The 72,089-nt window shown below is 34.8% G+C and overlaps 5 protein-coding genes across 5 annotated transcripts; all 5 read right to left on the bottom strand.

The window, feature by feature from the left end:
• Window positions 1–23,570: 23,570 nt before the first annotated feature.
• On the bottom strand, window positions 23,571–26,325 carry LOC115710731 (uncharacterized). Its single transcript, XM_061106015.1, has 3 exons — window positions 25,711–26,325; window positions 23,814–25,592; window positions 23,571–23,722 (listed from the first exon to the last, which is right to left on the bottom strand). The coding sequence occupies exons 2-3, from the start codon at window positions 25,582–25,584 to the stop codon at window positions 23,571–23,573; spliced, it is 1,923 nt and encodes a 640-aa protein (XP_060961998.1). The 5' UTR covers window positions 25,585–25,592; window positions 25,711–26,325.
• A 3,994-nt stretch (window positions 26,326–30,319) lies between these two features.
• Window positions 30,320–34,996, bottom strand: LOC115707488 (stearoyl-[acyl-carrier-protein] 9-desaturase 6, chloroplastic). Its single transcript, XM_030635471.2, has 2 exons — window positions 34,312–34,996; window positions 30,320–31,149 (listed from the first exon to the last, which is right to left on the bottom strand). The coding sequence occupies exons 1-2, from the start codon at window positions 34,906–34,908 to the stop codon at window positions 30,583–30,585; spliced, it is 1,164 nt and encodes a 387-aa protein (XP_030491331.2). The 5' UTR covers window positions 34,909–34,996; the 3' UTR covers window positions 30,320–30,582.
• Window positions 34,997–45,247: 10,251 nt separating this feature from the next.
• LOC115705702 (protein TRACHEARY ELEMENT DIFFERENTIATION-RELATED 7A) lies at window positions 45,248–45,889 on the bottom strand. The gene has a single exon (XM_030633111.2). The coding sequence runs from the start codon at window positions 45,772–45,774 to the stop codon at window positions 45,358–45,360; it is 417 nt and encodes a 138-aa protein (XP_030488971.1). The 5' UTR covers window positions 45,775–45,889; the 3' UTR covers window positions 45,248–45,357.
• Window positions 45,890–46,008: 119 nt separating this feature from the next.
• LOC115705692 (protein trichome berefringence-like 7) lies at window positions 46,009–48,173 on the bottom strand. Its single transcript, XM_030633098.2, has 3 exons — window positions 46,984–48,173; window positions 46,663–46,821; window positions 46,009–46,532 (listed from the first exon to the last, which is right to left on the bottom strand). The coding sequence occupies exons 1-3, from the start codon at window positions 47,817–47,819 to the stop codon at window positions 46,247–46,249; spliced, it is 1,281 nt and encodes a 426-aa protein (XP_030488958.2). The 5' UTR covers window positions 47,820–48,173; the 3' UTR covers window positions 46,009–46,246.
• A 1,198-nt stretch (window positions 48,174–49,371) lies between these two features.
• LOC115705707 (uncharacterized protein At4g37920) lies at window positions 49,372–52,023 on the bottom strand. Its single transcript, XM_030633123.2, has 6 exons — window positions 51,625–52,023; window positions 50,799–51,226; window positions 50,544–50,712; window positions 50,211–50,455; window positions 49,919–50,106; window positions 49,372–49,829 (listed from the first exon to the last, which is right to left on the bottom strand). Exons 1-6 carry the CDS (start codon window positions 51,767–51,769, stop codon window positions 49,670–49,672), a joined length of 1,335 nt encoding a protein of 444 aa, XP_030488983.2. The 5' UTR covers window positions 51,770–52,023; the 3' UTR covers window positions 49,372–49,669.
• Between the last annotated feature and the right edge of the window lie 20,066 nt (window positions 52,024–72,089).

Below are 72,089 nucleotides of genomic sequence, written 5' to 3' on the forward strand. Positions count from 1 at the left end.
CCAGGATTGTGAGGTTTACTCCCTTTCTTCTTGGGTCCTCCAATCAAATTTTTATAAGTTTGAAGGTCATTGACTAATTCATGAAAGTCAATTTCCTTCTTATTCATGACATAATTTGATGTGTATGGTAGAAATGCTGGAGTTAGGCTATTCAAGATAAGACTTACTTTAGTAGCACTATCCATTTCAGCACCATGATCCTGGGCTTCTTGGAAATAACTTGACATTAGGAGAACATGGTCACGCACGTTTTGATGAGGTTCCATCCGTGCATTAATGTACTTCTTAGTCGCGTCAAAGCATGACTGAAGTGATGCCTTACCGAATAGCTCATTTAACTTCGTCATAACTTCAGCAGCCTTTTCGGTTTTAGAAAACCGAGTTTTGAGGGTGTCAACCATGCTAGAAAGCATAAAGTATAGAGCTTTGTCATTTGCTTTTTGCCAACGCTCATACTTTTCTTTCACAGCTTTGGATGCATTGTCCCCAGGCACTTCAGGTGACGGCTCAGTTAAAACAAACAAGGCACTTTCTCCTATGAGAGCAATATTAATGTTCTCATTCCACTTATTAAAGTTAGATCCATTCAGCTTGTTTTCAGTCAACAGTGATAACATGGGATTCATTTTGATAATACAGGATACTACAAAATAATAGAAATCAACAAATAGAAATTAATAATGGTTTAACACGCACAAAATCAATTCAGAAATTATAAGCACATAGCAAGTAGGAATGATATGAGAAAATACTTAAAAAATTCAATTCTCAATAATTTCCAAGGTTTTCAACAAACTGATATCAGTGTCCCGTTTAGGCGAGAGTCAAAGCTACCATCCATTGAATAGAGTTGTCAGCTCATCTAAAATGTTAAACATTCTAGCAACCTTTTATTCGATCAAGATTGGAATCCAGCGTTGTCCCGTTTAGGCGAGAGTCAAGGCTATTCTATCTTATGAGCTACTACCATTGTTTCGCAATTTGCAAGTCAAATATGGTCGCCACCATTAGGGTGATCTATACCATATAAAACACTTACAAACTACTTATCATTCGAGATTAAACGGTGCGAAATTGCTAATGAACGTTCCACCATTAGGGAGGATTACTCACTAAAACAAACGCGATGTAAAACCCACAATGGAGATCGAATATCTTAATAATAATAAAGCTCATTCTTTAAAATGTATTTTCTTTATTATTCTAATAAATAAATTCTCATTAAATTCGAAATTTAGAATTAAAATTCAAAAATAAGAATTTAATATAATATTTATAAAATTATACTTAGATGGCGATTGAAATAAAATTAATTATTTCCATCTTAGCAATAATCTTAAATATAAATATTAAGGAAATTAATTTAAGTTGAATTAAATTAGATTAATTAGCAACTTAAAAATTTCCTTGAGAATATATTTATTGAGTTCGAAAATATAAAGTATAAAAACTATAAAATTTTTGAAAAAATAATAAAAATAGAAAAGAAATACTTCAAGCAAAAATATCACCTATCTAGATTTTCTTTTGACTAATTAATTCAATTTCTAATAATATATATATAATTTAAATTCAATTATTTTAAATTAATCAATTAAATGAAAAAATCATTGATTGAAGTTGGCCCAAGAATTAATTAAAATAAATAATTAATTTACAACTCAATCTATTTTTCAAAATAAAAAATTCGAAAATATTGCATAAATAAAATGCCATTTTTCGAAATTGATTAATAAAACAAAGGAAAAATATATATATTGAAAATTATTTAAATTAAGGTTGAAAAATTAAATTTCAATCTAAAAATAATTTTCTATTTAATTAGGTGTCATGAAAAATAAATAAATATTAAGTATCATGATGAAAATCAACTTAGATATTTAAATTTTTCAAGTTAATTAAATGTATTAAATTCAAGAAATAAATAATTAAGTGTAGAGAAGGCTTAATTATTAATTTCTATTTAATACTAGGAAAAATATACTTAATAAAATTGTACCAAAATTAATTATTTAAATAATTAATTTCACAAAGTATAATATTTTCCTATTTAAATATTAGAAATAATAAGTAGTCTAGAAATTACTATCTAGAAAATATCTTATTTGACTAAGTATCTTTTCAAAAATTTGAAAAATATTTAATTTAAGTTATATAGAAAAAATCTAAAACTTAAATAATTTCAAATTTAGATTTAATTAAATATCAAAAATTAAGTTATAACCACTTAATTTGAAGATATCTTTTTAAGTTAATATTCGAAAAGATATTAACCTAAAAAGTATCTAAAATATTCCATTTTAAGTTAATATTCGAAAAGATATTAACTTAAAAAATATCTTAAGAATCTTTAATAACTAATGCCTAGGATTCCTCAACTTGATTTAAAATTTAAATCAAATATTCAAATTTAAGTTAGATAAGAAAAATCAGTTGATACAACTAATTTATAACTTAAATAGGAATATTTAATTAAATAAGTTCCAGAAAGAATCTAGTTAGTTAAAATTCTATATTTAATTAAATACAAGAAAAATACAAATAGTTTGTCTAGAAATAATATCTAAAACTAAAAGTGTTTTTCTTAAAATTAACTTTAAAATATTAAAATGAAAATAAATTTCATATATTTTAAAAGTTAATTATGTTGCTAATTCAATTTTATTAGGTCAAACTAATATAATTAACCTAGTACAGTTATTCAAATCAGGCAAATGGGCCTTCACAATTGGGGTAGTTCATGTGAGGGGGTGCTGGGTTCAGTATGTCGTACCCACTTCTATGGCTCCCAACTCTCACACAAGGCCCAAAAGAGAGGAATTTAACCTTAAAATAAATAACTGTTATTAATTGAATAGGTCCAATAACTAAATGGACCTAAATAAAATCTATCATAGTGTGATATTTTATTTAGGAACAACCTATATGCATCTATATAATAAAATAAACACATAGGCTCACACAGGTACACACTTGGGTGGATCCTATCATGTTGCTAGGTCATACACAGATGAAAGAAGATTGTAAAATTTACATGTTACAAATTATTAACTTGACCAAGGGAGTCATCAGATCATTAGATCTGGCAAAAAGTAACCATGGCTATTTGCAATCAAGTAATAATAGGTTTTGAAAACTTACACACAAGCTAAAACCACATACTCCTGCAACAAGGTTAGCTGGATAGTTGGAAGTAGGATTTATTTAATTTTAAATAAGTAAATTTCGAAAATAATTAAATTTAATAAATAAATTTTGAAAAATAAAATAAATAATAATATTAATTTATTTTTTGAAAATAATAAAAAAAAATTAATTTTCGAAAAAAAAATATATTTATTTAAATTTCGAAATTATAAAAAAAAAATATTTAAAATTAAACCTACAATTTTGAAAAATTAGGTTTCAACCAACCTAAATATCATTTCAAAATTGGCTAACTACTTTTAAAAATTAAATGTTATTTTATAAATAAAAATTAAATAAAAATTAGAAAAGATAAGTTAAATATCTTTTTCAGATTTTAAATTTAATTTAAATAAATGAAATAACAAAATTTAAAAGTTAGCAAAATATCTTACATCTATTTAAAATTACATGGTTATAGTCATCTTATTTTAAATTTAAATAAGGTCAAAATATTTAAAAAAAATAATTTAAAAAGGTTTAATATCTGACCTTAAATTTAAAAATAAGATAAGATATAATCAAATTTAAAAATAAGATAAATAATTAAGCAAAAAGATAGATATTTACTAATTTCAAATTCAAATTACACTAATATCATGAATTAAATTTAAAAAATATTAAATTAATTCATTATGATAATTAGAGTTGAATTAGGAATAGCAAATATATAAATACAAAACTACACAACAAATCGGAAGTTAATTCCATGAAAAAGCATGAAAAAACGAAGAAAAACAAAAAAATTGCGAGCTGTTCGGAGAGTTTTCGCGATCGCAGGAAAATTTCAGCACAACTACGATTTTTTCGAATCTTCAAAAAATCATAACTAATTCAAATTAAATCGAAATTGAGTTCTGTAAAAGTAACTTGCTTAAATTTTTCCATACTATCCAATAAAAATAATTCCAGAAACAGATATTCAATTATTTTTAACGAAAAATTCACAAACACCAATCAATCATCAAATAACACTCAATACAACATGATACCATCCAAAAAACAAACAAACAATCATTTTAAAGTCCAAATTTCATGCAAGTAAATCAATTACCATGGCTCTGATACCAGTTGTTGGAAATTATTTTACCAGGATCTTAGATCTACTCACAAGTATGTTGTTTAAACACCCTAAATATGAACTTTCTAAAACGATAAATTAAACACATATAAAGTTAAGAAAACCTTACATTGATGCAGCGGAATTAATGTCTCCTTCCGCTCAGATCTCTAACCCTTGTATCCTTTCTGTAGCAGAGTATAATCAAGATCTGAGCCCGAATGTCCTTCTTCTTCAAGTTTGATCCTTCACAGTCTTCCAATCTATGATTGAGTTACTGCTTGCTGTGTGTGGGCACTTACTCTCTCACTAGGGTTCGAAATTGAAGAAGGAGAAAAGAGAATAGGGATTTCAGCCAGGTATAGAAAGTAGGGAAGGCTCAGTTTTTCTAAAGAGAGAAATTTCTGCAGAAAACTAATGAAAGCTTGTGTTTGACTGAGCCATCACTTTCTATTTATAGGAAACTACTAGGTTTAGGTTAGGAATTATTTGGCATTAAAATAATGAAAATATTAATTTGAAAAACCCTCAATAAGCGGCCGGCCATGGTGCTATAGTGGGCCCCACTTGATTTTGCAGTTTTATCAAATTTTATTTCTATTTTCTCAAAAACGCCAATTTTCCAATTCTAACCTTTTAAATGCCAAAACTAATTATTTTATAACTAAAATAGATTATTAAATAATATTGTCATTTAATTTAATTATTAATTAGACATATAAATTCCATTAATAAATAAATTAACCTAGAAACTCTTTTCCTTACAATTTCACCCATACTTAGTGAAAATTCATAAAATTAGACATAGTCTAACTTTAGAATTATAATTGATCAATCACGAATCAATTAATGAGTCTTACAAGCAGAATGTTCTCAACTAGAATGGGGACCATGGATCTATATGCTGAGCTTCCAATAAGTGAACCAAATTTACCAAGTAAATTCCTACTTATTAATTCTTCATCGAATCCACTCTTAGAACTTAGAATTGCACTCTCAGACTTATATAGAGCATATTATATGTTCCACGATATCAATATGCTATCTCATTTAACCATTGTTATAATCATATTGTGATTTAAAGGTCCTCTATATAGATGATCTACATCGAGATGGGATTTCTTTACCGTTCTCACCCCTCAATGTATTTTGCCCCTTAAAACACTTAGCTACCTGTAAATGGTGTTTAGTGATCTAATAATTAGTCAGTTAAACAAGAGCTCATCCATTTACTTCTATTTGCTAAGCTCGAAGGGAATCATCACTTGACTTCTATACACCATTAGAAGCTATAGATTCCATATTTATGTTCAGCACTCCCACTCAATCATACTATCATGTTCCCAAAATATACGTATCACCCTGACCTAAAAGTAGGCTTAACTAATAAATCAAAGAACATGAATAGCACTCCTGAGTTGAGCTTAAGCATATCAGGATTTAGAGTCTTTTAATCTTAAGATCAACTACTGATATTGACTTGGAAAGATATATATAACGGTAAGTTTGTAATATCTTAACTTAGTTGCAATATCGGTTCAGTGCAATGTATACTCCATACATTCGAAACTAGTATACTTTACTAATGTCCTGGAAAGAACATAACACTTACTCCACGTGTAAGTACACATCATCGCTGATTATCACATTAGTGTAAATCCAATCACACTGATGAAACAGGGACCAAGTCTTTTGATTCATATGATCACAATCACATTCCACTGTGTTGACGATACTGTAATTGTGAATAAACATATGATCTGAATTTAACTGATTTTGTGTGTAAATGTAATAAACATATTTAAACCATTAGCATGTAAAATTCATGCAAACATTAATCACTTCAAATTTCTTATATTGATAACTAATCAAACTGTAAAGAGTTTTATTTATGGCATAAAGCATCGGCCACAACATTGGCTTTCCCGGGCTGATACAAAATTTCACAATCATAGTCCTTAACCAACTCCAACCACCTTCTCTGTCTCATATTCAAATCTTTCTAGGTGAAAAAGTATTTGAGACTCTTATGATCAGTATAAATCTCACACTTTTCACTGTAAAGATAATGTCGCCATATCTTTAAGGCAAAAACCACAGCAGTGAGCTCTAAATCATGACTTGGATAACGTTGTTCATATTCTTTCAGTTGACGAGAGGCATAGGCTATGACTCTGTCAGCTTGCATCAGAACACATCCCAGACCCTGTCTGGCTGCATCACACTACACCACAAATTTCTCTTGATCTGATGGCAAAGCTAACACCGGAGCTGTTATCAAACGTTGTTTCAACTCTTGAAAACTTGCTTCACACTTATCTGACCACACAAATCTCTGATTTTTCTTGGTCAATTCGGTTAGGGGCATAGAAAGTTTAGAAAATCCTTCGACAAAACGCTGATAATACCCTGCTAATCCGAGAAAACTTCGAACTTCCGTCACAGATTTGGGCCTCGGCCAATTCGTCACTGATTCTACCTTGTTTGGATCAACCATAATTCCATTCTTTCCAACAATATGTCCCAGAAAGGACACCTCAGACAACCAGAATTTGCACTTTATGAACTTTGCATACAACTTGTGATCCCTAAGTCGCTGCAATACCATTCGAAGATGATTCTCGTGCTTCTCTTCTGACTGAGAGTATACAAGAATGTCATCGATAAACACTATAACGCAGTTATCGAGGAAATCCTTGAATACCCTATTCATAAGATCCATAAAGGCCGCAGGAGCATTAGTCAATCCGAATGACATTACCAGAAACTCATAGTGCCCATATCTGGTTCTAAAAGCAGTCTTCGGTATGTCCTCCTCTCGAATTCTAAGTTGATGATAACCAGACCGTAAATCAATCTTCGAAAACACTGTATTTCCCTGAAGCTGATCGAACAGATCGTCGATTCTAGGCAACGGGTACTTGTTCTTAATTGTCAGCTTGTTTAGTTCCCGATAATCGATACACATTCTGAGGGAACCATCTTTCTTTTTCACAAACAGAACCGGAGCTCCCCAGGGCGACACACTGGGTCGAATAAACCCAATGTCAAGCATCCCCTGAAGTTGCAACTTAAGCTCCTTAAGTTTTGCTGGAGCCATCCTATATGGAGCTTTACAAACAGGTTTGACTCCAGGTGTCAGATCAATTACAAAATCAATCTCTCGCTGTGGCGGCAATCCCGGCAACTCCTCGGGAAACACGTCAAGAAAATCTTTCACCACCCTGATTGCCTCAGGTCCAAATGTTTCAGGTCTGTTGGAGTCAAATACCACCGCTAGAAATCCTACACATCCATTGCATAGTAAATCCCTAACCCTTAATACAGAAATAACCGGGATCCGAGACCCCTGAACTGATCCCACATAAACGAATGGATCTTCTCCTTCCGGCTGAAAAGTCACCCTTTTTCGCTTACAATCTATACTGGCCGAATACTTGGATAGAAAATCCATTCCCAGTATAATGTCAAACTCAGTTAATTTCAATTCTATGAGGTCAGTACTCTATTCCCTATCTTCGATCCTAATTGGCATAGACCTAATGCGCCTATTAGAGATAACCGATTCCCCGGTAGGCATTAGGGTTCCAAACCCTCTTTCTAACATATCACAAGGCCTACCCAAAAGATCAATTACTCTTGTAGCTACATATGAGCGTGTAGCTCCCGAGTCAAATAATACTGTAAACAATAAATTGTTAACGGGAAGCTGACCTGTCACAACAGAAGGATTGGCTGCAGCATCAGCTTGGGTGATGGCAAACACTCGAGCAGGAACCGGTTTCACCTCAGCTTTCGGCTCCTCTTTCTTTGCCTGAGGGCAATCGTTCTTGAAATGCCCCACCATGCCACACAGGAAGCATGTCTTCCGGTTACATTCTCCCGGATGATGTTTCTTGCACCGTGGACACTCAGGGTAAGAGTAACCCTGGCGTCCACCTCTACCTTGGTTCCCCCGGAACCGCTTACTTTGCCCTGAGCCACCGGAAGCTGGGGTGACTTTCCTTTTCTGATCAATGGTGGAGTCACCACCATCCCTACCATAAACAGGAGTAGGAACAGTGGGGGTTCCACCAACACTCGGAGTCACTCGGGGCTTTTGAAGAAATCTCACCGCACCCTCGGCTCTCAAAGCCTTTTCAACCATCTTCGCATAAGTGGTTGCCTCAGTGGTAGTAATCACCAGATCGTGCCGAATCTTCGCACTCAAACCCGCCAAATATTTTTCTTTCTTGCTGAAATCATTTGGCACAATTCCCGCTGCGAGCTTGGCCAGACGGTCAAACTTTGTTGTATACTCAGTAACCGTCATTCCCTCAGTTTGAACCAATTCGGTGAACTCTTTCCGCTTTGCACTGCAGACTGCTTCGTTGTAATACTTAGAATTAAACAACTCCTTGAATTCTTCCCAGGTGATCACTGTGACGTCCCGAGTGAGGGTTATCAACTCCCACCACACGAGAGCGTCTTCCTGAAACTGGAAAGTGGCGCATGTCACCCGGTCATTACCAACCACTCCCATAAAATTGAGAATACGCTCGATCACTGAAAGCCACTGCTCGGCCTTCATCACATCTGGACCTCCCAGAAACACTGGAGGTGCCTGTTTCCGGACCTTTCATACAACGGCTCCATACGGTTGCCAACAACAGGTTGTTCTGCTGGCACCGCTAGAACTGGCACGGCCTGAACCACTTGAGGAGGCACGGCAGGAGGACCCTGCTGCCTCAACCTCTGAATTTATTCATCTCGTTGGCGGATTCTATCTTGTATTTCCTCAAATCTTTGCTCCCAGTCAGGAGGAGCTTGAGGTGGATTTACAGGCCGCGACCACGAGGATTTTGGGGATTCCTCTGACCGCCTCCGGTCTCAACCATATCACCCTGACTTCTTGTATTTCGCGGGGCGTCCATTTAATAGGACTTAGCCTGCGAATCCATAAGCCAGGCAGGTTAGACAGCGATCGAAACTTAACACCGCTCTTAATGATTTAAAGGCAACACACGTTACTTACTTTTTTATTTATTTATATATAATTAATTAAAATCTAATATGCTTCCTAACATGCTTTCACATTCACATTTATTTAAAATACTAAACAAGTACATGCTTACTGAACCGTGAACCGAGCTTTCTCTGATGAAGATTGTACATGTCTTAGCAAGCTTCGGTAGACAAACCTGGCGGCTCTGATACCAAAATTGTAACGCCCTAATGCTACGGCACGCTACAGTGCTTTTTCAATTATAGTGCAATCTTTGCTAATCAAAGAATTTTCTCGAAAAACGTGTCAAATTAAAACTTTTACATTAAATATTAAACTTTGTAATATAATAAAATATTTACAAGTGCCGGGATCCCATTTTCAAACTTTTAAAATTAATATTCCAAAATACACAAATTTACAGGTCGCACAGCGACTATCAAAATACAACTCCCAGATGTCCCGAGACTGAACACTCAAGGTCGTGCTGATTGACATGTACAATCTCACCCGAGCTCAGGTTCACTCCTGTTCAGCCTTCGCCTTTCCTTTACCTACACATGGAAGTAGAACTGTGAGTCGACAGACTCAGTAAGAAATGCATATAACATATCATATAATTTCCGACCTGTAAATAGGCGCCCATACACCTATTTACAGAGCTTAACAAATGATTATGAACGTTCAATCCTAGGGTACAACCACTATACCACATACACAACGTACCTCACTGTACGAGTTTTGGTAGGGTTTATTCCGTACCCTGAGTACCACTGAGTGATATACCACACACCTTAGCACTTTCCCGTACCCGTGTTGGTATCACTGTATCGTACTCACAACAATAATACTCACTATACCAATGCACTCTGTAACATATTCATACAAGTGTTGGTAGTGCGAAACATAATTTGAGCATGCATATACAAACACATATACATACATTTAGATAATCACATCACATATTATATTCAGTTCTTACCTATTTTTCGAATTCAAGTGTGCTGGCCGACCTGAACGGAAATCTCGTGCTAGATGGATGCCCTAATCACATTTTGAAACTAAGTAAGTCACATGATTAAAACCCTAATCCTGGGAAACTCAAAACCAAAACCCTAGGTTCTGCTATATCCTTAATGGGTTATTCTAACTCTGGAAATGGAGAAACACCCAACCGAGGCATCGAAATGGACAAAATTGAGAAAATGAAAGGCCCGGGGAACCCTACCAAAACTGGCTACCCAGTTTGCACTAGGTTTCCCAAAACCTTCATTTCTTGCTCAATTTTCCACCAATTGCAATGAAACCTTTCAGAGCTCCTAAACAATGCATAAACAATATAATCCAGCCACTAATTCACAGAACAAATCACTAAATCTCAATTTTCCATTAAAGCTCAAAGCTTTGAACTCAATGTTCAAAGTTGCATAAAACTTACCATCAATCACAAAACCAGCTGCAAAGTGCTAAAATTAACTCAAAGAAACCTTAAAATTCGAACCCTAAACCTAACTAAACCTAACAGCCCTTCAATCTCAAAATCACCATTTCAACCTAACTTAAAGCTTGAAAATTAAGAAGGGCTTCATTGAAACTTACCTTAGGTTGATTTTCCCCTTAGGATTCCTTGCTGAAACTCAATAATCAACAGCAAACCCCCTTGGTTTGTCCCAGCCGAAAGCAAGAGAGAGAGAGAAGAAAGGAATCTTTTCCTTTTGAATTTTTTGTATTTTCTTTCTAATTAACTAAATGGGATAAATCAAAGTAGGGAAAATTCATTTCCCTTGGCTGAAAACAAGTGGCCACGTGCCACACTTCTAGGCAGCCACCCAACCCCCAAACAAATTACCAATTTGCCCTTTAAATGAACAACTTAGGTGTCTCAAAAGCTAGGGGTAAAATGGTCAAATTCCATAACCCTGCTCAATCCCGATAATTTATTTTCTCTAAAATATTTCCCACTATAAAATAAGATTCTAAACTTACCCATGTGATCAATCTAGTCATCCATCGCATTTTTCGTTGTCGCCGAGCAAAAATTACAAAAATAACATATTTCACATATAAGCTAAATAATACCCCTAGAGTTTAATAAAATCTCCGAAATTGAGAAATTATAACTCTAATATTTATTTCTAAATATTGGGGTCCACAATTAAATTAATTTACATATAATAATAAAATAATAAAAATTAGTGCTAATTGCCCTTACTAATCTAAATTACTAGAGCGGTCATTACACCAATCCTCTAGTTCTTCTTGGTGTCCTGGATGACACAACAATCATTAAGAAAAATGAATGAACATTTGTGGAGAGGACATTAAAGTTGTGACAGAAAATAAGCTATACTTGAAATTAGGCACATAAAGAATATTTGTTAATAAAATATGAGTGAAATAGAAATGGATCCAACAAGATATTTTTTTGGTAGTCCCATCATGTAGAATAACATCAGATAATGATGAATTAGACTTAGTGTTATGAAATAACTCAGGATGGGGACACACATGATGTGTAGTCCAGTATCAATGATCCACTGATTGTTAGGGATGAGATTATTCTTACCAGAAAAATTAGACACCAATGGTTGGGTTTGTGGGGTAGAGGAGTTATCATTGTAGAATTTTTGAGCTAAGAAGGCTATGAGCTGTTGGCATTGGTTTGGTGACAGATTAGGAAAAGGATCTTGAGTTCCTCCAGAGTTATCCTCAACAACATCATCATTAGTTCCAGAAAGATTCGCAGCAACCTTCCCCTGTGAGTTCTTGGTCTGATTCGAACCATTTCCTTTATTTGAAAATCTGTTATGGAGTTTATGGCCAGGTGGATATCCATTAAGCCTGTAACATTTGGCCATGGTGTGTCCACTAATACCACAATGAGTGCAGATGAGTTCTTGTCTTTGTGATTGAATACCTCCTACAAACTCACCACTTGGAGGAGGGATAGGTTTCTCAACATCAACATGGACAACAGTGATACCACATTGTCTTTCCTCTTGAATGATAGAAGCAAAAGCTTTGTTGATGCTAGGAAGAGGATCCTGCATCAACACTTGAGATTGAGCTAAAATATAAGATTCATTCAATCCAACAAGAAATTCAAGGACATGGTCTGTTGGAAATTATTTTACCAGGATCTTAGATCTACTCACAAGTATGTTGATTAACACCCTAAATATGAACTTCTAAAAAGATTATGAAATAAACACTTATAAAGTATTAGAAACCTTACATTGGGTGCAGCGGAATAATATGACTCCTTCCGTTCAGATATCTAGCCCTTGATTCCTTTATGTAGCAGAGCATTATCAATATCTGAACCTGGATCTCTTTCTCTCCTTCTTTAGTACTGAAACTCCTTCTTGTTGAAAGTCTTTCCTCACGATCTTCCTCACTATGATTGAGGTATCACTTGCTGTGTGTGGGCACTACTCTAATCACTAAGTATTTCAAAATCTTAAGGAAGAAGAGAGAGAGAGAGAGAGAGAGAGAGAGAGAGAGAGAGAGAGAGAGAGAGAGAGAGAGAGAGAGAGAGAGAGAGAGAGAGAGAGAGAGAGAGAGAGAGAGAGAGAGAGACAGAGTGGGCGGCTAGGTATAGAGAGAGAAGGCTCAGGTTTTTCTGAATGAAAGTGTGAAAGTCAAGTGTAAATTTCCTGAAGCCTTCACTATCTATTTATAGCATTCCACTAGGGTTAGGTTTGAATTATTTGGCATTAAAATAATGAAAATATCAGATGAAAAATCCTATAAAAGTGGCCGGCCCTAAGCAATGTGGATTTGGGCCTCACTTTTTGTAATTTTGCAGTTTTATCATTTCTGCATCTCATTTTCTCAAAAACGCCAATTTTCAAATTCAACCATTTAAATGCCAATTCTAATTATTTAATAACTATAAATAATTATTAAATAATATTGTCATTTATCATATTTATTAATTGAACCATACAAAGTATCATAATTAACAAATATGCCCCTAAAACTCTTTCTTTACAATTTCACCCTTACTTAGTGAAAAATTCACAAATAGACATAGTCTAATTTGAGAATTATAATTGATTAATCAAAACCAATTATATGAGTCTTACAAGCAATATTATCTCAACTAGTGGAGGGACCATGGGTCTATATAACCGAGCTTCCAATAAGCAGATCAAGAATTTATAACATAAATTCACTGACTTATTAATTCTTCGTTGAATCCACGCATAGAACTTAGAATTGCACTCTCAGTATATAGAATGCTCTATATGTTCCACCATATAGACACATCATTAGTTATCCATTGTTATAATCCTAATTTGATTAATGATCCTCTATATGAATGATCTACACTGTAAAGGGATTAGATTACTGTAACACCCTAACTAGCATAGGCGTATTACGTGATTTTTTAAACGTACTGTGCAGCTCGTTGCTAATCAACGAGGTTTATGGAAATCGTGATTAATTAAAAAACTTTTGCTTTTTAATTAAACTTATAAAATATTTATACAAAAATACTCGGGATCCCGATTACAAAACACTTTACAAAAGTTTACTGACTAAACAAAATACTTGTCGCCTAGCGACTAATTACAAAATAACACCGCTGTCCTGAGGATCGTACGCTCCAGGCCTAACTGCCCCGACATGTACAATCTTCACCGGCTCGCTCTCACGGTTCTTCAGCTTTAGCCTTGCCCTTACCTACACATAAACATAGCACTGTGAGTCGACAGACTCAGTAAGAAAAGCATAAATCATAAACATACATAAATCCCGGGCTATGATCAGACGCCCATACACCTGACCATAACCCTAACTGCCGTGTCCCACACGATACTGAGTCCCAAACGTTCATAAGATGGAACTATTGACAAGTAACAGCCTATACTCGATACACTGGTCATACTCCAACTGCTAGTCATACTCTAGCCTGTACCGATGTGTTACAGTATCAGCCTATACTCGGTTCACTGGTCATACTCCAGTTGCTAGTCATACTCCAGCTGCTAGTCATACTCTAGCCTAACCGATGTGATACGGTCACATAGCACTGTACCACCAACCCTAGTATCAGCCTATACTCGGTTCACTGGTCATACTCCAGCTGCTAGTCATACTCTAGCCTAACCGATGTGATATGGTCGGATGGTACGAAGCCAACATACATATCTAATGTAATCTAACATGCTTCCTAACATGCACGCTAAACATGTAATATATATATATATGCATACTGTTATACTAATCTTACCTCAATTCCGAATTCAGGTGTGCCGGTCAACCTGACTGGAACGAACTGCACGGCGGTTTACAGGCTCCTAAACCATAACAATCACAACACTAATAAGTGATACGCTAAATCACTTCCCGGGGACTTAAACTAGAAACTAAAAGTTTCCCTATCGATAAAAAGCATGGCAATACCCCAAATAACATAAAACGAGAAAATCTAGGGTTTCTGAAAATCACCCAACCGGCAGACCGGTTGCCCAACCGGAATTCCGGTTCTGGGAATTTTCAGAACCCCATGCGGAATTCCGGATGCACAACCGGAATTTCGGTTCCTCACAGGAAACTTTCAAAAATTCATACTTTGCTCAAATCAATTCCAAACCACACCAAAACTTCCAAACCTGTTCTAAATACCCCAAAGAACAATACCAAAGCATCTAAACAGCCCAGAACACACAGATACTAAAAATGCCATGTGAGCTCCAAGCTTTGAGTTCAAAACTCAAACTTGGCTAAAGCTCACCTACAAGCATCAAAACTAGATTGAAACATCATAATCATGCATAATAAAGCTGCAGAAAACAATCTCTAACTCAAGAAACAAACACAGCAACCAATTTCGAAATTTGTCTTTGAAAACTTTAGCTTTTGAACCAAAAACTCTAAACTAGATTAAAACCAATCAAACATGCACAAAAACAGATTCAATCCACTCAATCCAACATGCTTAATCCTCTGAATACAACATGTAAACACAGCAGTAACAAACCACTCAAAACTAGCATGCAACACTCATCTTTTTCATCAAAAATTCAAGAAACTAAAAGAGCAAGATGAAGAAACTTTACCAACAATTAGAGATTGAAAAATCTTGCTAAAAAGGGCTTGAATCACCAAGAAAATTTCCACTTCCTTGCTGCTCAAGGAGGGCCGAACAAGAGAGAAAGAGAGAGCTTGAGAAAATTTTGGGTTTTTCTTTTAACTTTTCTAATTTTGAAATAAAGGAAAATCATGCAAACTCAACCTTATATTCAGCCAACACTAATCAATTAAAACCATATAATTTAACCAAATAAAGTCCACTAAAGGACAAACTAACATTGGGGCAAAATGACCATTTTGCCCCTCCACACTAAAATAACATAAAGAGCACTGAAGGGTTATTTTGGGAAATTCTAAATTCCCGCCCAATCCCGACATTCCCAATGTCTAATAAACCGTCCCAATAAACTAACACACTAAGTTGTGATTTTACTGAGCCAAACACCGAGTTCCATGATACCGGGCACCGGAAATGCAAAATTATGAAAATCACTAAATGACATAAAATGCATTTCAGAATTCAATAATAACAGCATAAATAATTATTTAAATATCTATAAATAATTTTCCATAATTAAACATAATTAACTTCTAATTTCCAAATTAAACTAAGCGGTCTTTACAACTATTCCCCCCTTAAAAGTATTTCGTCCCCGAAATCTAACTTGAATAATTCTGGATATTGAGCTCTCATATCTGACTCTAGCTCCCAGGTGGCTTCCCCCACCTTGTTGTTTCTCTAGAGTACTTTGACCAATGCTATGCTCTTATTCTGAAGAACTTTATCCTTTCTATCCAGGATCTGCACTGGCTGTTCTTCGTAAGACATATCTGGCTGCAGTTCAAGGCTCTCATAACTGAGTATATGAGAGGGATCTGAAACGTATTTTCTCAACATAGAGACATGGAATACGTTGTGAGTTGCTGATAAAGCTGGAGGCAATGCTAACCGGTATGCCACTTGACCTATCTTCTCGAGAATCTCAAAAGGTCCTGTAAATCTAGGGCACAACTTGCCTCTTTTCCCAAAATGTTTGATCCCCTTCATTGGAGATACCCGTAAAAACACATGGTCCCCTACTCAGAACTCAACATCTCTGCATTTCGGATCTGCGTAACTTTTCTGTCTACTCTGTGAGGCAAGCATTCTAGCTTTTATTTTCTCAATTGCCTCATTAGTCCGCTGCACTGACTCCGGACCAAGGTATTTCCTTTCCCCTGTCTCATCCCAGTGGATGGGAGATCTACACTTCCTACCGTATAACAGTTCATAGGGAGCCATCCCTATCGTACTCTGGTAACTGTTGTTGTAAGAAAATTGTATCAACGGTAGATATTTATTCCAAGAGCCTTCAAAATCCATAACATAGGCTCGTAACATGTCCTCCAATATCTGAATTGTCCTTTCGGACTGCCCATCTGTCTGAGGATGGAATGTTGTACTGAATTTCAGTTTTGTACCCATTGCTCTTTGCAAACTCTGCCAAAACTTGGAGGTGAACTTCGGATCTCTATCCGAAACTATAGACTTTGGTACCCCGTGAAGTCTTACAATCTCTCTAACATACAATTCTGCCAACTGATCCACTGTAAAAGTTGTTCTAACAGGCAGAAAATGAGCAGATTTCGTGAATCGATCCACCATAACCTAGATGAAATCGAACAAACCCGTGGTTCTAGGTAACCCAACCACGAAATCCATCATGATATCTTCCCACTTCCATTCCGGTAGGGTTAAAGGCTGCAACAACCCTGTTGGTCTTTGATGTTCAGCCTTAATCTGCTGACAAGTGAGGCATCTCGATACGAATTCTACCAAATTCTTCTTCATACCGCTCCACCAGAAGTACGGTTTAAGATCCTAGTACATCTTGGTGGTGCCGGGATGCAGAGAATAAGGGGTAGAATGAGCCTCCTCAAAGATCTCATTCCTGAGTTCCACACTACTCGGAACACAAACTCTAGCTTTATACAGAAGTATCCCGTTGTCTGACACTGAGAAATCCTTGGCTTGACCAGCCAAAACCTCATCTCTGATTTTCACTAACTCTGGATCAGTCATCTGAGCGGCTTTAATTCTTTCCAACAGATCAGATTGCAGCGTCAAGTTGTGAAGCTAACTTACCACAAACTCAATGCTGGATCTAACCATGTCTTCAGCTAACTGAGGTGAGATTTGAATCATGCTAGCTACCTGCCCAGGACCCTTCCTGCTCAGGGCATCGGCCACTACATTGGCCTTCCCAGGGTGATAGAGAATCTCACAGTCGTAATCTTTCACTAACTCCAACCAACGCCTCTGTCTCATATTCAAATCTTTCTGAGTAAAGAAATACTTGAGACTTTTATGGTCGGTATAGATTTCACACCTTTCTCCGTAAAGGTAATGCCGCCAGATCTTCAATGCAAAAATCACCGCGGCCAACTCTAGATCATGAGTCGGGTATCGCTGTTCATAATCCTTTAACTGACGGAAGGCATAAGCGATAACCCGATCGACTTGCATCAGTACACACCCCAGACCCTGTCTGGATGCATCGCAATAAACTACGAATTTCTCGCTGTCCGAGGGCAAAGCTAGCACTGGAGCTGTAATCAACCTCTGTTTCAACTCCTGGAAACTAGCTTCGCACTTATCTGACCAGACAAACCGCTGATTCTTCTTTGTAAGTTCGGTTAAGGGTGCTGAGATCTTAGAAAACCATTCCACGAACCTACGATAATACTCGGCTAAACCCAAGAAGCTTCTAATTTCTGTCACTGTCTTCGGTCTCGGCCAATCCCTGACGGATTCTATTTTCCCTGGATCCACCTTGATCCCATCTTTGCTAACAATGTGCCCTAAAAAGGACACCTGAGATAGCCAGAATTCACATTTCTTGAATTTGGCATAAAGCTTGTGTTCCCGAAGCCGTTGCAAAACAATCTGAAGATGTAACTCATGCTCCTCCTCTGATTGAGAGTACACAAGGATGTCGTCGATAAACACAATCACACAAATATCGAGGAAATCCTTGAATACTCTATTCATCAAATCCATAAACGCTGCAGGAGCATTGGTTAGTCCAAACGACATAACCAGGAATTCATAATGTCCATACCTAGTACGGAAAGCCGTCTTCGGAATGTCCTCCTCTCGGATTTTTAACTGATGATAACCCGATCAGAGATCAATCTTGGAAAAGACCGTCTTCCCCTGAACTTGATCGAATAGATCATCGATCCTAGGTAATGGATATTTATTCTTCACTGTTAGCTTGTTTAATTCTCGATAATCAATACACATTCTCATAGTTCCATCTTTCTTCTTGACGAACAAAACCGGGGCTCGCCAGGGTGACACACTAGGCCGAATAAACCCTATGTCAAGTAACCCCTGAAGCTGAATCTTTAATTCCTTAAGTTCAGCTGGAGCCATTCTATACGGAGCCTTGGAAACCGATCCCACTCCTGGTGCCAAATCAATAATAAAGTCAATCTCCCGCTAAGGTGGTAAACCTGGAAGTTCTTCGGGAAAAACATCTAGAAATTCCCGAACCACCTTGATATCCTCTGGCCGAATGGTATCTGGCCGAGTGGTGTCCACCACCACGGCCAGAAACCCTAAACACCCGCCATGCAGTAACTCCCTAGCTGACATGGCCGAAATCACCGGGACCCGAGATCCCCGGACTGAACCAACAAACACAAATGGTTTTTCACTTTCCGGTTGGAAGATCACCATCTTCCCCTTGCAATCAATACTGGCTGAGTATTTAGATAGGAAATCCATTCCTAAAATAATATCGAAATCTACTAGGCTCATCTCTATCAAGTCAGCACTTAACTCTCTACCATCTATTCTGATCGGCATAGACCTAATCCACCTTTTGGAGATAACTAACTCTCCGCCAGGTAATAGGGTTCCAAACCCTGATTCATAACTATCACACGATCTACCCAACTTACTAAAGATTCTGGCTTCCACATAAGAATGTGTGGCCCCAGAATCAAACAGCACTGAGTAATATGAGTTATTAACCGAAAGCTGACCTGTTACAACTGAGGGGCTGGCATCTGCATCAGCCTGCGTGATGGCGAACACCCTAGCTGGAGTGGGTCTCGCCGGAGCCCTAGGTGCCTCTGGTCTGAGCTGGGGACAATCCCTCTTGTAGTGTCCGGGCATGCCACACTGAAAGCATCCCTGACCTCTGCACTCACCCAGATGGTGCCTTTTACAACTGGGGCACTCTGGGTACGAAAACCGGGTCTCAGCACCACCCTGACGGCTGCCTCTACTCTGGTTCCCCCAGAACCTCTTGTTCTGCCCCGAGCCACCGGATGCAGTGGATGTTCTCCTCTTCTGGTCCATGGCCGAACCACTACCTCCCCTTCTAAATCCTGATGCAGGAGGGGTAGGAGCCCCGCCACTCACTGGAGTACTAGCCGACTCCGACATACATCTAACTGCACCCTCAGCTCGCAGTGCCTTCTCCACCATCTCAGCATAGGTGGTCTTGTCGTCGGTGGTGATCATAAGGTCATGTTTGATCTTCACATTTAATCCGTCCAGATACTTCTCCTTCTTGCTGAAATCGATTGGCACTATTCCCGAGGCCAACCTCGCCAACCGATCGAACTTGGTGGTATACTCTGTCACGCTCATGTTTTCCCGCTGGGTCAGGTGAGTGAACTCTTTTCTCTTAGCACTTCTGACTGCCTCATTATAATACTTCGCGTTGAAGAGTTCCTGGAACCTTTCCCAGGTCATGGTGGTGACATCATGAATCTGAGACACCATGTCCCACCAGACTAGAGCGTCTTCTTGGAACTGGAAGGTGGCACACACCACCCTGTCATTTCCGGTGACACCCATAAAGTTCAGTATCTTGGTTATCACCGTCAGCCACTGTTCGACTTTCATGACGTCCGGACCTCCCAGAAAAATTGGAGGTGCCTGCTTCCAGAACCTTTCATACAGAGGTTCCATTCTGTTCGCCGCTACCACTATCTCGGCCTGAGCAGCAGGGGCGGGTGCCACAAGAGCTTCTGGCACAGGCACTGCAAGAGCCCCCTGCTGCCTCAATCTCTGAATCTTTAGATCTTGCTCCTCTATCCTGGCTTGCATTTCAGCAAACCTAGTCCCCCAATTCTAGGCTTCTTGCTCGGCTTGGGCAGCCTGGGCAGCCTGTGGCGGGTTATCGTCACCCCGACCACGGGCCCTGCCACTGGGACCTCTACCACGGCCCCTAGCATGCGGGGGGAACTGAGCTCCCTGACCCAGATTCGACCCTACTGAGTTGCCCTGGCTCCTGGTATTCCGCCTGGCGTCCATCTAGTCTGAACAGCCTGCGAAACCCAGAGTTGGCACATCAGGTCATGATCAAAGAGAGCTTACTAATGCCGCTTAATTTAGAAATTTAAAACATGCGCCTATTCTACTATCAGGCTACTAACATGCTTCCTATCAGGCTTTTCTTATTTCATAATAATTAAATAAGCTACTAAAGAAATAAAATCTAACTGAACCGTAGAACGAGCTAATTGCTGATGATGATTGTACATATCGTGACGATCTTCGGAAGACAACCTGGCGGCTCTGATACCAAATTGTAACACCCTAACTAACATAGGCGTATTACGTGATTTTTTAAACGTATTGTGCAGCTCGTTGCTAATCAACGAGGTTTATGGAAATCGTGATTAATTATAATTTTTTTGCTTTTTAATTAAACTTATAAAATATTTATACAAAAATACTCGGGATCCCGATTACAAAACACTTTACAAAAGTTAACTGACTAAACAAAATACTTGTCGCCTAGCGACTAATTACAAAATAGCGCCGCTGTCCCGAGGATCGTACGCTCCAGGCCTAACCGCCCCGACATGTACAATCTTCACCGGCTCGCTCTCACGGTTCTTCAGCTTTAGCCTTGCCCTTACCTACACATAAACATAGCACTGTGAGTCGACAGACTCAGTAAGAAAAGAATAAATCATAAACATACATAAATCTTGGGCTATGATCAGACGCCCATACCCCTGACCATAACCCTAACTGTCGTGTCCCACATGATACTGAGTCCCGAACGTTCATAAGATGGTACTATTGACAAGTAACAACCTATACTCGGTACACTGGTCATACTCCAGCTGCTAGTCATACTCTAGCCTGTACCGATGTGTTACAGTATCAGCCTATACTCGGTTCACTGGTCATACTCCAGCTGCTAGTCATACTCTAGCCTAACCGATGTGATACGGTCACATAGCACTGTACCACCAACCCTAGTATCAGCCTATACTCGGTTCACTGGTCATACTCCAGCTGCTAGTCATACTCTAGCCTAACGGATGTGATATGGTCGGATGGTACGAAGCCAACATACATATCTAATGTAATCTAACAGGCTTCCTAACATGCACGCTAAACATGTAATATATATGCATACTGTTATACTAATCTTACCTCAATTCCGAATTGTGGTGTGTAGGTCAACCTGACTGGAACGAACTGCACGGCGGTTTACAGGCTCCTAAACCATAACAATCACAACACTAATAAGTGATACGCTAAATCACTTCCCGGGGACTTAAACTAGATTCTAAAAGTTTCTCTATCGATAAAAAGCATGGCAATACCCCAAATAACATAAAACGAGAAAATCTAGGGTTTCTGAAAAATCACCCAACCGGCAGACCGGTTGCCCAACTGGAATTCCAGTTCTGGGAATTTTTAGAACCCCATCCGGAATTCCGGATGCACAACCGGAATTCCGGTTCCTCGCAGGAAACTTTCAAAAATTCATACTTTGCTCAAATCAATTCCAAACCACACCAAAACTTCCAAACCTGTTCTAAATACCCCAAAGAACAATACCAAAGCATCAAAACAGCCCAGAACACATAGATACTAAAAATGCCATGTGAGCTCCAAGCTTTGAGTTCGAAACTCAAACTTGGCTAAAGCTCACCTACAAGCATCAAAACTAGATTGAAACCACATAATCATGCATAATAAAGCTACAGAAAACAATCTCTAACTCAAGCAACAAACACAGCAACCAATTTCAAAATTTCTCTTTGAAAACTGTAGCTTTTGAACCAAAAACTCTAAACTAGATTAAAACCAATCAAACATGCACAAAAACAGATTCAATCCACTCAATCCAACATGCTTAATCCTCTGAATACAACATGTAAACACAGCAGTAACAAACCACTCAAAACTAGCATGCAACACTCATCTTTTTCATCAAAAATTCAAGAAACTAAAAGAGCAAGATGAAGAAACTTTACCAACAATTAGAGATTGCAAAATCTTGCTAAAAAGGGCTTGAATCACCAAGAAAATTTCCACTTCCTTGCTGCTCAAGGAGGGCCGAACAAGAGAGAAAGAGAGAGCTTGAGAAAATTTTGGGTTTTTCTTTTAACTTTTCTAATTTTGAAATAAAGGAAAATCATGCAAACTCAACCTTATATTCAGCCAACACTGATCAATTAAAACCAATGTTTAAAAAAACGCAAATGAGCCTTGAGGCGTTTTTTTTTTGTAAGGCGAGGCGTAAGCCTCGAGGCGTATGAGGCGTAAGCCTCAAAAATTAATAGAATCAATACTTTTAGAGCACCTAAGAATAAATAAATTGTCACATAAATTTCAAACATACCATAAAATATCTCATAAACATAATAACCATAAAATGTCTCATAAAATTCAAACATACCCAAAGATATGTCTCATAAAACTCAAACTAAAATAAAGATAATTATGTTTCTAGAATTAGAATTCTAAATTCTACTATCCTAGAACATATTTGACTCGTAAAACTCGAACTAAAGCATTGATGGAACATGCAATGATGATTAGAAATCCTCAAATTCATCGTCACCATCCTCATCGCCACCACCCTCATTGCCACCATCAATATCCTTCCATATATCCTCATCCATGTCTACTACTAGTCTCTGTCGCTTTCCTAAGAAAAAAATTACAAACTAATCAATATTTGAAATAAGTAATATATATGATATAAGCTAAACCAATAATAAGAGTTTACGAACCCGCTCTTGAACTAGATTCTGGAGCACTTGTATGATTTTAATTTAATTGGGTCAATTCCAATCTCTCAAGCTCCTTACTTAGCCTTTGCACATTTTCATTTTCGTTATCACCAATGATCCATTCATCATCAGATGGCAAATCATCAAGCAACAAAGCATCATCTTCATTTGACGGTGGAGATGCCAACCTCAAATATCTATCTTTCAATCTTTTGTTGAACATTATATATACCAAAGAATGCATTCTTTGGGTAGTCAATCGATTTCTTTTTTTTTTTTTGTATGAACTTGATTGAAAGTGCTCCAATTTCGCTCGCATCCTGATGCCGAGCAAGTAAGACCTAATACTTTGATGGCAAATTTTTGTAACTCTGGCGTGCCATCTCCATATTGAGTCCACCAATCCACTAAAATTGGACATTAAAAGAATAAATATTTTAGAAAACATGCTATGAAATTTTCCAAAAGCATTAGTAAAAGATTTAGACATTTAATTACCTGGTGATCGTTTTTCAAATGTCTGTTTAGCTTGGGTAAATCCAAAGAAGCCTTCCTTGTTGTGAAAAATGCTACATTGAAGGTCAGCTTTTTCTCTTTCTTTGGGATCTGGGATAAGTCTGTCCATACAATGAAACAAACCCAACTTGACCTCTGGATGGTTGGAAAAATCTTCTGCATAATGACAGCGGGGATTCAAATAGTAGGCAGCAGCATGCAAATGTCGATGTAATTGAAATTCCCATTTCTCATCAATGATTTCCCATATCTCCTTGTAATCTTTTTCTTCTCCACCCAAATTATTTGCTATCTTTTCCTTCGCCTTATCCATTGCATTATAGAGAAATCCCATAGCCGGTTCCTTATCACCATCAACTAACCTTAGCACTTCAACTAAAGGACTTGTGGTCCTAATAGCATAAATCACACTTGGCCAAAAGTTCTTGTCCTTCAAAACTGTTTTTCTTGCTTCTTTTCCATCTGGTTTAGCTGCCCAAGGACACTCTATCCACTCTTCAGAAGTAAACATAGCCTCCAAAGGTTGTCTCACTTGATAAATGCTTTGTAGTGTAAGAAATGCAGTTGCAAATCTAGTGGCAGCAGGTCTTACAATGTCTCTTTTGGCAAATTTTCTCATCATGTCTAGGACCAATTGATGATTGTAAATATACTTGCTCAATTTTTTTGCTTTACTCAAAGCAGATGCATGTTGTGGCAACTCTCCAATTCTTTCAAGCATCAAATCAATACAGTGTGCAGCACATGGAGTCCAATAGAGATGCTTTCTTTTCTCCATCAATAATGTACCCGCCGCTTTGTAGGCACTAGCATTATCAGTAACCACTTGAACAACAAGATGCTCTCCAATTTCTTCAATAACGTCATCCAACATTTTAAACAACTTTTCTGCATTTTTACTAAATGAGGAGGCATCAATACTTTTCAAAAACACAGTGCCCTTAGGATTGTTGATCAAGATGTTAAGTATGCTTCGATTTCTACCGTCGGACCATCCATCAGACATTATTGAAACTCCCGTTGATGGCCATGTCTTTTTAATATCCTCAACTATAGTGTCGGTAGTCTTTATCTCCTCCTTCAATATCCAAGTCCTAAGCTCATACATACTAGGAGGTTTCAATCCCCTACCATAATTTCCAATCGAGCGACACATATTGATAAAGGAAGGACTCTTAGCCAAATGAAAAGGCAAAGCATTCTCATAGAAACACCTCCCAATGTCCATGCAAACATTATCACGCATTTCTTTCTCATTTTTGGAAGTTATATGGATATTTTCAGCGGCTGTCCTATCAATACCATCACACACAAACCTATCAATTGGTCCTCTTACACCTCTAGCAGACACGGGAGCACTAGTCTTAGTGTAATAAGATCCCGACTCAACCATCTCTTCGAATTTCATTTGAGCCACACGCTTTTCTAATGTTTTTTGTTTCAAGAGCTCCACAAATTCATTCTTAACTTCTTCGGGAACCTCCTTACATGGTGCAACACCTTTCCTAGTGTGAGCAAGGTGTTGTTTCAACCTTGCAACACCACCCGTAATAAGCTTTCTACAGTATTTACACTCCATGTAAATATAATTTTTCTTGTTTTCAGCATTTCCACCCGAAGTATCAACTTCAACACCATGCTTCCAAGCCGGATCTTTTCTATTTCCAAGACTATTATTATTATTACCATCAACACTACCGCTGCCACTAGCTCCTCCAACACCAAAGCTACTCAATTTTGATTTTCTATTCATTTTCTTATCTACACAAAATAAAGTAACAACCAAATAATAAATCACCACCTAATTAATGAACCTAAGAACAACTAAATAAATATGATTTATGAATTAAAAAAAACTAAATGATATTCAAATGTTTACCTATGGAACAAAGAAAAGGCAGCAGCAACTAACTCGGACAAGGCAGCAACAAAACCAGCAAGGTTTTTTTTTTTTCTGTGATGAGAAGAGGGAAAAGGCAGTGAACTCGTGGAGGAAGACAGTGAAAATGGAGGAGCAGGGGTGGGGCAGCAAGGTGAACTCGAGCTGCTGTAGTGCTGTGAAGAAGAAGCAAGTTTTTTTTTTTTCGTGGGAAGGCAGGGGGCAGGGGCAGCAGCTATGTGTGTGTGCTGCTGTGAAGAAAGAGAGCTGCTAATATATAAAAAACTAGGGTTTTATTTTTAAGTTTTATTTGGGCTCACTTAAGTATTTTATTGGGCTTTTTTATTAATGTTTATTGGGCTTTTTTAAAGTTTTTCAAGTCTTTTAAATTAGGTAACAGAAAACTAAATTTAAAATACTAATTTGGGCCTTTTTTTTTGGGCTGAAATAGCCCATTTCACACACAAAATTTGAGGCGCACGCCTCTTACGCCTCAACGCCTCACGCCTCAACTCAACGCCTCACCCCATGAGGCGTACGCCTCACTTCTTCTCAGCAAGGCGCACGACTTGAGGCACTGTTCAAACGCCTCAGCTTGAGGCGCGCCTCAAAAACGCCTTTTTAAACATTGATTAAAACCATATAATTTAACCAAATAAAGTCCACTAAAGGACAAACTAACATTGGGGCAAAATGACCATTTTGCCCCTCCACACTAAAATAACATAAAGAGCACTGAAGGGGTATTTTGGGAAATTTTAAATTCCCGCCCAATCCCGACATTTCCAATGTCTAATAAACCGTCCCAATAAACTAACATACTAAGTTGTGATTTTACTGAGCCAAACACCGAGTTCCATGATACCGGGCACCGGAAATGCAAAATTATGAAAATCACTAAATGACATAAAATGCATTTCAGAATTCAATAATAACAACATAAATAATTATTTAAATATCTATAAATAATTTTCCATAATTAAACATAATTAACTGCTAATTTCCAAATTAAACTAAGCGGTCTTTACAATTACCGTTACACCCTACAATGTATTTTATCCTTAAAACACTTAACCCCGTATAAATGATATTTCAGCTTATGTGAAATGAGTACTCCACCATTTATTTTCATTTGGTCAAGCTCGAAGGAGATCATCCTTTACTTACTATTCGCCAGATAGAAGCTATAGATTCCATGTTTATGTTAGCGCTCCCACTCAATTGCACTACTGTGTTCCCAAAATGTATGTATCACTCTGACCTAAAAGTAGGCTTAACTAACAAATCAAAGAACACGAATAGCCTCTTGAGATCGAGCCTAATCATAACAGGATTAAGATCATTTGATCTAGGATCAACTAGGCGATATTGACTTGAATAGATATTATGGTAAGTTTAGTAAATCTAAGTCAAAGTTCAATATCGGTCCCTTCCGATGCATACTTCATGCATCCAACCTGAGCTTTACTTTAACCAATGCTCTGGAAAGAACATAGCATTTCTCCAAATGCAAGTAAACTCTGTTGTAGATTATCATATCAGTAAAACCCTGTGTCTGATAAATCTAGGAAACTTTATTCACATAGTCATGTTTACTTTCCAAAGTGTTGACGACATAATAAACAGGATCAAGTATGTGAAAAGGGTTTCAGATGAATTCATACATTATGTACATATAATCATGAAATAAATCATGTGAACCATGCAACATTAAATGTTATTTCTGATCTATATTAATAAGTAAATCTGATTATATTGAAATGAGTTTTATTTAGGGCATAAAACCCAACATGGTCCTCTTCTTGATACTATTGAATGATCTTCTTAGCTCCATAGTTACAAACAGGAGTAGGACTATATTCTTGAATCGTGTCCCACAATGATTTAGTGTAATAGAAAGTAACATTGTTCGAACCTCATTGAATGAGTTGCATAGCACGTTGGCTTCAAAGATTCGTGGAGCATTCTTCTGGCTGAATCTCTCCTATAACTCATCCCAAATTGATGATGTATTCTCTGTTGGGTTTTATGCCCTAAATAAAACTCTTTACAATCTGATTAGTTATCAACATAAGAAATTTGAAGTGATTGATGTTTGCATGAATTCTACATGCTAATGGTTTAATATGTTTAATATGTTTATTGCATTCATACACACATAATCAGTTAAATCCAGATCATATGTTTATTCACAATTACAGTATCGTCAACACAGTGGAATGTGATTGTGATCATATGAATCAAAAGACTTGGTCCCTGTTTCATCAGTGTTATTGGATTTACACTAATGTGATAATCAGCGATGATGTATACTTACACTTGGAGTAAGTGTTATGTTCTTTCCAGGACATTAGTAAAGTATACTAGTTTCGAATGTATGGAGTATACATTGGACTGGACCGATATTGCAACTAAGTTAAAGATATTACAAACTTACCGTTATACATATCTTTCCAAGTCAATATCAGTAGTTGATCTTAAGATTAAAAGAATCTAAATCCTGATATGCTTAGGCTCAACTCAGGAGTGCTATTCATGTTCCTTGATTTATTAGTTAAGCCTACTTTTGGGTCAGGGTGATACGTATATTTTGGCAACATGATAGTATGATTGAGTGGGAGTGTTGAACATAAATATGGAATCTATAGCTTCTACTGGTGTATAGAAGTCAAGTGATGATTCCCTTCGAGCTTAGCAAATAGAAGTAAATGGATGAGCTCTTGTTTAACTGACTAATTATTAGATCACTAAACACCATTTACAGGTAGCTAAGTGTTTTAAGGGGCAAAATACATTGAGGGGTGAGAACGGTAAAGAAATCCCATCTCGATGTAGATCATCTATATAGAGGATCTTTAAATCACAATAAGATTATAACAATGGTTAAATGAGATAGCATATTGATATCGTGGAACATACAATATGCTCTATATAAGTCTGAGAGTGCAATTCTAAGTTCTAAGAGTGGATTCAACGAAGAATTAATAAGTAGGAATTTACTTGGTAAATTTGGTTCACTTATTGGAAGCTCAGCATATAGATCCATGGCCCCCATTCTAGTTGAGAACATTCTGCTTGTAAGACTCATTAATTGATTCGTGATTGATCAATTATAATTCTAAAGTTAGACTATGTCTAATTTTATGAATTTTCACTAAGCAGGGGTGAAATTGTAAAGAAAAGAGTTTCTAGGTTTATTTATTTATTAATGGACTTTATATGTCTAATTAATAATTAAATTAAATGACAATATTATTTAATAATGTATTTTAGTTATTAAATAATTCTTTTTGGCATTTAAAAGGTTAGAATTAGAAAATTGGCGTTTTTGAGAAAATAGAGATAAAATTTGATAAAACTGCAAAATCAAGTGGGGCCCACTACTACACCTTGGCCGGCCACTTAATGAGGTTTTTCAAATTAATTTTTTCATTATTTTAATGCCAAATAATTCCTAACCTAAACCTAGTAGTTGCCTATAAATAGAAAGTGATGGCTCAGTCACAACACATGCTTTCATAAGTTTTAAACAAGCCTTTCTGACAGAAATTTCTCTCTTCAGAAAAACTGAGCCTTCCCCACTTTCTATACCTAGCCGAAACCCTCTCTCTTCTTTTTCCTTCATCAATTTCGACCCTAGTGAAAGAGTAAGTGCCCACACACAGCAAGCAGTAACTCAATCATAGATTGGAAGACTGTGAAGGATCAAACTTGAAGAAGAAGGACATTCGGGCTCAGATCTTGATTATACTCTGCTACAGAAAGGATACAAGGGTTAGAGATCTGAGTGGAAGGAGACATTAATTCCGCTGCATCAATGTAAGGTTTTCTTAACTTTATATGTGTTTAATTTATCGTTTTAGAAAGTTCATATTTAGGGTGTTTAAACAACATACTTGTGAGTAGATCTAAGATCCTGGTAAAATAAATTTCCAACATTCTCCAGGTACATTGTGGTATCTCAGATTTCACTTGAAACAGATCGCAAAATCCATGAGATGATTAGGTTGTTACATGACACCAGGAATCGTATTCTTTGTCATCCTCATCAGGTTGTGGCAACCTTCCATCCTTTGACTTTATTTCTTGCAACCAGTGCAACAAGCATGGATCTCTTCCATAAACTGTAATTTTTAGATCATGTACGAATTTTAGCAATAAGCATGGCGCTCGGGTGATCTCCATGTGAGAGATAGTAGGGACTTTTTGGAGCATCGAATCGAGGATTCTAATCATGAGCATGAAATTGATTGGCATTATCAGAATTGTCTTCAAGACCTAAAGTATTGTGAGTCTGTACTCCTTCTCTTGCCATTTTCGATTGAACACCACCAGAAAAAAAAAATAGAGATGTGAAGAAGGAGAAGAGAAGAACAGAGGATTTGCAGAAGAAGAAAGAGAGAGAGCTCAAGATTTTCTTGACTTTAATACCATTTTACAAAAGAGAAAGTAGAGAGAAAGAATGATTCATTGATTGAGAAGATTACTGTTACATTGAGGAAAACAACTATTTATACATGGAGCTAGCAATACAAGTTTAGTTATAAGAATCTGTCATATATAACTAAAAATTTAATTAACTCACTAACAAACCTAACTAACATTCAAGTGTACAATACAAAATATAATAAGTTATATTATATAAACCCTTCTTACAACCATATTTATTGCATCATCAAAAGATAAAAGTGCGCATACAAAGAACTGAGACAAATTAAATACAAAAGTACAACATAACAAATTATTTCTTCGACATAGTTAGACATACTAAAACACGTAAATTCTTCATATATAATCATCAATTCTAAATGCTCACTCATTTTTCTTACGCTAATTCATATTTATTAAAACCCTAATAATATATTTTTACTTCTACACAAGAACCTCCTTGTTAAAAATCCAACTAAACTTGACACTAAGAGGCTCCATCTTTTGTGCACGCTCATCAGCTCGCTCTTGAAGCTTCCTAATTCTCGGCGCAAGGCCACAAACAAAGTCTTGCGCCCTTTGAGCCTCGGGATTCAACCCTTCCATCTTCTCTAACCTCCACCGTTTGATTAAGAACTCCAAGATGTCAGCGTAGTCATCGGCTGTGTAGATGCCTAGGCGCTGAGCCACAGCTGAGAAGTGGTGGAATAACATGGGGTCGCATCCATCGTACATAAGAGCGGCCGGCATTGTGATCTTTCTCCTCATCATTTCCTCGATTGCGAGCATGACATTATTTGGGTCAACTTCTAAGAGCTTCTCGGTCATTTTTACGTAAGCAATCTCATGTCGCTTCTCATCGGCTGCAATAGTTCCGCAAATGCGCGCCAAGAGTGGATCTCCGCTCTTTTTCGCTAAGTGAGCTGTGTTGCCATGCGACACAAATGTTGCTCGCTCTTGAAATGATGTGTACACATAACCCAAGTATGGATTGTTGTTGAAATTTCCATTCTGTGAATTTCAATCCAACATTCCAAATAATAAGGAAACAACATTCAAAGACTAGAAATATTGATGACAACGAGGAAAAAAAAGACTGCAGGTGGTTTGGCTCTTCGAGAGAGAATTGATTGGAGAAGAAAGTTTGTAGTGGAAGAATAGTAAAGAAAAAAAGAATATTGAATTAGTTAATTAATAAGAGTGAGAAAATATTGAATGAACAATTAAGAGACTAGTAAAAATCAACCGTACTCTGATCAAAGCAGGAGTATTAATTGATCATGAAGGAGAGAAAATGCGTGAAAATTTCTTTGAGGTTTGCGCTGGGAATGATTACTGTGTAATTAATTACTTACAAAGTGCTTTTAGATATAAGATAATAATTATTGTTTGGTAAAATAGTTAGTCACTACACAAAAATGATATTATAGTAGTTAATATTTAATATTTAACTTGTTGAAAAGTTTTTCTTAATTACGTAATTATGCCTAATTTTTATGGGGAATTATGAGAATTAGAAAGTATAATTGAAATCAATTATCTCCAATTACGCCGTTAACACTAAATTGTGTAATTATCTTGAATTACACCAAAATCTAATTCCACCATGAATTTTCAAATGCACCCTCAAAAAAAGTATTTACTTATTAATGGAATTCACTGTAAATCTATTTCAATATTTTAATTTAGAATAATTAGCATCTTTTTTTTTTTTTTTTTTTTTGAGTTTATGACACTATTAGATTGTGTCTCTTAAAATATACAACATGTTAAAAAAAATTCCTAAATTCTTACATTTACCACAAATTAGTCATTTTGTTAGATTCGATAATATTTTCTCGTTTAAATTAATGTTAACATGGCATTATAAGTAAACATTTTTCTCCTTGAATTTTACCAAATCGTACACCTTTCAAAAAATCAATATGCTGCTTTCATAATTCTTAAAGAAAAAAATGAATTCAGAATTTAAAAATAAGAAAAAAAAAATAAAACTTAATTCGTGCAAAGAATTAATTTGATGGGAACAAACTTCAATGTGGTTTTCTTCTTATGCAAAAATTTAAGTTTACTTGTGTAAATTTTTTAATAAATTTTAATTTATAATACTTTTTAATTTTTATGATATGAGTTTATAAATATAATTAAGTTTGCAATTGTGTTTTTTTAGCATAAGTTTTTTTATTTTAAGAATTTTACCATATTTTTAATAATTTTTATTTAATATTTTAAGATTTGTTAAGGATTAATATAAAATTATAATTTCTTTTAAATTAATTTTGGTAAAACAAAAGTTGGAAAATTTTTGTAATAGTCAAAGTTAGGGGACAAAAGGTTAATTATTTAAAGAAAGCTAAACTTAAGAAGGAAAAAAAAAAAAGATATGCTTATTATGTAATTGTTATGTTTTGGAAAATATATTTAACAAGCTATCCTTTTTAAGGAGAAGGATTTCATAATGTCAAAAGTTTTAAGGCAAAATAAAGTATTAATTATTTTTTAATTTGAAATAAAATATGTTGAGTACACTAAAACCTTATAGCAATAAGATCTAGGTATAAATAAGCTAAGCCCTAAGTTTCATTGGAATTTTTTCTTTTTCTTTTTTTTTGCAAAGTAAGTCTCATTAGAAAATTTCCCTAACTAATATATAATAAATATATATTTATATATATATATGCTTCTAACTAATATTGGTTGGTTTAGGCATACAGCACAAAACCATGTGTAAGGAAAGGAATTGAACTCAAAATTTTATATTGTCTTAGGCTTTATATTTTCAGCACAGGTAATAACAATAGCAAGGGTCTATAATAAAATTAAAATGTATGATTCGATATAACGTGTTAAAAAATGCTTATTTAGTATTTAAGTATTAAATATTGCTTAAAATTCATAATTAACAATAAAACTCACTTCTAACCGCAAATGAAGCTTTTAGACGACCTCAACAATTTTTTACTTTTTATCTTTTATACCAATATTTTATTTTCTTTAGTTTATCTTAATTTTAAATTTTTTACATTACATCATATTTATGCTTTTTCAAATTATATTACCAAAAATTCTTTTTATTTTCTTTTATGTTTTAATATATTTTATTTATTTCAAATATATAATATTAATATAAAATATTTTATAAAGCTAACCTTTATCAAATTTTTATTAACAAAATAATCTTGTTTAGTCGTAAAATCGATCATGAATTACATTGCGCGACCATAAACAATTATTATAATAAAATGACTATAAATTTACACTATGAAACCAATAAATTAAGTGAGTTATTTATAAATTTTAGTGTTTCTTAATGTTAGTTTCACAAATTTCGCATTAATATATATAGGTAGAAAAGAAAAGTAAAACTTACTTGTTTGGCTGTATTTTTAGTTTTCAGTTTTTAAAATTGTGTTTGTAAAAGTGAGAATAGAAAACAGTTTTTGTCATTTTAAAAAATTAATGGTGTTTGGCACAAATTTTTAAAAATTGTTTTTAGATTTTTTCTTACGAAAAAAAAAAAATCAATATTTTAGCACCATACCATAACATTAACACATTCGGATCTAGGTTCGGGTATGGTTTCGGGTCTAGGATCGAAATATAAAATATAATATGTTAAACAAAAAAAATTATTTTTGAAAATTGAAAACAGCATTTTGATGTTTTCTATTTTCTAGTTTTTTAAAATTCAATTTTTAAAAAATAGTTTTTAAAAATTTTTGCCAAATGACTACTAATAGTTTTTAAAAACTGTTTTTAATTTTAAAAAACAGAAAACAGTTTTTAAACTGTAAAGCCAAACAGGCAATATAAATAATATAAATTTTATAAAATTGTTAAAATGAAGAATAATTTTAAAGATATGATAGAACGCGTTTTTAGTTTGATTTTTTTTTTTTTTATCTTGTAACTTCCCATAATGTGCATGGCAAAGAAGAAGAAAAGAAAAGGTCTTTTTTTACTTAATTTTAATATTAATAAGTTATAAAAGATAGAGATAATATGGGTTCGAATCTAAGACTTATATTAAGTTATATTGTTCTTGATTAATTAACTTAACCACCAAACTACATTCTATATATATATTGTTCATTATTAGCTTTAACTAAAAATATATTTACGTACGTACTATAAAGAAACAAAAAACCAACGTACGTAAGTACGTAAACTTACCATGCCAGCTCCAATCAAATGTTGGATAGTCCGTTCAACCATGGTCATATCGACCCGACCCGATAAGTATAAATAGGTACGAAGCAAGTCACCGTGGCGATTCTCCTCGGCGGACCAAGCGCGGATCCACCGAGCCCATGGACTGGAGCAAACTCCAGTCCTATCCTTAACGGCATCAATAGAGTTCATAATGGTCTGGTAAGTAGGCAATGCTTCCTCCGTGATCATATCCCCAACCAACACAACAAAATACTCATCTGGAATCTCAGCCGCACGATCTTGAATCGAACGGATCTGATCGAAGAATTCTTCATCATAATTTGATGGGTTGGGTAACAAGTCTTGGGGCTGCCAACATTCCTCCACCGGCTTTAGCAGTGGAAGAATCCATTCGGTGGCCCACCCTTCTAGCGACTTGAACACTTCTTCTTTAGCCGGCGACATCGTCGGCTGATGGAGTTTTATCGGCCGCGGTGGTGAGGCCACGGCTGAGACTCGGAATCTGGGTTTTGGTGATGGGCTTCTCAGTTGGAGCTTGTTTGGGCTTTGGTGGCCATTTAAGGCCCACAATGAAATATTACTGACCTGTACTTGCATGGCTTGCCTTGGCTGAGCTTTGAGATGAGTTTTTTAGTGTTTTTCTTTTGAAGAATAACGAAATGACCATTTGGTTTTATAGAGAGGAAAAGTGGATTGTTTTTTAAATATAAATATCAAGACTGATATTTTTATTGTTATGAGTTAAAGTCTGTACGTACTTGGTTGGTTTCACTTTTTAAATTTACTTAATTTTTTTCGCAGGTAACAACAAAAGGAAACCACACTGAGTATTGAATTATTTCCCAACGGTATCTGTTAGAGTTTTATATTAGTAATGTGTGGATTGAAAATAAAATATATAAATTTCATGAGATATTTCTCTTATAGACAATTGATTTTGAAATGAACCTTAATGTATTTTAAAACCTTTAACATGATAATTAGATCAAAAACAAAAAAAATAAATAAAAAACTCTAACCATCTGATTCAAAAAAAAATGACAAAAAAAAAAGTATAGTAAAAAAAAGAGCTACCAAATCCAAAAAAAAATTGATCCTGGAGTCAAAAATTAAAAAAGGTCCTTTGTGATTTTCCACCAAAAATTCAAAAATCTGATCCAATAAAAGTAGAGTAGAAAGAGTTATTTATAATTTAAGGATAATAAGCCAAAATTTTGAGATATTTTATAAAATACTAAAAATAAAATAGAATATATAAAAATTTAAAAATTATTTTTTTTATTATCAATTAACTTTTATATAGAACCACTACATCGATCTGTCAAACTGTAACAGTATTCAATTTGTGTTATAAATATGGTAAAACTATGTATGGCTCGGTTTTAATTAATAACTTTAAAAGTTATTACTACATAGGATTGAAATTGGTAAGTGAATCATATAATAATCTGAAATCCCACGTGAAATTTTAGTTGTCTATAATAACTACAAGTAGTACAAATTAATTTATAGCGTAAAAAATTGTACCGGTGAGGCTTTTACTGTGTCTGGTTGGTTCCTACATTGTCAAATGGATACAAAGGTGGGTAAACGTTAATGTGGTGGGTTTGGGTATACGAGATTAATTTAGTGTTGTGGTAGTACTGTTAGGTGTGATTCATATTTAATAGGATCATATGACTCATTATTAAACGTTGGATATATTTCCTTGGCTTAAAAGGTATCCTTTGAGGATCCATACTAACGAGAGAAACCTTATCCACGTTAGGATAGCTTAAGTTGTTATAGGAGAGTAGGTCTGTATTGAAGGTTTTAGGTTCGAATAAAGGTTATACATTGTAATAAACGCTTAAATAAAAAAAATTAAAAAAAAAAAAAAAACGAGACAAATCATGTTAATTTGTACCTCTTATTACAGCATAGACTCCACGATCAAACCAAAAAGCAGTAACTACTCCACATGACTCCAACTCAAAGACAATAAAGAAGTACTTCGATCATTTTTTCAGACAACAATGCTATTTTCTGTATGGCATGGTTTAAAAAATCTCTTTTTTCACAATTTTTTAGAAGACAACCACATTGACACTGCTCCACTTCAGAACTCTTTTACTGAACGAAGCTGGTCTTTTTAAAAGGGAAATTTGCTTAAAACTTTACTCTATAACTAACAATTCAATCTAAAATTTTTATACCAAACTATATTTATATTTCTTTAACATATCAATTTTACTCTTTTTATTTCAAAAACTCTCTCTCTCTAAGTCCCCACCGACAATATCCACCCCGTTCACTACAAGAAATGTCACTTTTACCAGCACAGTTCACTTTTACCATCGCATTTTACAAACTGCGTTGGCAAAGAGGTCAAAGTTATACCAGCGTACATTTGTAGTAGCTAAAATTTAAATGCGCTGGGAAATGTCATTTTAATTTGCCAGCGCTTTTTATTTTATACTGGCAAAAGTTCTAATACCAACATTAATTTGTCAACCTCCTTTTGCCAACACATCACAAGTAAATTTTATTTTACTAACGCAATACCAACTTTTGCCAGCACAAAAATGTGCTGGCAAAAGTGACATTTCTTGTAGTGGTTTTACCACCACCGACCGCCTCCACCCATCTCTCTCTTAACTAAAGTAATGAGTTCTTTTTTTAATATAAATATATAATTGGTAGTATATTATAGAAATATATAATTTGTTTGCATCAGATTTGTATGGTTGTTATTGATTCTTGGTGCTTTTATCTTTGAACTTATATAATTTTTTGATTTTTTTACTGTTCCGTTTAATTTTCGATAGTTTCACGAAATGTTTCCAAAGTGTTGAGAATCATGGGGTTCCATCTCAAAACTAATTGGCGATTAGTGGAGTAGTCCATGTTCTTATATATGGTTCAATATTTTTACATTTGATCCATGTGGGACATATTGTCCAATATTCCCTCTCAAGATGTTGGCTATTTTTGTTCACTAATCTTGAATCACCTTATCATAAGTAGTGTCATTTGCTTGCTTATTTTTATTTGTTTTGCTGCTGGGAGTTCCATTTGCTCGCTTATTCTTGTTCAAGACTGGGAGTACCATTTTGCTCGCTTGCGGCTCGCTAACTTTTTGATAGGTGTGGATCAAAAAGTACGCTAGGGATATGGCTCTGATACCATGTTCAAAATCATGGGGTTCCATCTCAAAACTAATTGGTGATGAGTGGAGTAGTCCATGTTCTTATATATAGTTCAATATTTTTACATTTGATCCGGTGGGACAATATTATCCAATACAAAGTTAGGGATGACCAAATACGATCATTCACAATGGTTATACAATTGTGTTATTTATTTGACATTTTTTCGATAAGTTTCGATAGAATTTTGATATTTTTAATAAATTTCATTGATTGCTTCAGGCATGCATGATAAATATCCATAGAAAAAATATCAAAAATTTAAGTTTTAAGCAAATCTAACAAAATTAATTAAAATTTTGATAGGCTTTCGATATTTTTTTCGATCAATTTTGTCAGAGTTATAAAAACTTACATTTTTGTAGGTTTTTTGAAAAAATGTTAATATTTTTTTATGGAAATCTATTAGAAATGCAAGCTTGAAGCAATTTGATAAATTTATCGAAAAATATCAAAATTCTATCGAAGACTTATCGAAAAAATATCAAATAAATAACATAATCGTATAACCATCGTCAAATTAACATATATGGTCGTCCCTAACTTGGGACACTATATATCATGAAAGGTAAAACCATTGAAAAATTAAACGAAACAATAGAAAAATGCAAAAAGTCAGATCTAACGAATTAAAGATAAAGACACCCAAAATTAATGACAAATATTTTAATCAAAAAAACTTTATACTTTTATAATATAATACCAATTATATTTTTTAAAAAAAAAACATTACTTTGGGTGTAATTGAAGCTTTTGGGCTCCAACGGATTTTGAACAAAGAAGATAAAGAGAGATGGGATGGGGTGGTGGTTGGTAGTTGTAAGACAAGGTTGATACTGTTAGTGAGGCTTTGACGAAGAACTTGGTTTAGTCTCGCCGATGGTGGGTTCTCCTTTTTTCTATTTTTTAGGAAAAGATCTAAGTTTTTCATTCAACAAAGAACCAAAGGACAAATTCCATTACAAAGCTCAACAATAAGCAAAAGCAAATCAATACCAACAAGAGCGAGCACATGGTAACAAGGCCAATAGACCCACCAATCGTGGCACAAATGTCCATCAAAGTCAATTATTTTCAAGTACCATACCACCATAAATGGAAGGTAAAGAACTAAAACATGGATATAAACCCTCAGATCTCTAACAAGAGAAAATTCATTACTGGACCAAAAAGCTAAATAAAAAAACAACATAATGCATTAGATCTTGTGGAAAAATTACGACTAACAGTGCAAAATCAACTCAATGAAACTTTAAACAATCAAACAATTAGCAACGACAAGATTTAACAAACACAAAAAGTAATTGGAGAAAAATAGAAAGATTTAACAAACACAAAAAGTAATTGGAGAAAAATAGAGATGAATAGAGTATAGAAAACCAGAAATAATAAAGGCATAAAATAAAAAAAATTAACACTAAGAAATATATTGGCTCAAGTCTGATAGATCGATGTGATATATGGCTCTACTCTAGTTCTAGAACACCACCAAATCTTTTTTATTGATTGAGCAAGAACAGGTACAATACATCCGAGAAGGATTCTCTATTGAGTTTTCTCAAAGTGTTTCAACTCTCACATCCTTATCCAAGAATCTTTTTCATCTACAGCAGATTCTTCTTACAAAATCCAAACCCAATCTCTCTCTTTTCTCTGTACCTCTCTCTCTCTCTACCTCTCAATCTCTTCTCTCTCTGACTCTTAATCTCAATCTGAACCATCTGATGTTCGTCTTCTTCAAATGCTTAAGGGTGGATGGTATATATAGACTTAGAATCAAGATCCTAAAGTCGGTGGCCGCAAGAATTGAAGTTGTTAAGTTAGTTAGGAAATAACTAACTTAACAAACTCTCATTTTAGTGAGATCTCTACGTCAGCATAAAGTGTACCGAAAAAAATATATGAGCTTTCGGGATCATAGACCAAAGGTACTCACTATAAGAGCATCCAGATAGGATAGAGCAGTTGGAGTCGACTGTCTGGAACGTCCTTTCTAGGAGGAATAGCTAGCCAACTGGAACTCCATCCTAGACAATGGCTAGCTATTCCTGAAGACATTTCCCAGAAGGACATAAAAGCCTTCCAGGACTAGCTTCCACGAGTGAAGACTTTCCATGAATGACACTAACTCGTGGAGATCTTTTCATTTGAAGGAACTATACCACAAATTTTACCTAATTATTTCAAATTAAAATAATATGACGATGATGAAGAAAGAATGCAGCCATCATGGTTGGTGCTCCAAGAATCTTAGTATTAACTTCTGAGATTGATCAAGTTCAAGCAATGCTTGAACTTGTTTACTGTCAAGACCTTAGTCCCAACATCAGCAGGATTATCTTCTGTTCTGACCTTCTCTAAATCAACCAGCCCTTCTTCTATCTTCTCTCTAATCCAATGGAGTCTTATATCTATATATTTGCTTTTTTCATGATAAATCGGGCTCTTACAAAGATGGATAGATGAATGGTTATCCGAATACACAGTCACTCCTCCTTTGATTTGTTTCAAGTCATAAAGAATTTCCCAAATCCATAATGCTTCCTTGAATGCTTCCGTAGTCGCCACAAATTTTGCTTCCATGGTGGAAAGAGCAACCACAGACTATAACTGAGCCTTTCAGCATATACAGTTCTGGTTTTTCATGAAAATGTAAGAAGTGGTTGATTTTCTCGTATCTATATTCGAGGCGTAGTCCGCGTCCAAGAACCCTTACAATTGTAATTTTTCTTTAGATTTTTCATAGGTCAGACCATAATCCTAAGTTCCCTTAAAATATCTTAATAACTATTTGAGGGCTTTCCAATGTTCGATGTCAAGATTGGACATTAATCTGCTTAGGATGCTTAGAGCGTGAGCTATATTCGATCTTGTGCTCACCATCAAATACATTAAACATCCGAGAACCACAACATAAGATACATCCTTCATTTCTTCTTTCTCTTTCATACTATTGGGACACTATTCCTTTGACAAAACAAATTGATTCCCTAACAGAACAGATATACTTTGCTTCTTCCGTGTTGAACTTTTGAATAATTTTCTTAATGTACCCGGACTGCTTTAAGCTAATAGTCCTTTCCTTCTAGGGGTAATCATCAAATCGTCAAATTGTCCCACACAGTAAAAAAATGCAGTTTGAAATTCTTTACAGTGCGGTCGTGGTTTGAATTTTTCCTAAACCGGGCAGTGCGGTGCGGTTTGCAATTTTAAATTGTTAATACGCGGTTCAAATTGCACCACACTGCACATTATAAAAATAGCAATTTTTATATTTATTTAGGTCCAATATGTGAATGTACAACCCAAAGCCAACTAATTATTGTATTATTGAAACTTAATTTTTTTTTTCATATTTATTTCCAAGCCTTATGGTATTTTTGATAAGTTTTGCTCAAGCTTTGTTGTATTTGTGATAGTTTAATTATTGGTGATAGTCTAAACTGTAGAAACCACACCGCACTATTTTTTGTGGTGCGGTTACTGTGGTTTTTTAGTTTTGCGGTGCAGGTGCAGTTTGGGAAATCGAAAAAAATACATGTGCGAGTTGGTTTGAAAAAATGGTCAAAAATCACCAGCACCGCGAACACCCCTACTTCCTTCCAATTTCGTGAAACTTCGATACCAAGTATCTTTTGAACTAATCCAAGCTCTTTCATCTCAAATTCTCCTTTGAGCTTAGCTTTGATACTTTTGATCACAAATTTATCCTTTCTCATAATGAGCATGTCATCCACATAGAGCAATAAGAACACGACTGTAGATTGCTCTAGATTCTTGAAATACAAGCATTGATCAGATGCAGATCGTTTGAACCCAATTTGTTGCATATAAGTATCAAAGCATTTCTTCCATTGCCTTGGGGACTATTTCAAACCATATAATGATCTATTAAGCTTGCACACTAGTTCAACTCCTTTTCCTTCCACTTGAAAATTAGGTGGTTGCTTCATATGATTTCTTCATCCAAGAATCCATTAAAAAAAAATAGTCTTAACATCAAGGTGTTCAACCTCGAACTCCATTTAAGCAGCTAAAGACAACATCAGTCGTATTGTCTTGTACTTTACCATAGGTGAGAACTCTCAGTGTAGTCTGTACCTTCCACCTGAGTAAAGCCTTTAGCCACTAACCTAGCTTTAAACCTCAATGGTTCAGTCTCATTGATTCCCTCTTTCACCTTAAGAATCTATTTTCACTCCACAATCTTCTTATTCTCTGGCTTCAGTACAACTACCCAAGTCTTGTTCTTCCGGAGTGAATCCATCTCCTCATCCATGGCCTGAGGCTATTTAGACTTGTTTCCACCTAAAATTGCCTCTTCATAGCTTCAGGGTTCTTCAGTTTTAGTCTATTGAACTGCCTCTAGTGTAAATGCTATTAAGTATGCCTCTACAAACCTTGTCGGAGGGTGAATCTCTCTATCCCGAGCCAATTAATAACCTCTGAGACCTGTCTGTCTCAATCCTTCCGACACCTCTATTTTGTTTTCGTTATCTTATTCTTCTAACTCCACAACAGCTTCCGTTTGTGCATTGTCTTTCGGTTCTAGACTAACTTACACCAACAAACCATCTTCCGGGAGCTTCGTTTTGTACTCTATTTCCACACTTACAGTGCCTTTGTTTCTTATTTTTCATGCATCACATGGAGACACACTACCTTTCCTAGAGGTTAAGTGAGGATCTTCCAAATCATTAAAAATAACATTTTTAGCAATCATAACCTTTGGTTTACCCTTCTTAGAAATGTGGATTCTATACCCCTTGGTTTTGAAGGCATAACCTAGGAAAGTTTCCTTTACGGATCTAGGTTCCAGCTTCTCAATAGATTCATGTACATATGTTGTACACCCAAATGTTCTTAAAAGCATTAGGTTGGAAATTCTGTTGTACTACATTTCATAAGGTGTTTTTAAGCCTATCACTTTATTTGGGCTTCTATTTATGAGATAGGTTGCGATTGCTAAAGCTTCCCCCAAAAAGGTTTTTCTAGCCCAGAACTGAACAGTAAACATCTATCTTTGTTTAATAAGGTTCGGCTCATTCTTTCAGCAACACTATTTTGCTCTAGGGTCTTCAATACTGTTTTATGCTTAGTGATTCCAAATTCTAGACATCTTGTCAAATTCGGAGTTAATAAACTCCATCCCATTATATGTCCTAAAGTTCTTAATTTTAAGATCTGTTTAGTTTTTCACCTAAAATTTCCAATTTTCAAACTGTTCCAAACACTCATCCTTAGTTGCTAACAAGTATGTCCAAACATATGGGTGATAGTTGTCACTAGCAAAAAAGATAGTTGGCATCAGTAAAAAGCATATGGGTGATTTAAGGGGCAGTATGAGCAACCTAATAGCCCTGAATAATACAATTTTCTTTTTGAATCGGGGAAAATCCTTTAGTGCAAATGATGAAGAGGTAGGTTGAGAGAGGGTCCCCTTGACGTATTCCTCGTGAAGGAATAACAGGCCCCATAACATGACCCTCGTTGACAATAGAGTAGTGAACAAAAGTAACACACTGCATCACTAATTGTACCCATCTGTCAGCAAACTCCATACTAGACATAAGAACACTTAAATAGTCTTATTCAACTCGATCATAGGCTTTGCTCGTGTCAAGCTTAAGAGCCATACAACCTTTCTTACCTTTTGTCTTGTGTTTTAGGTAGTGCATGATTTCGAAGGCCACCATAATATTTTAGAGATATTTTAAATAGAATATCTGCAAATCTTTTATAACATGTTAAACATTTATGTTATTTGAAAAGGATAATAAAAGAAATAAAATCTTCTGAATAAGATTGATATTTAATAAAGGGAAATTTTAAAAAATATCATTCTTTTATGTTTTACTCACAATTTTAAGGCCTAAAAAATTTAATTATAAAAATACGCTTGTAAAGTTTTAAAATTATAAAAATATACTTTGCTGAGTAAAAAGTAAAAAAAAAACAAAAAAAAACAACTAAAACACAACGAGAAATCAATCTCACGACAACTATAAACCAACCATAAATAAATTATAAAATAACCAAAAATAACCAGAAAAGTAATCTCATGACAACTATAATACTACTATAAATAAACTATAAAACAATTAAAAAATATATTATTATTTTTACTGAAGATGTTTTTTTATAAATAAAATAGTTTAAAGAATAAAAATAAAATTATTTCATGTTAACGTTTATAAATTTTTAGTTTATTGTCTATTTTTTTTAATAAATTATAATTATAAAATTTTAGGTTTATATACTTAAATTAGAAGTTAATTAATAAAGACTTTTAATATTTTTGGATAGAAAAAATGTTAGCAATTAATATTCTTGGGGGAGAATACAAAGTCTGTTAATCTTTTACTGAGCAATTCAATTAAACTGGTGAGGTGGCTCTACATTTTGAGAAGTAGAAAAATCAAATTATGTATAATTAAGAAGTCATGGGTAAGAAGATGACAATGAATAAGAGGGAAAAGTAGAGTTTAATAATGTTTTTATTAATTGCCATTTGTATTATCCAAAGTAAACTATTCCAATAATTTCACTAATCATTGTCATAATTTTAAATTACATACATGAATGAATAATCATTGTCATAATTTAAATATACCTTTTTTATTTAAATAATTATTAACAATTAATTTTATATTACATTCTCTCAATTTTTTTAATTATTTTACTAATGTGATATAATATTGTCTAATTTAATTTTCTACCTAAACAAACTAAACTAGAAATACATTTTACTAAATTTTATTTTAATAATCTTTAATATATTTCACCTTCTAACTTTTTTTTTTCGGTGGTAATGAAATTAGCTTCAAGTTTCAAGTTTCGCTTTTTTTAGTTTACAAATATAATTTTTACCTTAATATTGGGGTTTTCGTTGTAAATTAGTTTAATTATACTTTTCATTAAGTTTTTTTAAAAACATTAATTATTTTTTTATTTTTTAATCACATAAAAAATTATATAAATGGACACATAAATATATTGTCTACCATGTCACACCTTATCAGTCTAATTTATAAAAAATTTAACAGAAGTCTTTATTTTTACTAATTGATAAAGTTAAAAAAATATTTTTAACAATAGTAATATTAGAAGGGGCACAATCATATAAAAGACAAAGGTCAGGAGGCAAAATATTTTATTTTTTAACAAAAATTTTAATTTTTACTAACGAAGTTTTAGGGACAAAATAATTTTTTATTTTTCAATGTAATAGCTATTTTTTCAATAATAAATATCTTCCATTTCAAAATAAAGAAAGAAAACATGAAAGTTTAAAAAACTAATATAATTTTTTATAGAGTAAATACTATTTTGAATCATGTGTTTTGCAAAGGTTATTGATTAGACCCTCTGTTTTGTTAAATGACAAAAAGCACATTGTATTTTTCAAAATGGTAAAAATAGAACTCTGAGCTTAATTTTCGACTTTTTTTGTTAATATTACTAACTTGAAGACAATTCTTAACACGAACAGATATAAAAAATGTAAACAGTTTTATCATAACACCTTTAGATCAGATTAATATTAAATTTTATTTTGACAAAAAATCAGTTGAGGCTATTTTGGAAACTACATAGTTCATTTTATCATTTAACAAAATAGAGAGTCTAATTAATAATTTTTGCAAAACACAGGATTCATAATAATATTTATCTTTTTTTATATAAATATGTATTAAATTTTTTTATCAATTTTATTATACAAATAAATGGATCGGTACATATGAAAATGAAAGAATAAGATGAAACTAGTTTTTATGTGACTTTCTCACAAGATTATACATTTATATTTTATTCAAATCAAATTTTTCTCTAGATTGAAATGAGCACAATGGTCTAATCAAGCCTTGTGTCCCAGTTGAACATGATGAGAATCACTAGAGAAAGAAGAAGAAGGTGCTGATGTGGAAGCCTCGGGTTGAGCCGACTTGGCATTCAAATTTTCACCAACCTTCTCAGTCTTCACCTCCTCCCTCTCAAAATGAACATCATCCTCAACTGACAATACCACAGCTTCAGGTCCATGACGACCTTCCACAATGGCCTCAGTCACCTTCTTGTGCTCGTCGAAATGGATTATTTCATCCTTTTTTACCGCCTTCTTCGTCCTCTTCTTGAGGAAACAGAAGAGAGCAGCTGCAAAGAACGCGAAGAAGACAACACAACCAACCGAAATGAACACAATAACTATAACCGTTGGATGGTTGTCCGGTGATGGTGGCTGAGGAGGGTGAAAGTTGTTCTGTGATGATGCCATTTTGGTGATTGGTCTTTACAAATGAGGAGAAGTTGATGGTTTAGATTTTTAGTTGTTGTGTGAAGAAATGAGAGCATTTGCTACCCTATTTGTAAGAATGGTTTTTAGGCCAATCTTGGAGGACTTAGAGTTAAGAATTAGTGGCAGGTTTTAAGTGACTTGACTCTTATTCTAAGATTTCTAATGGATTGGAAAACACTTCTCATATGCATATGATTTAATGAAATCCAGCTCTTAAAGTATTAATTTAGTATATTGTAATGATAAGCAAAAATTCAGTACAACTTAGCTACAAATCTTAGTAGAAAACATGAGTAGAGAGTACACATATAGATACACCTTCTCTGCAATGTAAACTTATTCAGCAATTTATTATTTTTATTTAGATTTTTTTTTCCTAAGAATGGCTTCAAAAAGAATTATCTTACAAGTTAGACTCCAATCCTGTTTCATAGCTCATTGGAGAGGAAAGTTATTCATGGTCAGCTAGCAGAGTTGACAAGAGAATCTCATTCCACATATCAGGCACACCAGGTAGACACCAATGGCTGCAATCCGACACTGATGGATTATCGCCCCAAGTACCAACATGCCCGTCGCTTCTGAATGCTCCCATCCGTGTCACGTGTAGAAGTTTAACAGGTACTCTCATTTTCTTTACAACTTTGATTATATTGTCTGAAATTGAGCTTCGTTCGCGCCCTCTGGTGTTTGCCCATGGATGTCGGGTCACCTTACATGTGTTACGGTTCTTTCCCCTGTTACATATGCAAGAAGCATAAGATTTCACTCACTTTCCACAAAAATGTATGTCAACTCAGTAAATCAACAGCATAGTTTGTGTTAGAAACTTAGAACAAATTCAGGACAGAAGTTTGTGAAACATACCCCCAGTGGGACGATTCAAAAGTGCGAAAAAAGACACTTGTTCTGTTTGTGTTGATTGTTGTCTCAACCCAAGATGCCCAAGTGCTTAATGCTTTTTTGAAGGCAGTCTTGATTGGCATTCCCAGCTTTAGTGATTTGCCTACCTGAAAATAGCAGCCCCTGTCTGAAAAACTAGCTTAGAAACACAATCATGAAAATACATCTTCCTAAAACTTTCACTTTATGAACAGTGAATCAGATAACAGCATTCTACTTACTTACCTTTAAGAGCATTGTATAAACTTAATGAAAAGGAAATGATTAGAAAGCTTGAAAACTTACATTTCGAAAAGCTTTGTTGGAGTCCACCAGTGCCCTGAATTGAATATCAACACATCAGAATCAATCCATTCTCTGCTAATATCATCCAACAGATCAAGTCTGAGAGTTGATTTAACCCTCTTTGGTGATCGCCTTGGAGCAGAACTAGGCTGCACTAGAAAAACTGACCTATAAAAGTCAATTCTAAGATTATAAGTAGAAAACCATACACCCAAAAATCTAATCTGTTTGGTGATTTTATTCCCATTCACTTCATAAACACTTCTCTTATCATCCACACCAGTCATCAGCATACATATCAAAGACTCCCATTGAGTTCTACTCAATGAATCACCAACCAAAACCACTCTTTTCCCACTAAGCTTTATGAGAATATCTCTTGCATTAAACCTTGGAATCTCACAGTTTTTTGGCTTCCACCTCCATTTTTCATAACCCCTATCTCTCCTTCCATTCACCAAACAACTAAATCCCCTTTCTGCAAATGGACATTGTGAGGCATTGTACAAAGGGTAAGTTTGATCTTGGATCCATTTCCCATCAGCAACATTGCATTTCGCAACCGAAATAACTGCCTTAGGAATCTCATAACTAGGAATTGCAGGTTGAACACTTGGAAACAAATACAAATATGCACATGTTATGGCAAAAAGGAAAGACAACAATGACCCAATTCCAATAACAACATTTATAGACTGAAAAGCCCAAATTTTACAATATCTCATTATAATTCCATCACCAACACTCAAAACCCTTGTGTAGAAAAGCCTCAAATTTCCAAATAGCTCCTCCACATTGAAACTCCTCACTCCCTCCATTACTTCCCACATACACATCTAGAATAGCAAGTTTTCATTGAATAATCCAACAAAAATCTTAAAAAAAAAAAATCCAAAGACTTAACATAACCCAACTCAAGAAAAGGCTTCAAATTTAAGCATTACCAAAAATACCCACCAGCTTAAACAATCTATAACAACCGTAAAAGGTATCACTTGCTGGTGGTGCAGCTTGCTTCCATCCTGACTCAAGATGAGAAGGGTATTTTAGTCATTTAACAAGAAGTGTGTTTGTGAGCTGAAACTTCTCGTTGGTTTGAAGAAACATGATGATGTCCCAACTGTAAAAGGTAATCTTTTTAAGGCTTTGAATAGTAGTTTAGCTGTTATTTACAAACTGACTCCTTGTCGGTGGTTCTCTACCAGTTTAGTTCTTAAACTGGAGATTTGATCCTCTGTGCCAAGACCAGCATGAGCTTACTTGCATTTGCTTACTTGTGATAATTTCATTGGAGTTTAGCTGGCTTGAGTCAATTGTACATGAGTTGACCTTTACAGTTTTTGTACCCCCCAACTGACTATTGGTACAAGATTATGCTCTCTTCTTTTGTACTCAAAAGTCTAATGATCTCACCAACCTTATTCCTTGCTTGCCTAAAGATATCTAAGTGTAAGCAACAAATAATATTTAATATTAATTTAAGATCACACACACATATATATTAATCTTATCTTAGTGACACTTAGTCATGTTAGGTTTGTGCTTTTTCCACCAAATGAGGATAATAAATACATATTTTAGTAAAATCAAATTGGAAAATCAATCATTGTTTAGATGACTAGCACAAATCTGCAGATAATATTCTATTTATCATCGGCTTGGACCGTATTCACTCTTCAAATAGAGTTTAAATGATTTTTTTTGTATTTATGTGTGTTGTTCTAAACAGAAAATTATAAAAGAGTAAACACCAAAATACTATAATGGATATCATAAACATAAACTGAGTTTGTATTATTTTAGATTAAGAAATTAGATCTAGCTAAGTGATATCAAGCAAATGATTTCAATTTTTTAAGGAAAAAAAAAAGGCTTGGTGGGTGATCTTCAAAAATATATACAATAAAATAATCAAGTTTGTCTTTTGCCAGTGATTACATTTTACCTTTTTAGTTTATTTTTCACAAGAAAAATTAATTACTTAATTCTGCTAATAAGTTGGATTGTGATTGTAACTAATTTTCATGCTTAAAACAATTATTACTTTTAAACAAGTGTGTCAAAAAAAATAATTATTTTGATGTATTGCATTACCTGTTATACATTGTACTAAAGAAATATTAGAAATTTACACTATTTTCATGGACAAATTATTTAGAGCTGTGTGTATAAAGTCTTCTTATGGTGTGATTATTGATGAGTGTAAGTTTCTTTTTAAAACGTTCTGCAAATTAAGTTGCTCATTATTTTGCTAGAAACTCTCAAAGCTTAGCTGATAGTATGTTTGTAGATGGGGATATCCCTTCTGCATCTAATCTTGTATTGTTGAATGATTGCTCTTGACAATAAAGCATTATTATTATTCAAAAAAGAAGGAAATATTAGAAGTTTGTGAATTTCTTTTTTATTATTTAGAAAATGTGTGGAGAGAAAGATAATATACTTCCTGATATACATTGCATTACCTAAAGGGAAATGGAAAATCTATAACTACTAAAGATTCTTGATGAAGGTTTATGGTTGATATACATTGGTGCCAATATGTGTATCAAAATTTCTGAGACAAAACTCTACACTTCAAAAGCCAAATGTAGTTGTCATGCACCTAATCCCTATTTATGATCATATCTTGGGTCTGGAATCACTGTGTACTGTTTATTTGATTTCTGAATCTTAGGACATAAAGTCACATGAACTTGTTCTCCACCACCCTTTTCAGTTCCTCAAGTTTCTGAATAATCTTTGGATTCATCAGGTCCCTAGCTTCTCTAATTAGAGTGCCTTCACTGCTCAAATGGTACGCATCAACGATAGCCTTAATCCAGGTATGAAGTTGCTCTGGCGTCCTATTAAAATGTAATGAAATTGTAAAACTTGGAATACTATACATAATACTCATTCATAAAATAAGAATACTGAGTTTTTAATTTCATACGTGTACAGGCAGTCAACATCCTTTCCTTCAAGTTCTTCTCCTGGAGTAAAAGCATCATTCAATGTGGATAATCTCTCATCAGGATCCTCGATTGTGAGAAGATACTTCAATATTCGAATCTCCTTCGGCACCAGCCTTTGAAGATTACCTCTTGCAGTCATGTACAAGTGATATAAAACATCTTTAACCTAACAAGATAAGGAAACAAAACTTTCAGCAGTAGTTTAAATAAATCAATATCTTGCATAACAAAAATGTTTAACAAACATCTGAGCAAAGCTACTATTACTACCTCGTCTTTCATCATGTTCGACTCCTTGGCCGCTGACCAAGCTTTTGTGATCATCAACACCAATGCTGAGTCAAGCTGATTTTTCGCAGCTAAATTGTCTATCTTCCTACAAGCAGCATCTACAGAAGGAGAGTTGATAATATCTTGTAATTTCAACTCTGCATTGTTCAATGCTTCAATGCTTTCATTTGCAGCATCATAAGCTTGTACTGCAGCCAAGCATGTATTCCCAAGTTCCGCTACAGCTGCAACATAAAGAGAAAAGGTTAATCCCATCGAATCCATAGATTAACTGAGTACAACCCCAGAAGTAGTGCAAATAATAAATCTCACCATTTTGCTCTGTTTCATTGTCGTAGTAGGATTCAGCTACCGTATGAAGATGAACAAAAAATTCTTTTGTGAAATCTTTGCGACGCCTAGCAACAACATCATTTATTTCTGAAGGTGCTAGTCTAATTACTCCAAGAAGTTCATTGTGTCTTTGTACATCTTCATCAACCTGTACAAGAGTAGTTACTAAATTCTATTTCACTGTCACAACAAATCTAAACAAACAAAGAACTAAGAGATATCTCAATCTTCCACCTCTTTAAGTTTCCGTCCTAGCCTAAGTATTTTATGCTTCATCCCGGGATCATCTTCACTATCTGCTCGCTCTTGGCACCTTCTATAGAAATGTGGCCGGATACTGTCCCATTCCTTACTAAAAGCCAACAACCTTCTCCAGTCAGTTGGAGTTGGTTTGTCAACCAAGAAAACCTCAATCAGCTTGTCACAGACTCTAATCATCTTCTGGTCATCCAAACTCCCAACATTATCTCTTTCTTGTTCATTTTCATCATTTCTTGTTTTTTGATTTGATGAGGAATCTAAAGAATCAGAAACTGATGTCCTTTCTTCATTACAACTACTTGACACTGTTTCGGTTATATGAGTTGTGTCACCAGCTGCAGCACAAGCAAGAAAGGACTTGGGTTGTCCTAGTTTGATTGATTTAGCTAGAGAATGAGTACCTAGCATTACACAACAGTTATTCTTTGCAAGAAAATACAAATAAACAGAATACACAAATACATTCAACTATACTTTTTTGCACATAATTTTTAACATAGAGCTTAAAACTAAAGATAACACCCAATTGTTTACATAAAGTTCGTTTTTTTTCACTGAAAGTCGAAATTTTTTCATCAAAGATTTCATTCACAGTATAAACTGAGCTTTAAACCTAAAAACATTCACCACACAAGCTCAACTTAAGAAATTGAAAATCACAAAGCAACAAAACCAATTAGATAAAATGGATAGTATTAGAAGCTCCAAATACATTAAAAATTATCAATTTTCAAGAAAATAAGTAAACAAAACAGCTGAAGATGGTTGAAGAAGAGTGTAAAATTTGTGAAGACGATACCTTTGAAGGTTATAGAATAGAAGGAAGCGTTTGAAGCGGAGTTTCGTAACAGAGAAAGGGAAGGCGTGCGGTGAGTGATAGAGGCTTTAGAAGGTCGCGAGAAGAAGGAGCATGAAGGCTGGAAAATCGAAGAAGAAACCTCCATTTGTAATAATGGGCGGACAACGAAATCAGGGGCGGAGGTTGGGGTCTGGGTAGGGAATGGAGTGGTGGCGATGGAAGGTTTCTGGGTTTGCGGTTATGGAGGGTGTAGGTGAGAGAGAGATCGGAGCTGAGCTCCAGGTAGGCGGCTATGGAGGTTGATCGATAAGAGAAAGAGAGGGAACACAGGCCTGGGGTTTACGGGGAATGGGCTTGGGCTGTATGAAAAAAAAAAAAAAATATTTCGCAAATAAATATACAAAAATGTCAAAAATTGCAAATTTTGTACAGGCACCATTTTCTTAAAAAAAAAAAAAAAAAAAATTACTTACGTTTTTACGGTTTATCGTAAAAATAATAAGAAAATAAAAAAAAATTTCATGAAATCGTATTTTTGTAATTTTTTTATTATTTTTGTATATTTGTAAAATTATCTCAATTTTTTACATATTTTTCACACTTGTTTTTTCTTACAAAAATACGGAGGGTGTGTTTTTTTATTGTTTAGAAACAATATTATTTTGATATTGCTGCTACCAGAAATTGTGATTTTTTTTTACAACAATACCAAGTATAGTTTTTTTATGGAACAATATTGTTTTGACGTGTTGCTGTTATGTGAAAATAATACTTTTCCAAAAAAAAAAAAAAAAAAAAAACAGAAAAACAAATGAAGATCTGTGAAAAACAGAATCTGTAAAAATGTTAAAAAAAATAAAAATTGTTAAAATATATATAGGTGTATTCTGTAAATCTCCCATCCCAACATTATGTGAAAATTTTGCTGTGATTTTGCTCAGCTAGTGACCTTTGACATTATGTGCTCAGTTTTGCTCCACCGAAATTCCAGCAAAACTACTAGAAACATAGCACAAAATGTGAAATCCACCCGAAAAAGAAAAAAAACAGAAAAGAAATAAACTAACAAGATTAAGCATGACTATTTTTTTCTTTTTTCTTTTTTCATTTCATTTTTCTGCAATTTGCTTTCTTTGTTTTTTCAATGCAATTTGTTTCTTTTTTCTTTTTGGTTGAAAGGAAAGCAATTAGAGTAATAAAATTAAAAACAAAGTTTAGAAACTTAAATTGTCTTTCAAAAAGCACTTGATTTAGGGTTATTGGCTTAACTTTTGTAAGAGTTCTAGTTTCGCCCATAAAAAGTGGCATATGAGTCTTCATTTTCATCAACCTCAAACTTGGCCAGAGTGGGAAGTGGTGAGCTCCAATGTCCAACTCAATTCTTGGTTGCTAGATTTATAGTGTGTGTAGCCCAATTAAGACCTAGTATGTTACATCAAATTTGTTATGAGATGTCCATGATGGGTAATGGTTGTTTTTCAACCATGTGAAAATATGGTTGTATTTTTCAACCATGTGAAAAAGTTACAATGGTAATTTTTGACTTGAGGCATATGCACATTTTCAACTATGCATTTAATGCAAGATTGATTTTTTGTGTCTTGTTCATACATCCAAGGAGGCCTATAAATAGAGCTCCATCCCTTTCATTTGTTCATCCCATCACAACCATCACAAGCTATTCCAAGAGTGAAGAGTGAGGCTCTTGAGAGAGAAAAATAGTGAGAATACCTCTTAGTAAGAGAAATCTAAGAGAGTGAGAAAAAGAGAGTTCCTACAAAATTATGAGAAATATTTTGTAGAGAGATGGTGAGATTGCCACATTAGTGAGTGTGAGAGATTTGAGTGTATTCCTCAAGTATTTGTCAAAACTTGAGAGTGTAATATTGTGTACCCATTATTATTGTTATAGTAGAAGGTTTGCCGTGGTTTTTATTAGCCACGAGATAATTTCTTGACGTGCATTTAGTCCTTTGATTATTATTCATAAAGTACTATTTACATTGGAAGATATCCAAAAATTCTGAATATGCTCTGTGATTGCAGCTTTGACTGATCTTTCACATCAGAAAGGAATTTTGGAGTCCCCATTGTATTTTCCCACAAATATTGATCCTGAAGGGGAATTGGAATACTATCCTTTATTCCCAACAACTGGTATCAGAGCCACGGGGTCGAAGCTCTATTCCTGCAACGTCATTGGTTACGTACAGCGTAAGTAGTTCTGTCTAGGAGACTGGAATTTAAGTAGTCCGCCTGTGACTCTCCACGTCTTTCCTGGGAACTCACTTATAAGGGTGATTCTGTCTAGGAGACTGTCCGGGCCTATCCTTTGTTGATAGGACTACGATAAATATACACAGTCTTTCCTGGGAATCCCCTAGCCAGTACAGAGGTTGGTGAGACTCAAGAAACATGACAGGCCAAAAACTAGAAATTGAGAAGTTCAGCTGTAGCGGTAATTTTTCCCTCTGGCAAAGGAGGATGAAGGATCTCCTTATTCAGCAAAAGGTCCACAAAGCGTTATTAGGCATAGAGAAAAAGCCTAGTACGTTGAAGGAAGAAGACTGGGAGGAGATAGACGAGATCGCAGCCAGTACAATTCGTCTAAATCTTTCAGATAGCGTCTTGCAAAATATAGAATCGAAAGAGTGCAAGACGACTAAAGAAATCTGGGAGACTTTAGAGAATTTGTACATGTCCAAGAATCTTTCTAACAAGTTCTACTTATGGAAGGAGTTGTATCAGATGCGGAAGCAAGACAGTGTGGATATGCTTCAGCATTTGAGTAATTTTAATGGCATGATTTCTCAATTGATAAGATTTGAAGTAAAGTTTAGTAATGAGGAAAAGGCTGTGTTGATAATGGCAACACTTCCTCCATCATATGATCACCTTATCACAACTCTTACTTATGGGAAGGACAAGTTGGAGTATGAAGTCATTGCAGAGGCCTTGGTTTCGTTTGAAAAGCAAAACAAGGCGAGAGGTGTGGAGTCTCAAGCCCTTATTTCAGAAAATAGGGGGAGAAGTCAAAACAAAGAAGGCAGATATAAAAATGACAAGTCCAGAGGTAGATCAAAATCTAGAAGTAGAACTGATGGCTGCTTTCACTGTGGCAAGCCAGGCCACATTAAGAAAAATTGTAGGATTTTGAAGCGGGAAATGCAGGAGGCCAAGAAGAGAAACAATGGTGACAGCAACACAGCTACAGCCGCCACTACAGAAGAAGATGTGGCAATAGTGATTGTTGATGAATGTTTGCATGTCGGAGACAACATGGTTGAGTGGGTGGTAGATTCAGGAGCCTCTTTCCACATCACTCCCAATATAGAGATGTTTACCACATACAAAGCTGGTGATTTTGGAAATGTGAAGATGGGTAATTCTGCATGCTCCAAAATTATTGGAATTGGAGATGTAAGAATTCAAACGAATGTTGGTTGTCATTTGACATTGAAGAATGTAAGGCATGTTTCAGATTTGCGCCTTAATCTGATCTCTGTAAATGCCTTAGATGAGCAAGGGTACGAAAGCTACTTCGGAAAAAAGAATTGGAAACTCTGTAAAGGGTCAATGATCGTTGCGAGAGGAAAATTATGTTGTTCGTTGTACAAGACTTATGGGAAGGCTTGCAACAACAGTATTAATGTAGCAAACAACACTTCACCAAATTTATGGCATAAACGACTGGGCCATATGAGTGAAAAGGGTTTGCAACTACTCGCAAAGAAGAAGTTCATTCCTTTGGATAAGGGTACGATATCAGATCCTTGTGAGCATTACTTATTTGGAAAGAAACATAGAGTTTCATTTAAGAGTTCCTCTGCTAAGAAAAAGGAGGTACTAGAGCGAGTTTACTCTGACGTCTGTGGTCCCATAGAAGTTGAATCCTTGGGAGGAGCCAAGTATTTTGTAACTTTCATAGATAATGCATCAAGAAAGGTGTGGGTCTATATGCTAAAGACGAAAGACCAAGTGTTTAGATTTTTCCAACAATTCCATGTTATGGTAGAAAGAGAAACTGGGAAGCAGTTAAAGTGTCTCAGAACAGACAATGGAGGCGAATATACTTCTCATGAGTTTAGAAACTATTGCTCTAAACATGGGATTCGGCATGAAAAGACTGTACCTGGAACTCCTCAACATAACGGTGTAGCAGAACGAATGAATCGCACCATTATAGAAAGGGTCAGATGCATGATGAGATCATCCAAGCTACCAAAGCCATTTTGGGGAGCAGCAGTACAGACTGCATGTTATCTGATCAATAGATCTCCATCAGTTCCTTTAAAGTTTGATATTCCAGAAAGAGTATGGACAAGGAAAGATGTGTCATACTCACATCTGAAGGTGTTTGGATGCAAGGCGTTCGTGCACGTACCAAAGGAACAAAGGTCCAAACTTGATGATAAAGCAGTTCAATGTATCTTCATTGGCTATGGAGATGAAGAATTTGGGTATAGGCTTTGGGATCCAGTTAGCAAGAAGGTCATAAGAAGCAGAGATGTGGTCTTTAATGAAGATCAAACAATTGAAGGCACAAGAGAAGAAAAAAGTCAACCCAAAAAGGCTGAAATTGAGTTGTTTCCTCCAGAACAACAATGGTTAGACGATGAATTGCAAGAAGTTGCTGAGATGACCCATGGTGGTGACAGTGATGCTGAAGAAGATGTACCGGCACAAGAAGATATCAATCAGGGGGAGCAGTACCAGCAACCAGAAAATGAGCAATCTCGCAGAAGGTCGGCTAGAGGACTAATTCCATCCAAAAGATATCCACGGTCAGAGTATATCCTTTTAACTGAAAAGGGGGAGCCAGAAAACTATCAAGAAGCATTAGCTCACAAAGACAAAGACAAGTGGATAGATTCTATGGATGAGGAGATGAATTCCCTTACGAAGAACAACACCTATGAGTTGGTGAAACTTCCGAAAGGCAGGATGGCCCTAAAGAATAAATGGGTCTTTAGATTAAAGGATGATGGACATGGAAACCTGGTAAAGTACAAAGCCCGATTAGTTGTCAAGGGTTTTGGTCAAAAGAAAGGGATCGATTTCGATGAAATATTTTCTCCAATGGTGAAAATGTAACACCCTAACTAGCATAGGCGTATTACGTGATTTTTCAAACATACTGTGCAGCTCGTTGCTAATCAACGAGGTTTATGGAAAACGTGATTAATTAAAATTTTTGCTTATTAATTAAACTTGTAAAATATTTATACAAAAGACCCGGGATCCCAATTACAAAACCATTTACAAAAGTTTACTGATTATACAAAACACTTGTCGCCTAGCGACTAATTACAAAATAGCCTCGCTGCCCCGATGATCGTACGCTCCAGGCCTTGTTAGGTTATATGTTAGGCTATTTTTAGCCTATGTTTTGGATCTAATTTATGTGCGTTTTTAGCTGTGTTGGGACGGAATTACGCTTGTTTTCTATGTTTTCAGGTTCTTTGGAATTAAAGAGGTCTCGGGTGCAGAAATTCGTTAAAAGACGTGCTGAGCCAAAGAAAACACAATTTCTGAGTAATTGTGCACATCTGGCCGCGGCTAAACACAACCTGGCCGCGGCTAGATTTCGAGAATCTAGAGGCTTCAGTCGCCGCGGCGATGAAGAGGCTCGCCGCGGCCATTTAAAAGATACAGAGAGACCCCTTATTTTCAATTATCTCGCCACGGCGAGAGGAAGCTTGGCCGCGGCGAGATCCCGTACGGACCAGGGGCATTTTCGTCCATCGAACCCTAAATTTCAGTTATAAATAGAAAACTGCGATTGGAAGTCTGGGAGAGCGATTAGAAACCCTAAAATACAGCTGAGAGCGGCAGGAAGAGCACAGAGATTGAAGTGAAGATCCAGAATTCATCCACCAACAGTTCTTTTCTTTATTCCTCTTTAATTTATTTATGTTGAATATTGCTATAGGAATGGTTATGGATTTGTTTCTGAACTAAATTTCCCATTTAGGGAGGATGATGATTGTTGTTTAATGTTCTGCCTAGTTAATGTTTAATTACCATTCCTCAAGTCTTGTGTGTGAAATTATCTTAATTTGTTCTTAATTTCATGTTTAAGATTGATCACCTTGTGCATGCTCTATGATCTCAATTCGAAATCTGAAAAGTGAGAATTGAGAATGCTAAAATTAAGATAATCAATGTTCTATGTGAAACGAAAGTATTTGCATGACTTATGTGACGAGTAGATTATTACTTAATGCTGATTTCATGTTAGTTTAATTAAGGAATTAATTAGATAACAGGTGGTTTAGAATCTAGAAGATCTGAAAGGAGCTAGGTTATTTCATAATCTGTCATTCACTCCAAGAATAGGATAGTAATTAATCATTAACGACTTGGGTAAACAACAACAGGATTCTCCTCCCTATTATCTCATCTTGCTCAACTTTAAATTGTGTTATTAAGTTTTCTGAATTTCTTTCATATTTTACTGTTTTTAAATCATAATTGCTTCCGATTTACTGAATAGAATCATAAGTATAATTTAGTGGTACTTAATCCAATTCCCTGTGGGATCGACCTCACCTGTGTGAGATTTACTACTTGATTGCGTATACTTGCGTAGTGTTTAAAATTATAGCAACAAGTTTTTGGCGCCGTTGCCGGGGAATTGTATAAAGATTGATATTACATAAAATTATACTAACTTCTACTTTGGTTAATTTTTTTTGCTTATTTCTAATCTGTTTCTTTTAGATTAAATTTTGTAATATTATTAAAAATTAAATTTTGTTCTAATTTAGTTTTTCTTTTTGATTTTAGTATTAATTTTGTTGTTTTAAATGTTTATTCTTTTTAGTACTAATTTAGTTTTATTTTTCTTTTAATTTTACTAATGTGTTACTTATGAGTTTGACCTGCAAGATAAATCCAGATGCTATATCTTGAGGATTTTGCCCAACAACACAATGAACCATTCTATTCTGCTTGGAGGAGATTTAAAGAGCTTGGAGAGAGATGTTATCCCACTTTCTCAAGTGGATGTTTTACGTGGCTCTTTTATAACGGACTTAATGATGAAACAAGAAACTGGGTTGATTATGGAGCAGAGGTCACTGGAGCGCCTCTATTAATGAGAGGTTATGACGTAATAAATCTGTTGAATGATATGGCAGATTTTGATTACGACTGGCATTGGGATCCATCACTTCAGGGTTGGAGTCACCAATATCCACCTTATTGCCCGAATTCATCCCAACAAACTGAAAAAGAGGAGCAACTTCTATCACTTCTACAATCACTTCCAGGAGAGATTAACCGCTTAACTGACATGGTGAGATCCTTATGTGATAATTCAATGACTCATGATTCAGAATGTAATAACTCCAATGATGAAAGTTATGAGAGTTGTTGGTACAATGAAGAAGGGTCATTATTTGAATACAAGGAGGATAATGAGCCTACAATTGAAGATCAAGATCCTTGTGAAGAGGAAATCATTGAATATGAAATCACAAGTGAGGGTATGGATAGCCAAGTGGAGAGTGAGCAACAAGAAGAAGGGTTGTTAGATGAAAGTGTAGAAACTGTGACATTGGAGGATGAAGAAGAACATGGCATCATTGTTTCGACTTCATCAATGATATTGACTGATAAACCACCAATGAATCCATATATTTCATCTACATCATATCATATCCTCTACGAGCTACGAAAGGCTTCTCCCCAAGCTCATCATCCAAAGTCTTATGTTGTTGGTGCTGATTTTGGTTCAAACTCATCACTTGCCAAGCTTGAAGGCAAGTACAACAACAATTTTCAAGTTGTCTTGCATGACGCTTATTACGGGCGTCAACCGCTTGTTGATGTGGCGCTCAGGTAAGTCTCTCTCAACCACAATTTTATAATAACACATTGGGGACAATGTGCATCTTTAGTTTGGGGGGAGAGATTTAATTTTTTTCAGTTTATTTCAGTTTTTTTTCGTTTAGTTAGTTTTTTGTTAGTGTCATGTATTGATATCTGAGCTGGAATATTGATTGAACTACTGTTATTCACTTGTGCAATGGATTAAAATCTTAATTGTGTGCTTGACTCATAACTTTTTGAATTAAATTGGATGTGTATTAGAAGGTTGCTCATGTAGATGTAAAATATTTATTTTTGACGCATATCACTTTTGTTCTACTTGGTTTGTGGAATGATTGATTGTACATGAAATAGAATTTGTTTGACATACTCTCTTGAAGCGAAATCCTTGATGATTTTTGTTTGGAAAGTGATTTAGGCAAGTTTTCTTTGGAACGATTGAGCCTTTCAAGCCTACCTAGAAATATTTACCATAGTATACCCAAAGTTGAGCCTTAGCCTGTTTTAAAAATTTTTCACCACTTAACTGAGCTGAATTTGTATCTTAAACTCTTTTCACCCTGAACATACCTTATTATGCCATGAGCCTTGAAGCAAGTTTGGGGGGATAAGTGATGTAAGTGGAAAAATAAAGTGTAAGAATGAGAGATTGAAAAAAAAAAAAGGAATAATATTGTGTGTTGTGCCTATGAAAAAGAAGAAAGAAAAAAAAAACAAAAAAAATGTCTTCTTGAAGAAGAAAAAGTTAAGAAAATTATGAGGTACACACATAAGAAAAATTGCAATCTCTTATTTCTGTTTTTGGGATATATGGAAAGAAAGCAAAATAAATGTCTAGGCTTGCTTGGTTAATAGTGCTTATGGTATAGTATAGCCTAAATGACTTCTCACCTACCCATGTACCTAAGCCATGTGATGTTAACCGAAAAAGACCTATTGATTCCAAATAGAAATTTGTCAACATTAGTGGAGAGAGGTATGTCATTCAAACTTATTGATCATGTGTTAGTGGGATGTTGGAAAGTTTAGAACAGTTGTGATATTGATGGCAATTGCGATGCTTTATGTTTGTATGAATTACTTACTTGTAAATTGCACATTCAACTTAGTTCTTAGAGTTGGCAAGTTGAAATTCTGGTTATTGATGGATTGAAGTTGTGCAGGTGGTGGTAACAATTAAATTGTTGGAAAGTTTAGCTATCATTGTCAGTTTGTTTTTAGATTAGTCTTAGTTTACTCAGGGACGAGTAAAGAGTCAGTTTGGGGGAGTTTGTTAGGCTATTTTTAGCCTATGTTTTGGATCTAATTTATGTGCGTTTTTAGCTGTGTTGGGACGGAATTACGCTTGTTTTCTATGTTTTCAGGTTCTTTGGAATAAAAGAGGTCTCGGGTGCAGAAATTCGTTAAAAGATGTGCTGAGCCGAAGAAAACACAATTTCTGAGTAATTGTGCACATCTGGCCGCGGCTAAACACAACCTGGCCGCGGCTAGATTTCGAGAATCTAGAGGCTTCAGTCGCCGCGGCGATGAAGAGGCTCGCCGCGGCCATTTAAAAGATACAGAGAGACCCCTTATTTTCAATTATCTCGCCGCGGCGAGAGGAAGCTTGGCCGCGGCGAGATCCCGTACGGACCAGGGGCATTTTCGTCCATCGAACCCTAAATTTCAGTTATAAATAGAAAACTGCGATTGGAAGTCTGGGAGAGCGATTAGAAACCCTAAAATACGGTGAGAGCGGCGGGGAAGAGCACGAGAGATTGAAGTGAAGATCCGTAATTCATCCACCAACAGTTCTTTTCTTTATTCCTCTTTAATTTATTTATGTTGAATATTGCTATAGGAATGGTTATGGATTTGTTTCTGAACTAAATTTCCCATTTAGGGAGGATGATGATTGTTGTTTAATGTTCTGCCTAGTTAATGTTTAATTACCATTCCTCAAGTCTTGTGTGTGAAATTATCTTAATTTGTTCTTAATTTCATGTTTAAGATTGATCACCTTGTGCATGCTCTATGATCTCAATTCGAAATCTGAAAAGTGAGAATTGAGAATGCTAAAATTAAGATAATCAATGTTCTATGTGAAACGAAAGTATTTGCATGACTTATGTGACGAGTAGATTATTACTTAATGCTGATTTCATGTTAGTTTAATTAAGGAATTAATTAGATAACAGGTGGTTTAGAATCTAGAAGATCTGAAAGGAGCTAGGTTATTTCATAATCTGTCATTCACTCCAAGAATAGGATAGTAATTAATCATTAACGACTTGGGTAAACAACAACAGGATTCTCCTCCCTATTATCTCATCTTGCTCAACTTTAAATTGCGTTATTAAGTTTTTTGAATTTCTTTCATATTTTACTATTTTTAAATCATAATTGCTTCCGATTTACTGAATAGAATCATAAGTATAATTTAGTGGTACTTAATCCAATTCCCTGTGGGATCGACCTCACCTGTGTGAGATTTACTACTTGATTGCGTATACTTGCGTAGTGTTTAAAATTATAGCAACATTATAATTAGCCTATGTTCCGGGTCTTTAAAGTTAGCATTATCTCGTCTATTGGTGTCTTTTGGAGCAGTTTTACGCTTGATTTTCATTATTTCAGGTTCCCGGGGTGTTAAAGTTCGAATTCAGTCAAATGGCGGAAAACTAGGACAAACTTGGAAAAAATTGGAAAATTCGGCTCCAGACGCATCAATAGTCGCGACCTCCAGAGAGCCAGGTCACGACCCTTTTTCCTGGTCGCGACCCTGGTCGCGACTTCGAGAATTGGCAGAAACTCGGTTTTTCGAGTTTTGCCTGTAGTCACGACCAGCTTAAATGCTAGTCGCGACTAGGTACGGAAATCGCAGATTTGACCTAATTTTGATTTTTCTCTCAATTGGAGGCACACCACTCATCCCTATATAAGGAATACGACATTGAAGGTCAGAGGCAAGCAAAAACAGACCTAATAGTGGAGGCAAGTGGAGAGGAAGCTATCTTGAAGACCCGGAGCGATACCACCTTCTAGTTTTTTTCTTTTACCCTTTTAATTCTTCTTTATGTTTGTTTTTATTTCTGAATTAATCATGGATGTTTTTAGAGTTATTATGAACTAAATTTCCCAATAAGGGAGGATGATGATTGTTGTTTAAGTTTATGCCTAGTTAATAAATAATTGCCATTCCTTCATCTTATGTGTGAATACTATCTTTATTTGTGTTTAATTCCATGTGCAAGCTTGATCACCTTTTACATGTTTAATGATCTCAATTCGAAATCTGAAAAGTGAGAATTGAGAATGCTAAAATTTGGATAGTCTAGGTTCTGATGTAAAACGAAAGTATTTACATAGCCTCAGTGACTAAAAGATTATTGCTTAATGCTGATTTTGTGTTGATTTAATTAAGAAGTTAATTAGAGAACATATTATTTAGAACCTAAAAGATCTGAAAAGAGTTAGGTTAATTTATAATCTGTCATTCACATTGAGACAAGGATAGCAATTAGGTATTAACATAGGTAGCTTATCAACAGGATTCACCTCCCTAATCTCTCATCTTGATTAATCTTCGTTTATTTTCTCTTTAATTTCTGAGTTATTTACTTCAAATTGCAATCTTATTATTTTACCGAATAGAATCATAAGTATAGTTTAGTAGTACTTAATCCAATTCCCTGTGGTTCGACCTCACTTGCGTGAGATACTACTTGATTGCGTACACTTGCGTATAAACATAATTTTCGTAACAGGCCTAACCGCCCCGACATGTACAATCTTCAACGGCTCGCTCACGGTCCATCAGCTCTAGCCTTGCCCTTACCTACACATAAACATAGCACTGTGAGTCAACAGACTCAGTAAGAAAAGCATAATAATATTCATACATAAAACCCCGGTCATGATCAGAAGCCCATACCCCTGATCATAACCCTAACTGCCGTGTCCAACACGATACTGAGTCCCCCTAACTGCCGTGTCCAACACGGTACTGAGTTCTGAACGTTCATAGGGACGGTACTATTGACAAGTAACAGCCTAATCGGTCGAACCGGTCATACTCCGGCTGCTAGTCATACTCCAGCCTGTACCGACGTGTTACAGTATCAGCCTGATCGGTCGAACCGGTCATACTCCGGCTGCTGGTCATACTCCAGCCTGTACCGACGTGATACGTCAAATAATACGGAACCACCAACCTAAGTATCAGCCTAATCGGTCGAACCGGTCATACTCCGGCTGCTGGTCATACTCCAGCCTGTACCGACGTGACACATTTGGATGGTTCGAAGCCAACATACATATCTAATATAATCTAACAGGCTTCCTACATGCACGCTGAACATGTAATCTACATATGCATACTGTTATACTAATCTTACCTCAATTCCGAATTCAAGTGTGCCGGTCAACCTGACTGGAACGAACTGCGCGGCGGATTACAGGCTCCTAAACCGTAAAAATCACAACACCGATAAGTGACACGCTAAATCACAACGGGGACAAAGGTTTTAAAACCAAACTTAACCTACTGTAACTTGATACAAAAAAACCCCCAAACTAGCAGGAAACAAACTGCCTGAAAACCTGAAACTAGCACGAAACGACCAGTTGAGAAAAACCGGTTTCTCACACTACTGTAAAATCCGGGCAACCGGTTTTACAAGTAGTGTAAAACCGGTTAGCCGGTTTTACCCAGAAAATCCACAAAAATCAATTCTCCAACCAAAACGTTTCCAAACTCAACCAAACTTTCCAGACCTGCTAATTAGACCCTAATAAACATTTTCCAAGTGGTAAAACAAAGCTTCATGCACAAAATCAAAATCCACCATTAAAGCTCCAAGCTTTGAGTTCAAAACTCAAACTTGGTTAAATCTAACAAACAAGCATCCAAACCAACTCAAATCTACTTAGACATGCATAAAATCACCTCTGAAAACTACAACAAACATCACAAAACAGCAGCAACAGATTTCAACAATTTTCTTTGAAAACCATAGTTTTGAGCCAAAATTTCATAACTTAATAAAATCAAGTAATCACCAGCCCTAACATGCTTGAATCAACATTTTAAATCAAAAATAAACCTCTGAAATCAACATCAAAATACAGCAGCAAGAACAACTCAAAAATAAGCATGCAAACCATTTCTTTTTCATCCAAAAATCAAGAAACTAAAAGAAAGGAAGCTAGGACAAGGATTACCTCTACAAGATTACTAAGAACTTGCTGAAAATCACAAGAATCAACCAAAGAAACCCAGCCCTAGCAGCTCCCAAGCTTGGCCGAAAAGAGAGAGAGAGAAAGAGCTTTGAAAAAATTCTAATTTTCTAACTTTGAAATTTTTGAATAATGAGAAAATAAAAATGCTATTTTAACTCTTTACTTCAGCCAAAAGAAATGCCACATACTCATATAATTTCACCATATAAAGTCCACTAAAGGACAAAATAATAATGGGACAAAATGACCATTTTGCCCCCTTCTCACTAAAATAGCATAACTAACACTAAAGGGGTATTTTGGGAAATTCTAAATTCCCGGCCATTCCCGACATTCCCAATGTCTAATAAACCGTCCCAAACTACTAACATACTAAGTTGTGATTTTACTGAGCCAAACACCGAGTTCCAAAATACCGGGCACCGGAAATGCAAAATTATGAAACTACTAAATGACATAAAAAAATGCATCTCTGAATTCAATAATAACAGTATAATAATTATTTAAATAGCTATAAATAATTTTCATAATTAAACGTGATTAACTGCTAATTTCCAAATTAAACTAAGCGGTCTTTACAGAAAATGTCATCAATCAGAATAATCATTGGACTAGCAGCGAGTCTAGATCTTGAGATTGAGCAGATGGATGTAAAGACTGCATTTCTTCATGGAGATTTAGAAGAAGAAATTTATATGCAGCAGCCTGAAGGTTTTGAGGTGAAAGGAAAAGAGGATCTTGTCTGTAGATTGCGTAAGAGTTTGTATGGTCTAAAACAGGCTCCACGACAGTGGTACAAGAAGTTTGATTCATTCATGGTGGATCGAAGCTATAAGAGATTAGCTGCAGATTCATGTGTCTACATCAAAAAATTTCCTAATGATAAATTTGTCATCTTATTACTATATGTCGATGACATGTTAATAGTCGGTCAGGATGGTAAGATGATAAATCAGCTGAAGAAAGAACTATCAGGAGTCTTCGATATGAAAGACTTGGGGGTAGCCAAACAAATCCTAGGAATGGAAATCATTCGTGACAGACCTTCTCGAAGATTATGGTTGTCACAGGAGAACTATGTTGAACGAATACTTGAGAGGTTCAACATGAAGGATGCAAAGTCAGTTTCTTCGCCACTTGGTGGCCAGTTCAGACTCACTAAGAAGTCATGTCCATCTTCGGAAGAAGAAAAGAGGAAGATGTTGGCTATTCCTTACTCTTCAGCAGTTGGAAGCTTGATGTATGCAATGGTTTGTACGAGACCAGATATTGCTCATGCAGTGGGAGTCGTAAGTCGTTTCCTTGCAAATCCGGGCAAGCAGCATTGGGAAGCTGTAAAATGGATCTTCAGATATCTGAAAGGGACATTAAAAATGTGCCTAAGCTTTGGGAAAGGAGAACCAATCTTGGAAGGGTATGCAGATGTTGATATGGCTGGTGATCTTGACGGTAGAAAGTCTACATCTGCATACATGTTTACTTTTGCAGGGGGAGCTGTGTCATGGCAGTCAAAGTTGCAAAAATGTGTTGCTTTATCTACCACAGAAGCAGAGTATATTGCTCTTGCAGAAGCTGGGAAAGAAATATTATGGATAAAGAATTTTCTCCAAGAATTGGGTTTGAAGCAAGAAAGGTACGTAATTCATTTCGATAGTCAAAGTGCGATTGACCTGAGCAAGAATGCTACTTACCACTATAGAACGAAGCACATTGATGTTAGATATCATTGGACTCGTGATGCACTTGAAAAGAAGCTATTCCAAGTGCAGAAAATTCATACAGACAAGAATGCAGCAGATATGCTAACAAAGGTGATTCCTCGGCATAAGCTTGAGTTGTGTTCCAAGCTTGCTGGGATGAGTTCTCGATGATGAAGACACAAATTCAATTCTTCCTCATGGATTGAAAAAGGGGGAGAATTGATGGGTAATGGTTGTTTTTCAACCATGTGAAAATATGGTTGTATTTTTCAACCATGTGAAAAAGTTACAATGGTAATTTTTGACTTGAGGCATATGCACATTTTAGACTATGCATTTAATGCAAGATTGATTTTTTGTGTCTTGTTCATACATCCAAGGAGGCCTATAAATAGAACTCCATCCCTTTCATTTGTTCATCCCATCACAACCATCACAAGCTATTCCAAGAGTGAAGAGTGAGGCTCTTGAGAGAGAAAAATAGTGAGAATACCTCTTAGTAAGAGAAATGTAAGAGAGTGAGAAAAAGAGAGTGTTAGACAATTTATATGTATAAACTGAAATATATATGTTTATGTATAAAATGCGGAATTAAATCAGACATATATACACTATGAATAAGGATCGAAATACCTCCCGCCATTGATTCTTGAGCTTCAAACCCACATAAGCTTGATCTGCAAAAGAAACCGATTGATGTGGGTAATCGGGCTTCCTCGCTCTCTCAACTCTCTTTAGATGGATTTTGCTGTTATGAACAGAATGAGTGAGGAGCTCGGGGACCGAGACCCTATATTTATAGGTGAGATACTCCATCAGTATCTGTGCCACATTAATTGTCAGAATATTTTGACAATTAATTCAGGAAATCAAATCAGGTAATGAATATAGAAATCTGACCATATATAGAATATTACGTAATTGATTCTGTCCAGATTCAATGAATATAAAATATTCATTTATCAGAATCAATAATATTATTTTATTTCCTTAATTAGAAATATTCTAATATTCTCCCACTTGGTCAGCATTTAAACTAAAACATTCAAACCCAAATGTTCCTCATTATATAATAAACATACGAATCATAGCGACATGTCCTCATTATAAGTCGAGTATTATCTTCCATGTATTACGATATATTTATTATATAACAATGTACTTTATGTGGCAATGTACTTAAGTGAATAAACCCTAACCCTTATGTTTATTCAGGTCCTCTTACGATAATTTTCTCAGATGAAATTAAGGTGCACATAAATATGAGAAAATATCGAAATTAGAGTTTCATTAAATAATTTTTGGTTGTACAAATAAAAAAAAACTGCATATGGGTTAACTGAATCCCATATTTACTTTATGATCCTTGAATTTGTGTTGCGGCATGCCTTTAGTCAAGGATCTATGCGATCACCCAATTCAGTTTGCGTGATTAATGACCACTTATCACGCCTTTTTATGGCTAAATACTTAATGTCGATATGCTAGCTTCGACCAGTACTCTTAAAGTTATTAGCCATAAATATTGTAGCTGAATTTATCGCAAAATTTTCTTAATGGCCTAATGAAACTGTAATTCTGAACTCTAGGCCTACTATGAAACTCTATAATACATCATACGAGATGTATCCTCAAAACAATAAATGAATCTGACTTCTATAGTGGAAATAACAATCAAGATTCTCTACAATATAACTTACTGGTAATTTTAAGGACGTAATAAAATATTGATTCATGTGAATCAATACAACCAGTGAAGTATGTTAGAATCTAATTGGTTAACTATATTTTCAGATGGTCAATTCATCTTAAAATATGTATGAATATAATTTTTAGTATCTTAAAGATACCTCATCACTTTATATGAAAAATAAAGTGGTCTTAACTTTAGTTATTCTGATACTACTTAACGATCCTGAAACAAATGTAATGCAAAGTCTTATTCAGACTCTTAGGCATACATTAGGCTTCTAAAATAGAAGCAAATGAATGTTCTTAATTTATTCTCACTCCAGATCATTTTTCAGATGCTGGTTCGAGTTGAATTTATCACACTTAAAGATAAAAGTTATATCTGATGAATAATACATAATTTTATTTAATCAGAGATGCTGTGGCTACTCTCTAATTAATTAAAATTATATATATTATTTATATTCCTTATCTCAAAATAATAATTTAAGATATGAATGATTTCAACTTATATAGAAAACTTTTATCATCATTTGCAAGTAACATATTGTCGACGTATAAAACAAATATTACTCCCACTAACTTTCTGGTATATAATTTTTTTCATAATTCTCTTTTTAAACCTAAAGGAAAATATGATATAATACCAATTTGTGAGATGTTTGTTTTAATCTATAGGTAGACACTTTAAGCTTGCATATGTTCACCACTATTAGAGGAAAATCTTTATGGCAGTCTATATACCTTCTCCTCTAGTTCACTATTTGGAATTGATTAATGAATTAAAACAAGCAACAAATGCCAAAGTCTATAATAGAATCTTTTATAAAAACAATTGAGAATGTAAATCTCCTTTGTTATTGATTCTTAGTTCAAAATGAACTTCTTAGCAATGAATATTCTTTTATATCTTTATGTTTCTCAATGTTGCCTAATGAATATTATTGGTGAAAAAATATATGCTCAATTAATTTTCTCCACCCCATTAGGCAACTTTACTAAAGATAAACTTTATTGCTATTTAAGATATTCATTTCTTCATTCATGGCATATTGTACTACAACTTCAATTCTTTATCATTCTATAATTTAATTTGTGTCTCAAATTAATATTGTAGTTGAACTCTTATTGTACAAAATGTGATCACTAGAATACATTGATCTTACTGTTCTAATAAGTCATCTTAAGGATGGACCAACAAACTCTTAAAAGAGCAAATGGTTCAATAACATGTTATTTTAGAAATTGTAAGCAATTACTAAATAACATAACTTATTAGAATTTTACCAATGACTTGTATATTATTAATGATTAGTTATGAATTCTCAATAACCATTAATCTTAAGGGTTGTTGTGAATCATAATTAATCTAACACTTGAGGTGGAAGTTTGAGAAAATATGAATGATCTTTCTCGGAAACTAGGTTCCTAGATTGATCACTCCCACTGATCAAGTTAATTCTTAATTCCACAATTCTAGTGTTGTGAGATGGATAATGAAATATGTAACCCTTAAACCTTATAGCTTTTCAAATGAAATATGCTCATTTATGGTTTAGGGCCCAGATCTTTTCTTTGACAATTGTACTCTAACTATATATGGGTATTTATAAAATGTGTACATGTCATCAAGTCGGTTTTCAACCTTATCACAACTCAAAATATGTTTGAGAAACAACTTTGGCTAGAACACGATTCGATATGTACACCCCATTGTTGAGTATCAATAGACAAAGATTTAGGAAAGATTGGAGTTTGCTATGTAGGCTCCACCCCATGTCCAAAAAATGGTTAGTTTCTTAAATCTGTTACACACTATAATTTGGGTGTACCAAGCATATGTATCGGGCAATGAACCCATGCTTTTAAGGAAACTTTACAAATAGACTGGGAGTTTATCCATACTCACGAATTTTAATGTAGTATTCTCCATTTTATATTTGATCTCACTATCTTAATATGCAAAATGCACTATTTCTCTACTTAAGATTTAAATGTCTTTGAAACATATAAATCTATACTTTTGTAAAAAAATTATTTATGTGAGTAATCGTTAAAAAGGAGATGCAAAATTTGAGTCGATGTCTTCAAAATTAATTGACTTGTATGATTTCTAATATGATAGAATTCTAGTATGCACCGATTTTGACTTGTTGGAATACATATTCTTAATGAAATTCACACAAGTTCTAAATAAAATTAGTAAAATCAAGTGTAATGAAGATCCCCACCATTTACTAACATTTATTCTATTTATGGAGATATGTTCCATAATTTTTGGTGCTATAATGTAGAAGAATTCTTATTAATAACACATTTCTTATTGTCAGATTGAACTTGCATATCTTTATGAGTGACATCATTTGTAGTAAAGACCTCTAAATGTGTCTAAATCAAGTTTCAATAGAATCTTGGAACATAAAGGTCTTTGCCAATTTTAAAACAAAGCCACTACTATATTGCTTGTTCCTTAAACTTCTAAATGTGAGAACTTATCTTGTCTGTGGATAAGATTTGCTCACAGTTACTGACTTTCTTAGGTTTATTTGTAAACCTTGCAAGAAATTATGAATGTGGAATAACATTCTAAAATAATCCACTATGTGTTAATAATCACATTAACTATATTAGAATGAATTCATACACAATAAATTAAAATTTATTGATGATAATAAAGTGTGATTTATTTTTCTTAATTATACAGTAAAAACTGTACATTTTAGATTAAGTTATCAGAATAAATTTTTTTGGAAATTTCTACTGGTATGGAAGAAATTTATGAATAGTGATGTAATAAAATTACATATATAGTTTTGAGGTTTAAATGAATCATGTTTTTACCAATGAATAAACATGCTTAAATATGAAATCTTATTAAACAAAAATTGCATGTGGGCTAAATTTTTAATTTAATAAGATTAGATTTAGATGTAGATTATGATAGATTTACACAATTTATGAAAAACTTAAAGTTTAATATTTCTATCTTAATGAAAGGTATGAAACACTTAATTATTTATAAATGTTTCAAAATTTTATACTTTATGATAAAATTATTAAATTAAATCTACATAATTTCCCGTGGGATAAATTAAGAGAATTTAATTTAACATATTAATTATGTAAATATAATAAAATCCCTGTAGGGTAAGATTATTATGTTCACATAATTCATGTCCATTATGTGATCTTGATCCACTTAATGTATATAATTTTATATAATTAAGGATGCTGTGGCTACTCCCTAATTATTTAAAATTATGTGGTTCACTAGACACCAAAGTATAAACTGAAGATTAAAATTTTACTAAATCCAAAATTGCCTGTGGGCTAAATTTTAAATTTAATAAAATTAGATGAACTTTATGATAGATTTAATTAAACAATTAGTTTTGGAAAATGAAGGTTTATTATCTATCTTTAATTAAATTTGTGATAACACTATTAAATTAAATCCCCATAACTCCCTGTGGGGTAAATTAAGAGAATTTAATTTAACATATTATCCTAATTAATTATACAAATATAATAAAATCCCTGTGGGGTAAAATTATTATACCTATATAATTGATTACAAGTTATGTCCATTAAGGTGAATTTTAATTAATATATAATTTTATACAAATAAGGATGTTGTGGCTACTCCCTAATTATATAAAATTATATTTTCACTTTGACATTAGGTATTGGGCTCTACCTAAAAGTAATTTCGTTATTAACATAGTAGACAATCACTGAGATTAATGCTCCTAGTGTGGTCGTCCGAAGATCATTAAAAACCGTTCTAGATATGAGCATTTGTCCCAAATTCATGTTTACATTTTATTCATATTTTATTCATTTTAGGAAGTTTTATGAATAATTTTATGAAGTTTTATGAAACTTAATGTGCTATATAAAATATTCAACCTATCTTAATGTTTGAATATTTCTAAATATATCTAGCACTATAAAAGGAATTTATGTATAGCATTTAAATCATACAAATCTAAATTAATTGCATTAAACATAAATTTG

This window comes from Cannabis sativa, chromosome X, assembly GCF_029168945.1.
Source record: "Cannabis sativa cultivar Pink pepper isolate KNU-18-1 chromosome X, ASM2916894v1, whole genome shotgun sequence".
Classification (NCBI taxonomy): Eukaryota; Viridiplantae; Streptophyta; class Magnoliopsida; order Rosales; family Cannabaceae; genus Cannabis; species Cannabis sativa.

Bases quoted from the DNA above. Each gene is read 5' to 3' on its own strand.
- LOC115710731 (XM_061106015.1), bottom strand. From the start codon at position 25,584: ATGAATAGAAAATCAAAATTGAGTAGCTTTGGTGTTGGAGGAGCTAGT. The intron at 23,723-23,813 runs GTAATTAAATGT...GTCCAATTTTAG, and splicing joins ATTTGAAAAACGATCACCAG to TGGATTGGTGGACTCAATAT.
- LOC115707488 (XM_030635471.2), bottom strand. From the start codon at position 34,908: ATGCAAGTACAGGTCAGTAATATTTCATTGTGGGCCTTAAATGGCCAC. The intron at 31,150-34,311 runs GTAAGTTTACGT...TGAAATTCACAG, and splicing joins ATTTGATTGGAGCTGGCATG to AATGGAAATTTCAACAACAA.
- LOC115705702 (XM_030633111.2), bottom strand. From the start codon at position 45,774: ATGGCATCATCACAGAACAACTTTCACCCTCCTCAGCCACCATCACCG.
- LOC115705692 (XM_030633098.2), bottom strand. From the start codon at position 47,819: ATGTGTATGTGGGAAGTAATGGAGGGAGTGAGGAGTTTCAATGTGGAG. The intron at 46,822-46,983 runs GTAAGTTTTCAA...TTTTTCAGACAG, and splicing joins CCAACAAAGCTTTTCGAAAT to GGGCTGCTATTTTCAGGTAG. The intron at 46,533-46,662 runs GTATGTTTCACA...CATATGTAACAG, and splicing joins TTTGAATCGTCCCACTGGGG to GGGAAAGAACCGTAACACAT.
- LOC115705707 (XM_030633123.2), bottom strand. From the start codon at position 51,769: ATGGAGGTTTCTTCTTCGATTTTCCAGCCTTCATGCTCCTTCTTCTCG. The intron at 51,227-51,624 runs GTATCGTCTTCA...GTGTAATGCTAG, and splicing joins CTATTCTATAACCTTCAAAG to GTACTCATTCTCTAGCTAAA. The intron at 50,107-50,210 runs GTAGTAATAGTA...TTATCTTGTTAG, and splicing joins CGAACATGATGAAAGACGAG to GTTAAAGATGTTTTATATCA.